The sequence below is a fragment of the Anolis sagrei genome, chromosome 4 (assembly GCF_037176765.1).
Source record: "Anolis sagrei isolate rAnoSag1 chromosome 4, rAnoSag1.mat, whole genome shotgun sequence".
NCBI lineage: Eukaryota > Metazoa > Chordata > Lepidosauria > Squamata > Dactyloidae > Anolis > Anolis sagrei.
Window position 1 is genome coordinate 136,996,360 of NC_090024.1, and position 72,089 is coordinate 137,068,448.

General features: G+C 40.0%; 1 protein-coding gene across 4 annotated transcripts; it reads right to left on the minus strand.

The window, feature by feature from the left end:
- Positions 1 to 18,180: 18,180 nt before the first annotated feature.
- PURA (purine rich element binding protein A) lies at positions 18,181 to 44,123 on the minus strand. Of its 4 annotated transcripts, none has more exons than XM_060774150.2 (4): positions 42,633 to 44,123; positions 23,194 to 23,259; positions 21,479 to 21,533; positions 18,181 to 21,081 (listed from the first exon to the last, which is right to left on the minus strand). In XM_060774150.2, exon 1 carries the CDS (start codon positions 44,032 to 44,034, stop codon positions 43,057 to 43,059), a length of 978 nt encoding a protein of 325 aa, XP_060630133.2. In that variant the 5' UTR covers positions 44,035 to 44,123; the 3' UTR covers positions 18,181 to 21,081; positions 21,479 to 21,533; positions 23,194 to 23,259; positions 42,633 to 43,056. The 4 variants fall into 4 exon arrangements, with proteins under 4 accessions (XP_060630133.2, XP_067323851.1, XP_060630131.2 ...); XM_067467750.1 differs by having other exon boundaries at positions 21,406 to 21,533; XM_060774148.2 differs by lacking the exon at positions 21,479 to 21,533.
- Positions 44,124 to 72,089: the final 27,966 nt, after the last annotated feature.

Consider the following 72,089-nt stretch of genomic DNA (forward strand, 5'->3'; position numbering starts at 1 on the left):
TATTACATTATTACATTGTACTATATTATTCTACCACTATATATATATATATATATATACACAGTATATTAGTATTATATATTGTACTATAAGTTGTAGTATATATACTATACACTATATATATTACATGATTATATATATATATATAAAACATTACAATGTTATTGCTATATAATATTATATTGTATATTATTTTATATAATAAAAATCTATATATTATTATATTGTATATATTTAGAGGCTCCCAAGTGATGTTTCAGGAGGCAAAATGTAGCTATGTGTCCTTATCTCTTAGGCTGGCTCTAAACTGTCATATAATGCTGTATTATCTGCTTTGAACTGGATTATATGAGTCTACACTGCCAAATAAGCCAGTTCACAGGAGAGAATTTGGGATCAGACTGGATTATATGGCAGCCCTAGTTCCTCCTCCAAGGCCCCTTCCACACAGCTGAAGAAAATCCCACTTCATCTGCTTTGAACTGGAATACATGGTAGTGTGGACTCAGATAACTCAGTTCAATGCAGATATTGGGATTTTTTGCCTTGATATTCTGGGTTATATGGCTGTGTGGAAGGGCCCTAACTCGACAACTCCTCAGGCCCGGTTGGCTTTAACCCTTGTGCTGCTGCTGACACTGGCAGAGTCCGCCTCTGAAATGACGCTCGCCTTTCCCCCGCCTTCTGTCATCATCTCTGAAGGGGAAACTGGAGCCGCGCATGCGCCTTCCGACCCTTTCGGAAGGAGCAAGGGGAGTCACGTGACTCCAGCTCAACACCAAGTCTTTTCCGTGCTGTGGCGCTCTGCGTCCAGCGCCCCTAGTGGTGGCCCGAGGCAAATACAGTTCCAAGTCCCAGGCAGTTTTGGGTAAGGTGCCTTTCCCACGCTCTCTCATTTCAACCAGTATAGGCATATGATTTCCATATATATATATACTAGCTGTACCCGCCACGCGTTGCTGTGGCCCGTTGTGGAGAAATGGGAAAGAAAGAAAAGAAGAGCTGGTTTCTAAGCTATCAATACACAACGGCAAAGTGTCAACCTAATACAGGCCCATTTCAGTCTCCTTGAGGCCAAAGAGTTATATGGATGTGTGGAATGGCCCTGGGTTACCTGAGTCCACACTGCCATATAACCCAGTTCCAAGTTATTATATAGGTATTGTTGTCATTATAGACATATAGATATTATTATAGGCATATAGATATTATTATAGATACAAATATTATTATTAAAGGTATATAGGTATTAGTATTATAGATGTTATTTATTTATGAATTTCATATGAAAAGCATTGCATAAATTAGTATAAAACTGATAAAAAATAGGAGCATAGGGCTCAATATCTTTCGAGGAAAAACAGGAAACAGATGTATGGATATTATTACAGACCAATAGATATTATTCTAGACATATAGATATTATTTTTATTGTTATTTTATAGATCTTATATAGCTATTATTATTATTATAGATGTATACATATTATTATACTTTATATAGATATTATTATTATTATTATAGACATAGATATTATAGGCATATAGGTATTATTGTTATAAATGTACAGATATTTTTGACAGACAGATATTATAATAATAGACATATGGATATTATTATAGAACTGTAGATATTATTATAGGCATATAGACATTATTACAGCCATATGGACATTATGATAGAAATGTAGATATTATTGTTGAAGACATATAGATATCATAGACATATATGTTATTATAGATTGATAGATATTATTATGATAGATATATAGATATTATTACTATTATTGTAAATATATTATAGCCCAGGGTTGGTATAAAGTAAAAAATGGATGGCCATCTTTTGGGAGTGTTTTGATTCTGCCTTCCTGGACAACCTTTGCTAACTCACAGAGCGTGCCTTTTTGTCCCTTCTTTGAATACTGGACTTCATTTCCCAGAATGCCTTCCCATAACTCAGTATGGGTGAGGTTTCTGGGCTCACACACACACACAGAATCCCTGTGAGTTCCCAGCAGCCCAGCGGAGGCGGCGAGGCAAGAAGGAAAGGATCTCTCTCTCTCTCCTCCCCCCCCCCCCTGCCCCCTGCCTTTCCCTCTCTTGTGCCACATCTCTCTCTCTCTTTCTCTCAGCGGTTGGATTTTTTCCCCTCGTGCAGGAGCGAGGGGCGGGGAAGGGTTCTTTTAACACAGGCTCTATATAGGCATTTAGCCTTGTGGGGGGTAAGTTCTTTCCAGTTAATTATTATTTATTTGTTTTGAGTGGAGAACATAAATTGGGTTGTTAGGTGTATCGTGTCCAAATTTGGTGCCAATTGCCCCAGTGGTTTTTGAGTTCTGATGGTAGCACAAACGAACATTACATTTTTATTTCTATAGAAGATATAGATAGATAGATAGTCCACAATATCTGCTTTGGACTGGGTTATCTGAGTCCACACTGCCATATAATCCAGTTCAATTTGGATTTTATAGAGCCGTGTGGAAAGGGCCTCAGTAAGCAAATATAGTAAAGAGTACTTAAAACTCAATTTTAATAGAAATGTTACAGCAAGAAGAAATGGAGGGGGTGCGACGTTAACTATAAAAATAAAATTAGTGTAGATTGCAAAATAATGGAATAAAATTCTAAGCAACTGTAATACATGGTATCCATATACAAATGTATTTAGATTAAAAAAATGAAGCAGAAAGTTGCTTTTGGCTTTTGTCCCAGGGGAAAGTTACACAATTTGATCAAAATGAAAGGAGACAAATAAAGAAATGACACCACCACAAAGACAAACATGTCACTGTTTTTATTACATTTTTATCTTGACATTTCCCTACTAGATTAAAGTAGAAAAACCTAAAATCTGTTTCAAAATATGGTTATGGTTATAGGACATGACACTGTCTGTCTAATTGTCAGTGAGGTGTATGCTCATATCCAAATTGTAGAGGAAGCAGGGGCAAAGCCCTTTGCAAACCATACAATAATACAATGCCATTTTAAAAGGCAGACCAACAATATTGATTTACCTCATGAAATCTATCAGGCCACAAAAAAGACAGGGAAGAAATATTATTATTATTATTATTATTATCACTTACATTTGTTAAACATTAGACGATTAATTGACAAGATGTTTCTGGTAAATTGAGTGATAAATCAGACCAAAAAACTACAGTATTTTATATTGGAGATATCTAAGGCTGGATCTACACAACACTGCCATATAATCCAGACTATCAAAAATGATAATCTACATTGAACTGGATTATACAAGGCTGAATGTAAACCTATATAGGGTATATGTAAAGGTTTTCCCTTTACATTAAGTTCAGTTGTGTCTGACTCTGGAGGGTGGTGCCCATCTCCATTTCTAAGCCAAAGAATCGGCGTTATCCATAGACACCTCCAAGGTCATCTGGCTGACGTGACTGCTTGGAGCGCCGTTACCTTCCCGCCAAAGCAGTACCTATTGATCTATTCACATTTGCATGTTTTTGAACTGCTAGATTGGCAAAAACTGGGGCTGACAGCGGAAGCTCACACCATTTCCCGGATTCGAACCTGCAACATTTCGGTCAACAAGTTTAGCAGTTCAGCAGTTTAACCCACTGTTCCACCGGGGGCTCCTGTAAAGCCATATAATCCAGTTCAAATCAGATAATCTGGGATCAGATCCTGGGATGTAGGACAGTGTAGATCCCTCTGGAGGCTGCACTGTTATATAACCCAATTCAAAGCAAATAATCTGGATTTTAGGCTGGATCTACACTGCCCTATATTGCAGGATCTCATCCCAGATTTTCCCCTTTGAACTGGATTATATGAGGCCCTTTCTACACTGCCATATACAATCCAGATCAGTGGTTCTCAACCTGTGTGTTCCCAGGTGTTTTGGCCTACAACTCCCAGAAATCCCAGCTAGTTTATCAGCTGTTAGGATTTCTGGGAGTTGAAGGCCAAAACATCTGGGGACCCACAGGTTGAGAACCACTGATCCAGATTATCTGCTTTGAAATGGATTAAATGGCAGTGTAGACTCATAGAATCCAGTTCCAAGCAGATGATCTGGATTATCTGCTTTTATAATCTGGATTATATGGCGGTGTAGAAAGTATCTGAGTCTCCACTGGGATAAAATAATCCGGGATCAGATCCTGAGATATAGGGCAGTATAGAAGGGGCTGTAGAAGGAGCCTGAGTGATATTATATTAGACTCCACATAGATTCCTTTTCTGATCTACAGAGAAATAAATCTAACCGAACTCATGGTTAAAGGATTACAGCCATGAATTTGAAAACCATCTAAGGATCTGAAAACCCCAGATCCACAAAATAAGGATATCTTCATTGGGTCAGCTAAAAAGTACCAGATACCTAATCTAAGCTTTTAAATCCCACATTAATAGGAGGAATCTAATGGTCTGGGACTTAACTTTTTGAGGCTTGCTGTTTTATTTTCAATCTCTTCCCTAATCATTCTGAACATTCATAACGTTGCACTTTACTTTTAGCATCTTTATATTCAGGGTGGTGAATACATTGTCTTGCAGGTATTGTTGGGTTGCACATTTCATCATCTTACACCAATCACTATGATAGGAATTGGAATTTAACACCTGGAGTGCCACATATTCCTAAACTGTGTTTCACATATACTCTCTTTTTTCCAAAGTAGACTCAACATGTAAACTTCCCTTACAGAATATGAAATTATGCTTACAATTGCACTTATATATCTCATTTCCTATTCTGAATACTTGGAGAGATTCTTTTGGATGTTTTCACAAGGCATATTTAATCTTTATCCTTAAAGCTGACACACTTTCCATATTTCTAGTGAGGATCTTATTTGTGAAGGGCACTGACAAGTAATACACACAAACACACACACCGTATTAAGCCAGAACAAATATGGGGAAAGTGATGAAGTGCTCTCACATGCTCTCATTTTTGTGAGCAGAAACCGCACAAGGAAAGATTCTTATCTATTAAGCCCAATATATGCAGGATTGGTATAGGGAAATAGGCCAACTCCAATGGAGAAAGAAGACTCAATTACTCTGAATTTGCCAGTATGTTCATTTGCGCTTGCTGAAGTGTGAGCACCTTCACCAGTTCCAGTTTCTGTCTCACAAAGGAGTCTTTATTGTTTGTCATATGCTTCAAAGAACAAACAAGACCTACTGCTGGATTTTCCCCCCAGTGATTTGACTGATGATCAACCTTTTTAAATATGTAAATCCTACATGTTTTCCCAGACCTCTAATTCTCCTGTCTACCTCCTTCTACACCAAGAAAGTATAACACACATGGGCCACATCCATGTCATTATTAATTTTCAAAATAAGAAAATAACACAACAGTTTCAACCTACACAACTTGGCTGCCATGAGCATAAACCCCTGCTCTAGTATAACATCCGACTATGTCCCCATCTACACTGCCATGTAAAATCCAGTTATCTGCTTTGAACTGGAAAAAAATGGCAGTGTAGACTCATATAATCAAATTCTAAGCAGATAATCTGGATTATTTGGCAGTGTAGATCCATCCTATAATCACATTCTGAGATAGATCTAAATGTCTGAAGTTATGTTCTGCTCTCAGAATTGGAAATGGTTCTTTTGTAAATACTAGGGTTGTGCATTCATGTAGAATCACTATTCATTTCTGCTTGTTTGAACCGGAAGTCCCCCATATCCGTTTCCCCAAAATGGGTGCACTGTCAAATTGAGTTTTAGTTCAGCATCCGAAAAAACCCCGGATCTTTTCGGCCCATTGGCAGCAACCGAGTTAAGAAAGTACCTATTATGGGGGACGGGATGGCACACTTCCCATAGGCTTCCCTTTCATATCCTTTATTAAGATCTGGATTTAAAAATGCATCAGAATTACCACTCTTTCTGGATCCTTTTCCTTTGTAGAGGAGGGGACAGGGTTTAATGCTTCTTAAAGATGTTCTACTCTATAGGAGAGGCAGAGCACAGCTTGGCTTTAAGGCTCCTACGGTGCTGGGTCCGTCTCCCTGAGAGAGAGGTTGACAGAGGGAGCACCATGTTCCTTGGCTGTGTGCGCTTAGCGTTGGGCCCCCCTCCTTCCATCGACACGAGCTGGAAGCCTGGCTGTTGCTGCTGCTGTTAGTGGTGGAGAAGGAAAAGGCTGGACTTGTGAGGGTTAAAGATACCCCTCTTTCTGGAATTGTTTGTCCGTGCCCTTAATTAAGAGCTGGATTAAAAGCATCAGAGTTAGGATACCACTCTTTCTGGATCTGTTATCTCTTGTTTGTAAAGGAGTCCAGATTTAATTTTTAAAGCTATTTCTACTCCAGAAGAGAGACGGGTGTGCCTGTTTTCTCTCAACAGCAGCAGAAGCCATGCATCTTTCTAAGAGGCATTTCAAGGAGGCCCAGGGAAGGAAGAGCCAATGATCTGGAGCTCAGGTGAGCTAGGAGCTCCACGTGGTCATGAAAGCAGAGGAGGAGCCGGTTATCGGCTCCCGCCTGATTTTGTGTCAAGCTGATTTTTGTACTGGAAGGGGCTTCCCGTTACGTGATCCTGAAGGGAACGAAGGGAACAAAAGAACGGATGAAACGGGAGAAACAAATTCTGCACACAACCCTTGTATATATGTATTATATGATATTGAACAAATATTTGTATAGTGTAAAAAACAAAACAACCCATCCTTTTCTCCAATGTCCCAATTTTCAGATCCTTATTGATACCATTTTGTCATTATATGAAATGCTAAGCAGGTCAATGTCAAATGAGATATTTATTCATAGAAAGTAACCCAGCAAACACACACTCTCACAGTGACCTCCTTGGTATGTTCATCTAGAAGGGAAAGCCAATTTTTGCATAGAATTTCTCTATTTGGAGATTCCAGATCTTGAAATCCAAACGAAGATCTCAACAGAAGCCAAGATCTTGAGGCTTTTAATTAATTAATTAATTAATTAATTAACCATATTTATACCCTGCTCTCCGCACCCCATAGGGGACTCCAAGCAGCTTACATATATAGGCAGTGATTTGATGCCATACGAACATACATAGTAAAATAAACATATACATTAAAACAATCATTAAAAACATATCAAACCTTAATGATGCCTACAAGGACTTCTGCTAAGAATTACTAATCACAGGTCAACGTTTATCAATCTTGCTATGTGCTCCTGTTGCACAAGACACGGGTCATAAAGGTTTCACAGCAGATTACACAGAAACAAATACACGTTAATACTTTCTCAGTGGGCACCTGACCTCCCCTCTGCCCTCTGGTCAACTTTGAGATGACATGGCAACTGACAGATATCAATTCCTACCATGTGTAAATAGTATAAGTAACCTTTTATAACTACCCTTTATGATAGAGGCTAGCAGCCTGCTGGGCCACAATTAAATGAGGCAGGTCAACATTAAATGAGATCTTTGTTCACAGAAAATGAGCCAGCAAATGCTACTGCCCTTCTTGGTATGTTCAACTAAAAAGGAACCTTGTAGACCATATAGCCGTTGCATAGTCTTCCAATTCCTTCTTGAAAAAAATTGAAGGAATATTGAAGATAGTGAACTAATCCTATTATTATATCCTATTAAAATAGAACTAGTGGAATTTACTTTTGTATTTACTCACCATTCAAGATTAACTCTAGTTGGGATTAACCGGTGAGATTCAAGCCAAGATGTTCTGTGTGCCCCTACACTGCAAATGTGAACTATGAGACTAGCCATTATTAATCAGTTAACCTTTGGCCCAAGATTGTAACCCCATTACGGGATTGATGGATAACTTAATGTGTGCACAGTCCTCCCTTCCTTCCTTATCTTTTCCTTCACGTTTTTGTTTTCTCAGTTGTCTGTTTTAGACAGAAGCTACTTTGGAGCAGGTACTCGACTCCAGAAAGGTTTATGAGGCAATAAGCATTAATATTATTCAGAACTTGCAGTACTATGCATCTGCACTATATAAGGTGAATGTCTTTTACTTTAACAAACTTCAAAATTTTTATATCTTGCTTTTTTTCTTTTTCTTTTTTACAAACAGGCAAGTGGAATTGTGATGTTATGGATCTTTCAAGGGGCCGTTGCATTTGTCAGATAAAGCAGAAAAATATAGTTGCATATGCACTGTGTAGTTGATGTTGTAAGGTAGGGCTCTGTCAGAGTACACAAAAGAATGAAATGAAGAGAGTAGAGATTGCCGGAATGGCTGAAGGGATTTTTAAAAGGCTGGTGTACGACAATTGGCGAGAGAGTGAGAGTGGAGTCTGTCAAGATTAGGGATTAGGGTTTAGCAGTCAGAGTGGTTAGGAAAGTTGGGCTCAGAGACAAGGCAGAGTTAGTCGGGGTTAGAATTAGGATATGAGAGAGAGTGAGTGAGAGGTGCGAGTTAGAGTTTGTGCCAGTCAGGATTTATGCGTAATTTTTGATATATTATGCTTCATTTTATGTTTAATAAATCATTTTTGTATTATATATTTGAGCCTTCTATTTTGGAAAACTTGGGTTCAGACTCAGTGCCTGCAGTAGCAGAGTTCAAACAGGGTGGTGGTATCCATTGGGGAGATAAGATGAGCCACAGGACCCACAAATGTAGTGGTTCTCAACCTGTGGGTCCCCAGGTGTTTTGGCCTACAAGTCCCAGAAATCCCAGCCAGTTTACCAGCTGTTAGGATTTTTGGGAGTTGTAGGCCAAAACATCTGAGGACCCACAGGTTGAGAACCACTGCACAAATGCATCCAGGACAGTGGTTCTCAATCTGTGAGACCCCAGATGTTTTGGCCTTCAACTACCAAAAATCCTAACAGCTGGTAAACTGGCTAGGATTTCTGGGACTTGTAGGCCAAAACACCTGGGGACCCACAGATTGAGAACCATTGGCTAGGAGGTCCCCAAGATTGGTGGCCACAGTGATGGGACAAGAGACATGCATGCATTGGTTGCAGAGGTGTTATTTTAAATTTCATTGGTATCTCAGCTCCTTTGGGGCATTTGTTTTTTCAACACCATAATTACCAGTTTGGACAACTTTCCCGTGCTACTTCTTGGCTATAAACTATGGGGTGGGGTGTAGTAGATACAAGGTTCTTCTACTACTATTATGTCTTGTCAGTATCTGTTTTTACCCAACAGTCAGATACTAACTGTTGTGCAACAGGTTAAACTGTTGAGCTGCTGAGCTTGCTAACCTGAAGATTGACATTCAAAACCATGAGACAGGGTAAGCTCCTGTTGTCAGCCCCAGCTCTTGCCATCCTAGCAGCTTGAAAACATGCACATGTAAGTAGATCAATAGGTACCGCTTCGATGAGAAGGTAAAGGGGCACTCCACGAAATCATGCTGACTACATGACCAGGAGATGTCTATGAACAACTCAGGCTCCTCAGCTAGGAAATGGAGATGAGCACCTCCTCCAGAGCCAGAGATGAGCACCTCCTCCAAAGCTGGAGATGAAAGGGGAATCTTTGCCTTAGTCTGTTTGTGTTTCATTGTGTGTTTCAAAGACAATGAATATTTGCCTGTGTCTGTTTATATGCTGGAATCTGCTCTGAGTGCCTTCAGAGAGATAGGGCTGAATACAAATAAATTATTATTGTTGTTATTGTTGTTGTTGATGATGATGATGATGATGACGTTTGACTTTGTGATACGAAATCCAGCATATAGATCTCATTTGTTGTGACATACTGTGTTTTTGTGTCAGTAAAATAATAATACGAGACATGATAGTAGTGGAAAAAATATGTGTGTGGAAATTCTTTTTGTTCTAATATCTACATATAATACATTTTCTATTAGTCAACCAAGCCTTGCTTATTATGTGAATTATTTGCAAGGGAAGATTTTTTTTCCAGGCATGAAAGTCCAAGAGAATCCTTGCTAAAACAAAGCCACTGTTATGTAATCTTGACATAAAAGACATAAATATAAGTTCTGTGCAATTATGCCAGAACAAGATAAGTTAAATATCTTTATTATCATCCATGTCGACTTTTTTTAACAGTTGAGACTGAGCAGAGCAGGCTTCCTCTGTAGATCTCAATTGTGCTATAATCTGAGGAGTGAAATGCACAGCCAAATCAGCCACACTGAAAAAGTTGGTATAGCAAGTGGGATACAGTGCAAACAAGCTATCATAGCTACAGTTCTGTAATCGGGGCAGCTCAAAATCTATCACAATCAAGCAAAAGCAATCTGTTCTACTCCTGACTGCTTCCTAAAGAAACCATTAGATGACCCATAATTTTCAGTCTTCATAAATGTACTGGAGCTCAAATGAGTCTAAAATTCAAAGCTTTGGGGCTTTGGCCCCAAAGTTCAAGGGATACCCATGGGTTTATTCATGAGCAAGGAAAAGGTGCTCTGTTATTCTGTTACTTTTTGATTAGGAGAGAATGAAAACAAAACCCGGAGGTCATTTTTGGCATAAATTAAGGTCTCATCAGAAATGCAAACTATAACTTTGTTAAACATGACAGATCATTTCCAATGTTGCTTGCATTGCTCTGATGCAATCCTTTTCCATTCAAACTTTAGCTGAGGAAGGAGAGGAGCAGACCACCGATTGCCCTTTGCTAATCTCCCACTTTCAAGGCCAAAGGTCAAACCAACAGAATGTCAAAAGTAGGAGAATACATAATAATCAAAGGCAGGCTCCTGTATGGAAGCAGAGATACTAATTCATTGTTACAAATGCTGTGTCTGTAATCTTTGTGAAGAACATGATAAACACAATTCTAAGTATCCAGCTCTGCAAGTTTTCTTGCTTGAACGGTTTTTGACTTTGACATCCCGTGAATGTCAATTCGCAGGTGAAAATCTACACTCCCTTTTGTAAGCGAGACTTTGATAGGATCATGATCGAGAATAGTATTGTCAGTCAGCACTGGAATAATTCTTGGCACAAATTTAAGGTGCAGGAAGATTCCCTAAAGGGATCCATTATATGAAAAGAACTGGTAAGCTCTTAAAATATAGAGGGAAATGTGATCCTTAAGGTTTCTCCAAAGGTACTGTCTGATTTCTTTCTTTATGGCTATTATAACCAACACATAAAATAAGATATCTAAATGACATTATTATAAAACAACGTAAACATAGAGCAACCACTTCATCACATTCATTAAATACTACTGAGTCACCCACTTAAGAAACGGTAACCTACTGTGTTCATCACATAATGTAGGCTTCAAGTGTAGAGTAGAGATACCTTGGCGTTTATAAAGGATTGCAAAGGGTTATCCTTTCAGACGCTTTCTAAGCTGTTTGGCAAATGACTTATTTGCAAATTATCCAGATAGAGATGGGCAAAATGGCCAGTTCTGTTATGTGATGTTATTCGTCACTCTCAGCTTTAAAATGATATGGTTGTGCAGTTTTGTGGTAGAAGCCAAAATGCCCCTTTGAGAAAAAGCTCCAACATTACTTTTTGCTCACAGAGGAAGGAAGACCGGTGGTATGTTGTGTTCCTGTCTGTCTCGTGCACTTTCTGGGAGCTTTCCTTCCTTCCTTCCTTCCTTCCTTCCTTCCTTCCTTCCTTCCTTCCTTCCTTCCTTCCTTCCATGTGTTGGGTGTGCGATGTGTTACCTCTTCCTCCTGTCCTTATTTCCCTCCTTCCTTCCTTCCTTCCTTCTTCCAATACAGGGGAGGAGAGAGAGAGAGAAAAAAAGGAGGATCATTGAGAGCAAAATGTGCTATAGCAGGAGGTATCTTATCTCCTGCAAAGACAAAGTTATTGCAGTTTAATAAACCTTTCCCATGTCTTTTTGATAGAACTAATTAGGAAATGACATTTATAACCCAGGAACAAAAATCATAGTCCAGGAGAAGAGGTGTTTCTTTTTACAAGGAGAACAGGGGAGGGACAGTGGGCAGGAACAATTCTCGACAATGTGATGGCAAATCAACTGAGAACTCCTGAATAAAATCGATAGTTTCCTAGTGTGTGATGGAGGTAGAAAAACCATCCATTTAATTTCAAAATGAAGTATGCCTGAGGTGACATATTCAGTAGGATGAAGTGGCAAGACATAAGATGAAAAACAGCACAAGTGCACAAAATAGAAAACTCTGAGCAACATCTAGACAAGACCAAGGTGCTTCTAGTAAGTTAGAAGGCAGATCAGGGAATAGGGATTCAGCCTGTGCCAGATAGGGCTGCACTTCCCTTGAAGACACAGGTTTGCAATTTGCGTATACTCCTAGACTCTGCTTTAAACCTGTGTGTCAACTGTGCCCATTCCTTGAGACGTCAGATCTGGCCATGGTGGTACTGGACTTAGTTACATTGAGTTTGGACTATTGTAATGAGCTCTGTTTGGGGCAGACTTTGAAGTGTTCGGAAACTTCACCTGGTCCAAAGAGATGCAGCCAGATTATTAACTGGGGCTGGCAATAAGGATCACACAATTTCCTTGTTGCAACAACTCCACTGACAGCCAGTGCTGGTTATGACCTATAAAGCCCTATATGGTCCAGGTCCAGCCTGATTTATGATTAATGAACACAAACATTCCCTAGCTTATTGTTTCTGTGTGGTTTAAATGAAAACAGAAGAAACAATTTTGAAAAGGGCAGCAAGTGAAGCTTTCAGTGTATTAAACCTACAGAATATTATGCTGATCAGAACTGTTAATCTTCACGTAGTTGAATTGAACCGTTTAGTCCCTCGGTGCCATGTTTGCTTCAGAATTTAAATGGAAGATGAATTTGTTATGAAACTACAACCACGCTCATTTTTTAAAAAATTGCTGGGATTAAAATCATCCTCAAAAATCTTTTGCATTTTGTTATTGAGGCTCTTTTTTGTTCCAGACAATGTCAAAATATGATGTAATCTGGGGAGAGACAGACTTCGTATGTGCATGTCTGTGTGTCAAGTCACCTATCAACTTGTGAAGAGCCCATTCATTTCATTGAGTTTTCTTAGGTGAGGTATATTCAGAAATGATTTTGCAAGTTCCTTTATGCAAGACGATATCAATAAAAGGGGTTTGTACAGATTTACAGATTTTTTAAAAAAAAAACTTAGCTGTGAATTTAGTGACTGAAAGTGGTAAAAAACTACAATTCCTTCATTGGGGATAGAAATCATGGTGAAGATTGTTGTTTTTGTGCTTCATGCTCTGCAATCTTAAGTGCAGTGAAACAAACGTGTACAGGGGCCCCCATATTTCGATGGCATTTAGGGGCGTATGACTAGAGAGAAGACTAAATTCTTATGAATATAGAAAAATCAGAAGTAAAAATCCCATTTTTTTAACTGTGAGAAAACACTTCTCTAAGAATCTCTAGGTCCTTCAGGATGAATCTTCTAGTGGATGTCGACTATAGAGTTGCCTCAAAAGACTTAGGCTGGATCTACACTGACCTATATCTTAGGATCTGATCACAGATTATCTGCTTTGAACTGGATTATATGAGTCTCCATTGCCATATAATGTGGAATAAGCAGATAATCTGGGCTCAGACCCTGGGATATAGGCCAATGTAGAAGGAGCCCTAGAAATGCCTAAAGAGAACATATTAATTGGATCCACAAACATGTAGGGCCAACTGTACTTCATAGGAAGTTCTGGGACAGCTTTTTTGATTGACTTTGAGAATGATCACTGCACATCTGAAGATGAAAGCTGCTCACAACTTGTCAATGTTGCCACAAAGTTTTTGTCAAGTACGAAAAAAGTTGATGAAAAACCTCAGGAAATGCCTCCAGGTACAGTTGGAAAATAAGGCTCCAGCTGGCAGTTGTTGTCATCCATGATACAGAAGACCTGATGTTGTGAGGGCAGCTACTGCATATTCACCTGAAAGTGTCTAGGAAGAATCAAGTAGATATAATGATCTCATGAAAGACAAGAACCTGTTTCAGACACTCACAGACAGTTGTCTTGTATTATTGTATTTAAAAAAAATAAAGAGCAACTTAATTAATATATATTATTTTAATTTACTAGTATTTTAAGATGTTATTTAATTTCCATTTTAAAAAAACTTTTATTATCTAGTTTTTAGGTGTATCTTGTTTTAACATTGTTGCAGCCACCTTGGATCCCATACTGGGGAACAGGTGAGATAGATAGATTGATGGACAGATGGACACATATACACAAATATACATATTTTAAGACTGCAACTCCCAGCACCTACTGTAAATAACAGCATTCCAAGAACATATGGAGGGGCAATGATTCCCACTACTACTGCACCATATCCAGAAATGATGTACATGAACACCCAGAGACAAAGAAAGATGCACCTCCAGCAGTGAGTGTCATGTAATGGATGTAGTACAGGCATGGGCAAACTTTGGCCTTCCAGGTGTTTTGGACTTCAACTCCCAGAAATCCCAGCCAGCCTATCGGCTGTTAGGAATTGTGGGAGTTTAAGTCCAAAAACCATGGGCCAAAGTTTGCCCATGACTGGTGTAGTGGTTCTGGAGTGCTAAGATGTCCTGTTGTCTAAAGGAATATAGCTACCTGAGCGTGCATGAGAAGTTGGTTACTTAGTTACAGTTTGATGACAACACTGATGGAATCATATTTTCACACTAGAAGATGTGGAGGGGACCAATTCTTTTATCAGGTAATCAGAAAGGTCTTTGGGATCTATCTGTCTGGTGTAGAGAAGCTTTTTAAGAGATGTGCAGAATTTTTAATTGTAACTATTATTACTGAGACGGTTTAAGCCTTTTGCAATTTGGGTTATAATTTTTGAATTGGTTTAACTACATTTTAGTATTTGAAACATACTTCTGTTTTTATTGGTTTTTGCTTTTTAATTATGATGCAAACTATCTTGGATTGCAAACAGGAGAGAAAGGTAGGATATACATTAAATGAAATTAATAAATAGTAAATAAGTATATAATGGACAAGAAAATCAGGAAAGAGTGCACAATGTGTGAGAGATATGTTTGCTAATAGACAGTAAGTGAAGAAATTATGTGACTCTAAACTAAACAAAACGCAACACCAAACAAAAAATAAAGAAAATCCGAATCTAGGATTATTGAAAGACATTGGACATTGACTATGATGATAACATGCACTTTCAAGACAAAATGAGACTTATCTTTTTTAAAAAACCAAAAAATATAAAGTATGTTACAGGATCCAATAAAACACTATGCATACACAATTCTCATTTTCATGAGCAGCTATGTCTTTCAAAAGCTCACTCAATGAGATATCTACTAGTACTTCCTTTTGGAAGTGATCCTTCTGTTTTAACATTTTCCTTCTTCAAAATGATCTCTAGGGGTGCATAAAGGGCATTTTCACCGTGTCTGGAGTTTCCTGGACCCACTCACCCACCCTAGGGTCAAAGCCATCTTTTGCAAAATTTTCAGAAAATATTTTTGCCACGAAATAACAGGAATTCTCTTTAGGGACCCAGGAAGCTCCAAAAACGTGGGGAGAAAGCCGGTCTGAGTCCCTCTATGGAGGTTGAGAAGATATAAAAGTTTTAAATAAATAATGCTCCTATTTCTATTTTGCAGATATGGGTGCATGGGGAGGTGATGCCCTCCAAGACCTCCAGGGCAGGGCTAATGTCATCCCCTTTCACAATTGCCCACTCCTGCAATAGACAAGCCTCCTGAGCTATTTCCAAAAGTGACTGAGAACTGGAATGTTTCAAATTGCACATATTAATGAGACACAAGTCATGGAGTGTGCCGTTTTAGTGAATAACTATAGCTGTGACAATTGCGAACATGGGAAGAGCTCAGATGGATCAGACTCAATGTGAAATCCAGCATTTTTTCCCCATGGTAGCCAACCAAATGCTCCTGAAAACCCAGAAGCAAAACTAGATGACAACGGTCCTGTGCTGCTGTACTGGTATGCTATCCCTCATAGCCATAATATCTAATATTTACTTGATAGCTTTATCCTTCCTATAAAATAAAATCTAGGATCCAAGTTAGAGTCTATCAATTAGTATGCATGCTGCTGTGGGAAAAAATGCTTCAAATGAGCCAATGGTTTAATAAAGCTATTATGACGTCATGTAAACCAACGTAATTTTATTAACCACAAATAATTTTCTCAGACTCTTTTAAAGCATGTTGATCTCGCAAGTGAATTGCTATCATTGAAAAATCTTGAAGGTGCTGGGGAGAGCTGTGCAAACAGGACGTCTTAGAGATTCCTCATTTATAGAGTTGTCATAAATCGAAGCCAACTAGATGGCAATTAACAACAAAGTCATTTTACTAGTCTGTTGTAGTAAAAACAAGAGTGTTTTTTCCCATTTAAAATATGAATGTATCATGGTACAAGTTTTTGAGGACTATCGTCAAAGCCACTTTTTTTTGTGTAAAGAGCTACTTGAGGAACTGCAAATCGCTTCTGGTGTCAGAAAATTGGCTGACTGCAAGGACATTGCCCAGGGGATGCCCAGATGTTTTACCATCCTGTGGGAGGCTTCTCAGAGGTCCCCGCATGGGAAACTGGAGCTGACAGATTAGAGCTCACCCCACCCCCCGGATTCGAACCACCAACCTTTCAGTCAGCAGTCCTGCCAGCACAAGGTTTTAACCCATTGCACTACCGGGGGCTCCTTCTCAAAGCCACTACTATACCATAAGTGATGTAAAATGCAAAATACAAAATTGCAACTCGATAATTAAAGTTATACAAAATAATCACAGACATAATTCAGAGTAGCAGTAACAAACAGCAGCATGAATGACATGTCAAATTCATGTTTATGTCAAGCATCACGGTGCATATTTTGCATATATTTGAACTTTTAACTTAGTCGTCACAGACTGTTGTCACACTTTTTTCCTATTTAACCTCAAGTGTTAACATTTCCCTCCTCGTCAGCACTGAATCTGTCAACTGCAGGGAACACTTCATGCATCCGATGAAGTGGAGTTTAATCCGCCAAAGCTTATGCTATAATACCTTTAACAGTAATTTTTTTTATTATTTTCCAAGAGTTCAATGTGAATTCATCACATTTGGCTCATATTTATGAGCACTTGAATGGAACAATAATATATGTCTACAGGCAATTGGGAGGAACCTGGAGATGCCTAGATGTGATCTGCCCTTTTCTTGGATCTTTCACTATTAATTATCACATCTGGTAGAATTTCAGCAGGCATTTACTTCTACTTTGTAAGTTCTAACTGCACAGCATAATTTTATACAATTACAAAAAGGAGAGAAGGAAGCATACTTTGCTGCTTTTATTACATTTGATAAACAACAATAATTTTTATTTTTAAAAACAGAGGACAATTTAATCACATACACCCTATTTGAATGATAGAGAATGGTCAAAGACTGTAGCTCTGAATATGTGTTTGTACCAAATTTCCTTCCCTATCTGTTTGCTCTGGAAGGAATAAATTCTGGCACAATGCATGGTATTACGATACTGTGCTTGAATTCAGTAGTTCCTATATGACATGGGCCAGGCATATACTACAAAGTGATATGGCCTGATCTGGTTGGATGCACTGAAAACATACCACAACAGGTATAGTCACATCTGGGGGAGGGATGGTCTTGGAGGAAAGCTCCTTGGCATGGAAGATGGAGCGACAGCACCCTCCTGTGGCCAGAGTCGAGCACAGCCTCCAAGATGCTGGAAATAAGATGGGGAAAACTTACTTTATTTCTGTTTGTGTTTGCGTTGTCTGTCCTTGTTAAATCTATAATCAGCATTGATTTTTCCTGTATGTGTGTTGTGTAAGCCACTCGGAGTCCCCTTTGAGGTGAAAAGGGCGGGGTATAAATACTGAAAATAAATAAATAAATCCACTCAAAGCACTAAGATCTTAGTAAGAAAAAGTTATTTGGCCATATCAATTTTAAACTACAACATTGTTTTAAGGAGCTGAATAGTAGAAAAATGACAGCTTATATTTTGTAGGTACTATGTAACTATGTACCTACAAAATATTGCTGTATGTATTATGACATTCAGTAATCATCTTTCCTTATTTAAAGTGTACATGTTGTAGATAATATTACACGATGTTATATGTAGTAATACTACTGGAAATCTTGTAGAAATGAATGCTCTGTGGTTTCCTCAAAACTGTCAACAAAAAAGTGCACTGAAAATAGTTTCTGCAAAAGATCTGAAAAATAGTATGAACTAAAGGGAACTAAATGTCCTCAATGGTTAGTACTTGAAAATCACCACTAAGATCCATCTTAAATCAAATAATTTATTAAGTAATTACATGTAAACACTTTATACTGACTAGCAAATACATTGCCAGAGTACTCCCCTTCCCGCAACAAAGGAAAATACCCTCTTTATAAACATACTGACTAATGATATACATTCTACTTTATAGTGAATGTATATGCAATTGACACCTTGATTTTCCTTATGTTTTATTCATTTAAAGTGCAAAGGAGATAAATTTTGATCAGCATTGCAAGACAGTGTCAATGGTAACTTTGGTCTATCAAGTGAAAACTAGATAAAATCCTCACCCACCCACACCCCAGTATTTTTAAAAAGCAGAGAAATCAGATCTTGCATGACAATCTTAAAAAAATAAATAAATTCTTTTTCTCATATAACTGAAAATATTTTTAGACAGGAGAGATAATACTCTGAATAAATGGAACAAGCATGTTTCTTACTTACAATTTAGAGTTAGTAATTACATAGAAACAATTACACAAATACATAAGCCACAGAATGTCTGAACATTGTCCATTATGTCAAAATACAACAGTTGTGAGATGGTAGCCAAGTTTCTCGAAACAAAAGAATAGTAGCTATTTACACAAATCAAAACAAATATTTTTGCCTTGTTCAACATTCCAATCTTCTAATAAGTGCGTACTTTTACAGTATATGCTTATATGATAATTAAAAAAGTTACAGAAAAAACAGAACCACCAAGAGATACTGGCACATCTACTAAAGATTAAACTAGCAACAAAAATTATGCAGAGACTTGAGAGATATTTCTATTCTTTCCTTGAGAGATTTTTTTTGTTCGGTTCTTTTCAGAAAACTCACATGTGAAAAACATACTACAGGTTTAATCTTCATATCTGGAAAAAAAGATGTAGGATTTGTTTGCACTATGAAATCCTCCCATGCAATCATATATGGAGAACAAATAGCATAAACTATTATCATGGCTGCACTTTCTCCATTGGCTGTGATCCTAGGGTTTGCTGCATGTTCTCCATAAGATTGCTACTAGCCTCTCTTCACACTGAGATCTATGTGCATATGTGCCTGAAGGGAGAACGGGCTAATAGTGATTGACCCTTGTATTGAAATGGTTAAAATATTCTTACTACCAGTTTTAAAAAAGAATTATAAAATTAATAGCATCCTACATTAAAATACTAAGATGTTATCATTCAAAGTAGTAGCCCTGTAGCATAAAAAGGAAAAAGTGAGGGGAAGAAAAATGTGACAACACCTTTAAGAGTTACTGGTTTTTATTTTAGCAAGAGCTTTCATGAATATAAACCCACTTCTTCAGATGCAGTACCACTCAGTGTTGTCACATTTTTCCATCTTCCCTTCCTCCCTTTTAGGATGTTATCTGTATACTATTAATACTGGCTCATGGGATTACGTATGCAGGTATGATCTTGCAAAGAAAGGACTTTTGGAGCTAATCCTGTTTCCAGAGAAGTCAACAGAATCTTTGCCATCTATTTACAACATCTAAGAAATGTCCTTCAATTTAAGCAATAATGAGTAAAGGGTTTGCTGCTTTCTTCCTTTGCTCTTATGCACTAGAAAACAAACCGGAAACATTTCATTTGTGCAGAATCCTCACTCACAAGTGCTATACCTGTGCAAAATTCATTGTAAATAAAGATCTTCGACTAGGAGAAGGATTTGGGAGATCTTAGATGATAAGAATATTGTAAGATAATCAACACTACCTGTTGTTTGACTGTTCCAAAAACAAAACATTTCAACTTCTGTTTGAAATTAGATGAAAGCTTATTTCTTTCTAATTCTTTTTTTTTGTACTACTTTTCTCATCCTAAACTTATATATTTGTTATTTTGATGCCCATATTTATACATAAGAGACTGCCCAAATCCTGGCTTAATAAAGCAGCATGTGAATGCAGGCAACCTGTTTTTTCTCATTTAATTTCTCCCCTTTTGCCAGTGTGAAAGAAGAACTCCATACTCAGACATCAGTTCAATTACATACAAACTGAGAGTTATGGTTAAGCATTCCCAAACAAGCCAGGATCAGGTCACCTTTAAACAAGGGTTTGGAGTTGGCTTTAAAATTCTGGCTTCTTTGGAACCGCACAGGTCCCAGTTCCATAATGAGAAGCTTTGTTACAGTGGTAAACCTGCCTTCATTTCATATTGGAAGGAGGGGAGCAAGACCTAGAAGGCAGCTATGCATGGTTCCACTTGTGCATATCCACTTTGTTATGCCAGGACTTAGCATGGACTCTTTAAAAAAGGCCTTTTGCCACATACAATTTCACACAGCCCTGTTTAATAGCCATTTGGTATTTTAAAGAAATAGCACAGCTACAGAGTTTGCGCAATGTGGCTTCAGAATTCCATATTTTGAAACAAATGTATTACTTGGCCTTATGAGAAAAGAATGGACTACCTTTTCCCTTGGAAGAAGAAAGCCTTGTACTGGAATAATACTGACTGCAGCACAGCATTGAAATGTGGAGCACCTTGGAGTAAAATTTAATTTACATATATTGTCCATGTTAAACAATTTAATTAAATATTCACATTATTACAAAATTACAATATTAACTGTAAAAAACCAAGAGTGATATGCACCATCAATAGAATCTTGTATTTTTTTTTCTGAATTTAAAATTGTAAATAAATGGTTTATATAGGAAAGGCTATACAATATAATATTTTGGACCACTTCAATTGCTTGTATTATATTGTAATTTACCAGTGTGAAAGACAATTTATCTTTGACCTTTTGATGAGTGTACACATTTGTGTTCCAGAGTGGCAACAGAAGTTCTCCTCACACCTTCTGAATGCTTCAAAGAAGGGTCAGCATCAATTGTTCGTATTAAAGTTGCTGCCAACTATATTGCACAACCGGGGCGACAAAAGGGGAAGCTGCATAAGGGGAGGAAAAGTAGTTTTCAGTTGGGATAAGACACAACGAGGATTCAAGCACACTAGAGAACTAATTTACAAAGGATGAACATTTGATTTGTGCTAACATGAATACTAGAGAACTCTTCACTAGAGGCCTGCTCGCCCATTCACAGAATTGGGCAAACAGCATATGGTGAGGCAGTGGGATCATGCCTCCTTTGGCAGCACCTCGCCTACTGAGTGTAATCTGTAAATGATGCAGATGTGCACAGATTCCTAAACTGAATTAACAATATGTGAGATTTCCCCCACATAAACAGAATTCTAGGCACACATACACACCATTTAGGAATGAAAAGAAGTACACGGGGGTGGTGGTGCATGATTTCACATCTCCACTGGTTGTGGAGGTTACCTGATTTGGCAAATAAAAGGTCATAAGATGACACTGACAGATGGTACTGAAAGATCTAGAAAAGGAAAAAGATAAAGTCAAGACCTCAAGAGACAAAAAGCGAAGTGATATTAACACAACTGGAGGACATTGAAATAAAAAGATGTCAACTATTATGTTACTACGATCAACATTTTTATGTGTTGCCAGTGTCTCTGAAACTCACTTTTGAAACATAACGTTGTTCAATAGTGGCCATAAACACTCAAGAATAACCTTACTTTTATTAACAGCCCACTCTTGTTCAATTATGTTTGTTTTGTGATATGTGTTTATAGTGAAAGCAAATAAACTTGTTTTGAGACCAGTATTTCAGAATTACAATTGTTGTATATTTTTTTCTGTAAGGCATAAAGCTGTAACAGCTGCTGTTAAACATTCCACTTCCATTCACAACTTCCACTAAATAAATATGTTTGTTCACTTTTTAGTGCAACCGTTCGGTTACAAAGATCTAGAACAGTGGTTCTCAACCTGGGGGTCACAGCCCCTAGAGGGGTCAACTGGCTGTTTGAGAGGTGTTGCGCTGCCTCCTCTTTTGGCCCCACCTCCTCCACCTCCCCGGAATGGCTGCCGAGCCCCCTCTGCCAGCTAAACAGCCAGCCAGCACCTGCGCCCATGCTGCTTCTTCTCCTGGCTTATAGAGCCAAGGCTGGCTCCACTGAGAGAGAGACCCTGGGGAATCTGGGTGGAGGCCACCTTCACCTCCTCTTCCTCCTTGGCTTCAGGACCTGTGGCTGGTGAGGGAGGGGTCCTGGCAAGCCAAGGAAATAATTTGATGGTTGGGGTCACCCCAACATGAGGAAATGTATTAAAGGGTCATGGCATTAGGAAGATTGAGAACCACTGATCTAGAACATATGTGTCAAATGCAAGGCCCAGAAGCCAAGTCTGGTCCATCATGTCATTTTATGTGGCTGTGACGCTTTCAATGCCAGGGCAATAGTTTTAGAATTTGAACCAGTTCTTTAAAAGCAATCATGATGCTGATGTGTGCCTCAATGAAAATGAGTTTGACGCCCCTGATCTAGAACAAGGCAAATCAATGTTTGACCCTAAGGATTGTGCCCAGTGTTAACCGAAGTGTTGGTGAATCATTTATGTGGGCACAAACACAGCCCCCCTGCTCACAACATCACAGCATGCAGGGAGTAAGAGGATTATATCCTCTTCCTCTCCCCTAAAGTGGAGAAACCTGGGGTCGTCACTGGAATTAAGTTTTTCCTGCTACTAGAGGGGTCTCTGCCAGCTTCAGTGGCAGTAGCTGAACATTTTTGATGTAAAGCATCTAAATGAGAGGTGGGATTTGCCCAACCTTCGTGATATTGAACAGTAACTCCCTGCATTTCCCCACACTAGCTATGATAGATATGGCTGTAGGAGGGCACTTCAACAGTTTGGGGAGTAGGGTTCTCGCCCCTGATCTAAATAGAAACACCTACAATATTGAACAGTGCTTTGTTTTATTTCTTTATCATTGTTAGAAATTCCCGTATGTAAAAATGTTGCCCTAAAACTTTACCATTCCAACCACAATTTCAGCCCACAAAGCAAACTCCACTTTGTAAAACGTGCTGCAATAAGCAGAAAGAATACTCTATGCTTCCCATTACCTAAAAAGACAACAGAATTTGTAAATAGATGAGGAAGGACAGAAACAGGAAATGAAGACTGACCTTATAAACAAAGATATGTTTAGGGCTTCTGGTTTCAGGAATAAACCGATATTTACTGGTAAAAGTCTGCCAAAAAACAAAAATAGAAACACAAGATTACTGGTAAATATTGGTTTATGTGGAAAAGAAAAACGGTCACCGGATCCCCCGTTATCCATGTAGTATTTCATTGTAACTGTTCTGGTTCTTATTTTTTTTAAAACATTAGAGGGACTGGGGGAAGGTTGAGTCTCAACAGAAAGTACTATGCTTAAATTTCATTTACAAAATAACTGTCCCAAACCAGAAGCCACGTGCCACCTGTAAAATGCAAATAAAAGTGCAAAGCTTGGTTTCCCAAACATTTTTAAACAAAGCCTACCTATTCTGACTGTTACATAAGAACGAAGTAATTTTTTTCTGTCTCATTTCCAAACCATAAATAATGTTTTTAATAAACAGTCACACTTTCAAAGTTATGAAGAAATAACCTACATGGGTTTTCTGTAAGAAATTTCTAAAATCTATGGTCAGGTGACATCTTCATTGGGATGGGACAAAGATGTCCAATGTTCTGTGTTTGCTTTCAAGGTCTCTAGATCTCTTAGCCAAGATGTAGAAGAATCTTGACTGTTGAAAAGACTTGGAGACCTCAAAGCTTTCTGAGAGTTTGGGCATATTTGGTTGGTCACAGCAAAGTGCATTGGTTATGGAATTTATAAAGGACTATCTTTTAAAAATTAAAATGGAATTTGAAAATAACTATCTTCTTTGATGACACATGAACCATTTTAGTTATTTATGCTGATTTATTTGAAAATTGGTTTGCAACGGGGAAAGCAAGAAAATAGCAAATAGACATTTAGTCATTCCGTGAAGTAAAAAGTTCTAAAAATGTGTTCAAAATGTGCATTTAAGTACAAAATTTAATACAGTATATGGATTTTGTAATAGATCAAAACACCTACATTTTACACAAGCACCATACAAATGGCAATGCTAAGCATTGCAAACATATAAAATCACCCAGATGATTAATTTGCTAGTTGACTTCTTAAATATTTCACTTCTTAAATAAGTTTTAGCTTCATTGGAGGCATCTGAGTAAACAATGTAGTTGTTTTAAAATGTTTTAAAAGTTGTGTTGAACTATGGAATAAAAGAAAAATATTCTTTTCCAGAAACTGCCACTTTTGTTCATATATTTGTGCAGCTCCTGAGGATCTATAACATTAATGGAAGCAAAACACATAAAAAGGAACAAACTACACAGAATCAGAGAGATTATAGATCCTAATAATACTAAGAATTTTCAGTCTTCAGAATAAATGAGTTAACCAAAAGGGGGAAAAAACAAAGAAAATCATATCCAGCAGTTTCAAGATAATTTATTTTATTTACTGTATTTCTATACTGCTGTTCTCACCCCTGGAAGGGGGGGGGGGGGGGCTCCAACAATGGTTACAAAGAACTGTGTTTTGCGTCCATACCAATGGTTCTCAACCTGTGGGTCCCCAGGTGCTTTGGCCTACAACTCCCAAAAATCCCAGCCAGTTTACCAGCTGTTAGGATTTCTGGGAGTTGAAGACCAAAACATCTGGGAACCCACAGGTTGAAAACCACTGATTCTAGACCATATAGTATACAATCTATAAGGCCATATAGGTGTAAATGTTTCGTAACAGGGAAGCAAACTTGATGCTCATTTATGTTATTGTTTCATTCAGTCTTTTTGTTGACTTTACTAGGAACAAAGTCATCACTCTTTGCAAATGTCCAACATATGAAGATTCATACATCTCCCATAGGAGGTTGGCGCCCCTTTAGTCTACCATTATCTCCCAGGGATGACTATCCATACAGTTGAGATCCTATATACTTCTAACAGGCAAAAATATTAACCAACCTAGTTACTCAAGCACAAGAGACACCATGCCTTTCAGATTATCTATTGCACAGCGATTAAGTAATTTCCTCATCCATCATGCCCAAAATGGAAGTGTGCTTGTAAAATGATTGGTTACAGCAAGAACTGAACGAACACAATCTCTAAGAAAGTACGTACAACCCCTTGAGCAAACTCTTGTGTCTCAACAGGATTCAAGACTGTTCTCAACCCACTCTGTCCTAATCCGACCAACATACATAGTTCAGGATAGAGCCATTTTGACAGAATTCTCATTCACTCAGATCCTTTGTTGGCAGGATGAGGTTGAGCATTCATCCTCATGGAGATCTTTTATTTGTTTCCATGTAGCTAATATTTCCATGTACTCCTCAGGGAATAAAAGCTACTGCACAAGAGAATGCTGCAATTGGGAGTGCAACATCTGGACTTCATCCCTGACTTTAACCTATTCCCTGTTAGCAAGACACTAAGGGTCCTTCTTCATGGTGTCCTGAATCAAGTCTGATCTAGTGTACTGGATACCAGATCTGAACTGATTAATGTCATCACTCGGACTTCTTCAGCAGCCTTGGAGGCGGGAGAGCGTCTCTACTAGTCAGGTTCATTACCACTGGATAATCCCATGTTTCCATGTTGCAACAGTCCCTGGCTGCAACATGGCACCTGCCTAATTCCTGGCTCTTGCTCTGATGTTAGCTAGTGTGATAGCACACCAAGGGAGAACGAAAGGGGAAGAGGAGGAAGGCCCCTTCTTCCTCCACTTCCCCTTGCCCAAGACTGAGGAGCATGGGATGGCTGTCAGGACAGTAGCAGCCAGTTCTTGTTGGGAACTGGCCCAATTGTCCTCCCAACCCCTAACCCAGGGGAAAACCCAAATCCTGGGGCAAAATTTGAGCTTTCTCTCGATTAGATTTCTGCCAACTTAGGTTACTCCAGAATAGCTCTACATAGCTACCATAGGGCAGAACCTAAATGGTCAGTGTAGATCAAACTTTGGCCCTCCAGGTATTTTGGACTTCAATTCCCAGAAATCCCAGCCAGATTACTAGCTGTTAGGAATTGTGGGGGTTGAAGTCCAAAATGCCTGGTGGACCAAGTTTTCCCATGCCTGGGGTAGATGTTCTCTAAAACAGCCTTCCTCAATCCTGCACCCTATAGGCATGTTGAATTATAATGCTCACTTCCTCAGTCCATAGTATCTAACTAGGCATGATGGGAATGCAGTCCAACACACTGAGGGGGCACCAGATGCGGGGATGTAATGGTGTGATGTCTACCAACATGAGAGAACCATCCCAAATTACAAGCTCCATCTTACAATCATGACGGGTCTTTCGCTAGTCTATCCACATACACACATGAGCCCATGGTCAGGGGTTAATGGTCCTTTTGGTGGGAAGGGAGGGCCTGTCCCTGCACTGCCAGAAGGTTTGGGTGAGTCATACATCAGTCTAATTCCCCTTTGGTATCCTTTTGGCAGCGAGGAACTGAGCTCCCATTCACCACTGGAAGTAGTGCTGTTACCTGGCAACTCCAGGGAACTGGCAGGCGAGAGAATCCTCGCCTGCTCAGAGATTTCCCAGCCCAGGGTTTCTTTATGTTTAACCCAGACAACCAAGGAAAGCAAGCAGGCAAAATCCTTGTTAGGGGCATGTTTGGAGGAGGAGAGAATATTGCAATGGTCAGGAGGACCTGCTGATCAGCCTTAGATGAACTAATCTCAACTGACACAAACCTCACAAAAGGCAAAGTATGCCCTATCCCCACATGCCCTCTAGCATGAGGAAGACACACAAGAAAAGTATGCAAGCAAGGCCTGGTTCTGTTTCATAGGGCAAAGCAAACAGGATTTTGATAGGTATTCAGCCAACTCAAGGGGAAAAGTTTCCCAGTTTAAACACTAGCATAGTCCTTGCCTTACAGTTGCTCTTCACTGCAACCTACAAGCATCCCACATCTTTCTTCCCTTCATTCTTATTTAAAAAAACTAGCTGTGCCCTGCCACGTGTTGCTGTGGACTATAGTAAGAATTGTCAAAGCAGAGGTAGCTATCTGGACTATTATGAAAGAGAGGTACCTACCTATTCCTTCCCCATTTTTTCTTCCCCTTTCTTCCTTCTCTATCTCTTTCTTTCATTCCTTCCTTCCTTCACTCTTTGGTTCCATTCTTACTTCTCTCTTTTCTTCCTTCCCTCCCCCTTTTTCTACTTCTTCCTTTGTCTCCTGCCTTCTCTCTTTCCTTCCTTCCCCCTTTCCCTCCTTCCTTTCTTCTCTCCTTCCTTCCTGTTAGTTCTCCCCAATAACATGTTCTCCCCTAGTACCATGGTAGAGTCCCTTCTAACGCTATTCTATGAGTCTATTTAATGTAGTAATATATAATAGTAACATTATATTATATAGTAAATATATGACATATATATATATATATATATATAGTATTGTAATTATATATATCACCAGCCAGTCATCCAACATCCATTCATAAATATATATGTGTGCGTGTGTATGAGCGTGTGTGTGTGTCTACACTGCCATATAATCCAGTTCTAAGTAGTTAATCTGGATTAAGCCATGGATGTTAAACTAGTGTCAAACTTTATTAATTCTACAATGTATATGCGCCCACTAGGATTAAAAACAAGCTGAGGGTCTGAAATTATACGTTGGATAATGATCAACATTTAGTTTCAATTAAATCTTTAAACTTTCCCTATTGGTATCATCTGTTGAAATCAAATCGCATAAGAGCTCAGTATTTACAAATGCTTACCTTTGTCCCTTTGAGAATTGCATTTACAGAATGATGTTATTAAACTATGTCAATCTCTATTTTGGATGGCAAGTACAGAAACATTCTGAGAAATCTAAGATTCTGTATTGACGGCATGAGTGAGATAGAGGATATTTCATATTGTTTACTCTATTGCTACGTTATCAAAACCCAGGAAGAGATTCTTAAGACAAATTTTAGCCTTCCTTTATGGTGAGAACTCTTACATAAAACTATAATGGCTGCTATCAGGCTGCTACTCATACACTATACATGGAACTACTTTATTTGCTAAAGTTTCTAAAAGTATTCATGCTAGTTATTTGAAAGATTACAGAATGTTCAAGGAACTCATTGATCTGATTTATTTCCTTTTTTTGGTATAGATGCACACGAACACGTATGTATTCTTTTATATGATTTTATAGGCTTTCTAATGGCTTTTAATCAAATATACTGTGGCGTAAACACCGAGAATTTGGAAGCCCTGGCCCTTGAATGCTCTAACTGGAGGTCAGCTGTGACCAGCAGTACTGTGGAATTTGAAGAGGCATGGATGGAGGGCGGAAGGGAGAAATGTGCCAGGAAGAAGGCACGTCAATCCAACCCTAACCAGGACTGCTTTCCACTGTGGAAGAACATGCGGTCAAAAATAGGGCTCCACAGTCTCCTACATATCCACCGCCATACTCGGAAGACCATCATACTCAGGCAACGAGAGATCGCCTAAGTAAGTAAAAGTAGTCAAATACAATAAATGATTGACTGAAGACTTGTTTCTCATAAATTAAATGGCCAACAGCAGTTTTCACAACTTTTTGACTGCTAAAGGATTGATACTTCATGATTGGAAACAGAATTTTTCTCTACTCATGAGCCAATGCACAGTAGATCTAACAATGCTTCCAATGTTTGAGAGAAGGACATACAGACAATATCTATAAATGGACTTCTATTCTGACATTTAATCAGCTTTTATAGAAATTTCTAACTGATGAGATTATTTTCTCCTCTCATGTCTTTCTTTTCTTGTTTTTGTTATTTCAAGCATACAGTGATCCTAAAGTGAATCAAACATGGATTTTTTCCCCCTTTGTGTGACTCACCTAAGGTCAACCACTAGGTTTTAATTGTGAAGTGGGGATTTGAGTCCTAATCTCTAGATTTATACTTCAACACTCAAACCACTATATCACTTTGGCAACATTACTGTATGTAAAAGAGGTTCCTTTTGCATGTAAATAAAAATTATTTTAAAAAACTAAAACTAAAATAAGGTTGACTTTCATGTACAAAAAGTGCCTTGAGACACTTGGAATCATGGTAAAAATAATCATAGTGAAAACTAAGCTAAATAATGTATTCCTGCATGCTCCTCCTATTTATGGATAACTCTTTGGACCCTTCCACACAGCCATATAACAAAGAATATCAAGGCAGATAATCCACAATATCTGCTTTGAACAATATCTGCTTTTATCTGAGTCCACACCGCCATATAATCCACTTCAATGTGGGTTTTATACAGCTGTGTGGAAGGGGCCACAGTCTCTTCCATTCACAGATACCAAACTGGTTTTCCAATTTCTCTACTAAAATTGTGTTTTGAACACAACAATCCTGCTTCAGCACAAGGTACTGAATACTATCAGTTCTACTTACGCAACTCCATGACACAAACCTCATCAATATCCCAAACTTATTCAGAATCCAATCCCAGTCCATTTTAACTTGTGAATTTTAACCTGCATTTTATTGATCATTTTATGCTGCATTTTACTTGTGTGTATTTGTTATATGTATTTTAATAGTGGTTTGTTTTACTTTGCTGTTTAACTATGTTGAACCCCGCCTCGAGTGGTAAGGAGAGACGGGTAACAAATGTATTATTATTATTATTATTATGGGAAGCTGAGCACAGTTATTCAAAGGTTATTTTAACTAACTGACAAAATAATAGTGCACTAGCCCCCCATTTCTTAGGATGCTGGCCTAGGATGCAATCCTACACATACATCCTAGTGAGAAAGTATTATTGAATACAACATCTTAGCAAACCTCAATCATATCTTCAATGTCACCAAGGGCAAACTAGCTCACTCTCAAATTTAAAAACCACTTTAAATCAAAGTCTCAATGTTGCTGCACTAAGAATTACATGGTCATGACATAACCAAGATAGCGACAGAAGTTTGATTTGACATCAGGAAAGGAAATTAATTCCATCTCATTTTTAAACTGATCAGACTGAATGAAGTGAAAACAATGCATACGACAACACAATTTCACGGCTATTCTAAAATGGAAAGGCCAGATAAGTGATCAGTTAGCACCCTGACATGTAAGAAAGGCCAGACTAAAAGTCTGTATCCATGTATATGTGTGAATATGTGCCTTCAAGGCTCCTGTCGACTTATGGAGACCTTATGAATTTTATAGGGGTTTCTCAGGCAAGCCATACTCGAGGGTGTTTTTGCCAGTTCCTTCTTCAGAAATGCTGCCTACTGCACTTGTATTCAATGGCAATCTCCCATCTGAGTAATAACCCAAACTGAGTCTGTTTAGTTTCTGAGATCAGACAGGATCTGGTACCTTTTAGGGTGTGTAGGCCCATCCAAATTGGGGGGAGTTGCCCAACAAAAACCAGTTCTAAGAAGGACTGATAGACCATAATAGATGCTCAATCTGATCATAAATATACTTTATCTGTTTCAGAACACTCAAAGTGGAATTTACACTTAATTTCATGTAAGGACTGGAGGGTTTTAAATAGTAATTGACTTTTTTTTCATGGAGACTCTCTAAAATAATGCTTCTTATATGCTTTACAGTGTAATTTGTCACATCTTAGCCTTTATTTTCTATATTCACTTGTCTTTATCAGACATACAAGTCAAAACAACTAATCTAAATGGACATGAAAGATTTATACCCGTATTTATGCACAAATATAAACAAATGTATATTCTGCTCTTCTACTGTATGACATCTAATAACACAGCAGCTAATAACAATTAAACCAATAAACATTCATAATATGACCAAACAAAATCATGATAAAAACATACACGCACAGCTGATAACAGTTGAAATAGAAATTTTTAAGACAAGTACCTTCCTACAGATCAGCTAAGCTCTGATTTTCTTATATTATCTTCCACAGACAAAACAACATGGAATTACACAAATGTGAATGCTCAGCTTGTTTTTCACGGGCCTATTCAAGTGGTACAATATCCTTCTAATTTAATTGTAACTTGTTCTACAGATTAATACTCAACATTTAATACCTTCTTCTAGAGCAGAAGTATCAAACTTGTGGCCTTCCAGAAGTTTGAACCTTCAACTCCCAGAAGCCCTAGCCAACTTGTCCAATGGCCAAGAGTTCTGGGAGCTGAAGTCCAAAATACTTGGAGGACCTGGATTAGAGACTGTGGTGGTTAATGACACAAAAAGAGACTTACTTGGAGGCCATACACAGCCCCAAGGCTATACTTTTGTCTATTTCATTTTATAAAGGTTTAAGGTCTATGGAATGATTTGTTTTTTCTGAAACTAAGGAGGGAGAAAACTATTGAATATATGTGAACATCCAATATACCATCATTGAAATTGCTGAAAGGATAGATTTAAGGTCTGCTTCAGGAGAGCACAAAAGACCCTGAAACCAGTGCTTGCGCTCTCCCTACAATAAAGCAAAATTCTAGATCTGCCATTTACCTGCCCAAGGCTTCACTTGAAATTTGGACAATTTTTTAGTTCACCAGAATGACTTGTAACACTAAACCTGATACTAAGAGCACAACTCCATTGGTTTTATGACTATAATGCTGGAAACAGAATGAAATTCCTATTCCTCTCACTTTGGTATTAGGTATAAAAACAGCGTGTCCACTATCACAATGGTCCAATCCAACTAAGGGGCTCCAAGAACCTCCCTCTCCGTGTAGAAAAATCTGGCCAAGAAGACAGAGGGTCAATTCACCATCTTAAAGTTTCCAATTCTCATCTGTTACTGATATTCAGAAAAGGAATTTCAGGTGACAAACGGAGCACCAATATTATTTTTCAATTTTGGGGGAAAGTAAGACCAATATAAACATTAAAATGTGATCTAACATGGAATGTAAGTTGGCAACTTACAATCCATGTTAAATGTTTTCCTTACAATGACATTTGATCCAAACATGGAGAAAATAAGACAAAGTCTCCAATAAAGCTAGATTAGTATATAATTATATAAATATGCTGTATACAAAGTTGTTACACCGAGCAAGATAACTCTCTACTTTGTCTAGATATATTATGTAATCAATTGAACAGAGTGTCCTTCTACGCTGCCATATAATCCAGAATAACAAGGCAAATAATTCACATTATCTGCTTTGAACTGGATTGCATGAGTCTACACTGCCATATAATCCGGTTCAATGCAAATAATCTGGATTTTATACAGCTGCGTAGAAGGGGTCTAAAACTACAGACATACAACATTTTCACTTGAGAATGAAATAGTCACAATCCTTATTCACTTAAGACATAAATCTATAAAATGTCTAAAGTTAAATATGGAATAAATGTATTACTCTTAAAATGATGCTGTTAAGCCTAGGTCTGTAATAAAATCCTTGTGGGATGATTTAAAAATCAGTAATGCTCATTCTGCTTAAGTAAACCATAATTGTAACTGGCATAATAACTTGCCTCCCAAAAAGGGGCTGTTTGTTGGGGAATATGTTATGAGTAACTTAATAAAAACTTTAGCAATCTAATAAAAATCAAGACTAAACTAATTCAAGGAGTTATTATTGCATGAAACAGCCTTTAATTTCACTAAAACAACTATTTAAAGCAGTTTTATAGGGTGCTATTTCACAATTCAAAGCAGTTCACAAATAATAACTAGGCTCCAACAGAGTTTCATTCACCTAACTGTTCCTGCCAGTGGAACCAGAAAGACATGGAACCCATGTCCCCCGTCACTCACTGTACACCCTCAGTACTGGTATTTGGTCAAATAAAAGCCCATTCAAGTTGCAACAAAGTATGCTAAAATATATAATTAATAACTATAATAGAATCACAGATGACAGATAGATTAAAATCTGCTAAGAAACATACTGCTAGTCTTGACAAGTGATAGAGAAAACAGAAAGATCCAGATATGATAGAAAACAAGAACTGAAAATCACCCTTTTAATGGGAAAATCACCACATAAGGCCTTGCTACTGAGAGCCAATGTGCAGATTATTAGTTCATGTGTGTGAAATTCGTTTCTCCCGTTTCATTCGTTTATTTCGTTCATTCGGAGGCACGGAACGGGAAGGTTTTTCCCGGTATGAAAATAAACTTGACACCTAAGCAGACAGGAGTACCGACTCCAATCATGCTTTTCTGCATCATAGTTATTGAGGAGAGAAGAGGGGTTGCATTCAGGGTGAAAACTAGCCAGTTCCATCACCATTTCTTGCTGCCATCTCCCCCTTCACTCCAAGGAGCTGAGCTGAAGGCCCTGGCAGGCTTGGGCGCTTCGGGCCTGCATGCCACACATGCACTCTCTTTGGAAACAGAGTATGTGTGGTGTGCAGACCCAGAAAGCACCCACACCTGCCAGTGCCTTTCTGGGCCTGCATGGTTGCGGAACAAAGCTGCCAGCAAATGTGATGGAGGGCAAGCCCTGGCAAGCCACCAGCGAATGTGGCATGTCTCAGCCCCTTGCCAAGGATCCCACCCCTAGCTCTGATGAAGAGACCTCAGTAGTATTGCAAGGTAGATTTCCCGATTGAAGGGGGATATGGCAGCGAGAAATGGTGGCAGAGCTGGCTAATTTTTCACCCTGAGCGCAATCCTTCTCTCCTGTATCTCTGTCTCAGAGGTGTCTTCAGCCCAAGCCAGGAAGTCCTTCAACTCCTCAGATCAAGGTGAGGCAAACCCCGATAAAAAGTATCCTTAAAGCACACACTGAGAAGGGGAGCCTGGGTGGGTACTCCACCCCCACCCCCCAAATAACGGAAAGAAAGTAAACAGATATTTCCACACTGAAAAGCGAAAACAGACAATAGACATCTGCCCTCCTGATTTCAGGAGGCTCCGTAAAAACGGATCGGGGGCCCCACCAAAAGCCGGGACACAAAATGGATCAAGGTTTACCCAGAATGCACAGGATTACAGATTATGCAAGATGAAAGTTTAGCTCTGTTACTAAACAAAAACATTGTGGAGGCTAATATAAAGGTAGACAACCCCCTGCTACAAGTTCATTTAAGGACTTTATCACATTGGGATATACTGTTTCTAAAACTCTTTTGAGCACGATTCCAAGCAGGTCCTACCTATCACATGTTTGCTCCATGCCATCAGTAATCTGTTGGAATCGTTTAACAAAACGTTGTAGAAACGGAGTAATTGTACATAGGATTAAAATTGTGTCTTTTTATTTAATGCAGTTCTGAGGTGCTGTTTTTACACGTAATCGTAAAATCAGTACGCATCCCATCAGCTAGAATCTCGCAAGAATGGTAGCTTGAGAGTTCCAGATTACATCACTGCGCAATACTAGAAAAAAATAAGTGACATAAAGAGGTATGCAAATAGATTGGGAGGAGCCAGCCCTCCATGGTGTGATGAATCAAAGTGTATTATTTTCACATAGTAAGAATTGGGTATGATGGGGTCAGTATGCATCTGTCTGAATACAGTATGCATCCAGTCCTAAAAACAAAACAAAAAACAGGATGCATACTGATATGAACAGAGTATATCCCAATGTGAAAATGTCATAGTCTCCATGCTGGACAATAATAATCCCTGTTCTGTAGGTTTTAGGCTGAAGTGTTTTAAAAGCCTACTACAATTGCCTTTAACATGGTCTGAAAGAAAACACACCAATTCTGAAAATAGAGAACAAGCTTACAGTACATCCATTGCCAAAACGTACATCAAGATTGAAACAATAGCATTTTGAATAAACTATGTGTTACAGATCATGCTAAAATTTATTAATATAAAAATCAGAAATATTTAAATGAAACAAAAACTGGGAACCATTAGGGACCTTCTCCCAAGTGTACTTTCACAAAATCATCAGTCTTCTTTGTTTTGTTTCAGAAGATTCAAATCAAACCTCTTCCAGAAAATGGATCTGAAAGGAGGACATAACTCAGGACGTATCTCAGCTAAACCTCAACTGCTCTAGATTTATTTCTACAGTACCATATAAAGAATATTCACTTACCCCACAAAAATATTATGCTTATAGAACAATCAATGCAAACTGGAAATGCAGTTAATCAGAATACAAACAAACTTCAATGCATTTCATCCTTTAAAAGAATTTGATTAAAACTTGTTATCAAGAATGGATTTCCAATAGTAAGGATATTGCTCTGCTACCCAAAATCAGGTAATTTATACATTTATGTTTAGCACCCAATTATACAGTGCATCAAAAGTTAAGCTCCAGTCTCCTTAAAGCTTCAGTAAATGTAAGTATTTATAGCACTGGTTCAACATGGTATTACACAGGATAGGGCAGACTTGGGCAAACTTCAGCCCTCTAGGTGTTTTGGACTTCAACTCTCACAATTCCTAATAGCTGGTAGGCTGTTAGGAATTGTGGGAGTTGGAGTCGAAAACACCTGGATGGCCAAAGTTTGCCGAACTTTGGGATAGAGCATATGCTGCAAGAAGCTTTATGAGCAAAGTTGGATATTTTTAAAAACTAATCTACTATTTTTAAAAGTGCAACAAGATTTTGTGAAATACATATACACACAACATTCACCTTTAAAAATATTGTTAAAAAAACTGTGCAGGAACCAAATTTGTATTGTCCCTTCATTCCTAGGAAGACAGCAAGTTGTTAGGACTTATGCTACAGGACTTATGCTTTTGATGTTGAAGGCTTTTTAGGAACCAAGGGAGCAATTCAGTAAATATTTGGGGATAAACTTCATTAAAATCCGTGGGATTTAATTCTCAGTAAACATACACAGATCAACATTATTTTTAACTATTTCCTCATATACTGGCAGATCTGGTTTTGAGGGGAAAACACAACAAAGACTCTTCAGAATTTAAAACAGTTTCTAAGCTTGACAGACAAGCATTATTCCACATGATTAAATTCTTTTGATATTGAAGCAAGATTAATGGCAATGTGATCTGGGGACCATCATTCAATTTTTTTTAAAGCCACAGATCCCTATTACAGATCTAAAGTATGAGGTCCCATCTACAATGATCATTTAATGTAGTTCAAAGCCAGCTTCAAATTGCGAGGGCTAAGTAACAAACTCCACAAAAGCGTACACATTGCCCTTAATGTAATCCTCATCTTCAAATTGGTTCCAGGATTTCCTATGTAATAATCTACACAGAGAAACCACCTTCTTCTCGACCGATTAGAAACTATATTAAATGGTCAGTCTGGACACTGAATACCTTGTTAAATTTTGAGACCTTAAGGGCCAATGGGCAGAAACAATTATTGTAGACATATCAATTTATATTAGTATTTTGTATATCTATTTTGAGCCTGTCAATGAGAGCTGAAGCACAAAGCTTAAGATTTCTAATGAATTTACGATCTGAAAAATGTGTCTGATAGGTGTTGGTGATGTAATTTCTTTTACAAATCCTTTAATCCTAAATTAAAACTAAACAAAACCCATGTTTGATATTGATAGATAAAACCCCATACTTGTTTCCTCAAAAATAAGATTAATATTTACTACCACGTAAATGTGCAGAAAATGAAAACTACAAGAACTTTGTCTAAGAAAAATATCTAAAGAGGAAGCAGGTCACTAGAGAGAAGAGCTTGTTTCAAAATAGTCAGAAATGGGAGCAGACAAGAAGATGAGATTCCAGTGGATACCTGAATGTAGATTTCAAAGCTTATCAAAATAAAAAGACAGGAGGCAGGATACGTCTTTCAAAAAACCTGAAATATTTCAGGTTAATGCAAACATTTTAAAGATAGTACAACTGTATAACCCAAATTGAATTAATTACTATTATCCCAACTCAGATGAGCTTTGCAGGCTTGATTTAGTAGCACTGGTCCTCCGGTTGCTTTGGACTTCAACTCCCAATCATCTTACCAGCTATTAGGAATTGTGGGAGCTGAAGTCCAAAACACCTGGGGGACAAAGGTTGGGAACGACTGGTTCAAAGTATCAAATATCGAACCTGGGGTTCACCTATTTCTCCTCCATCACTTATTGATTCCTTCCGCTGTTTCCAGGCTTCTTTTGCTCATGGCTTACTAAGACATCAAAATCAGGCTAAGGCTCATACAAACTTCCAAATAATGGTTTGAAGGGGGACCTAAAGCAGTGGTTCTTAACCTGGGGTCCCCAGATTGTTTTGGCCTACAACTCCCAGAAATCCCAGCCAGTTTACCAGCTGTTAGGATTTCTGGGAGTTGAAGGCCAAAAACATCTGGGGACCCCAGGTTTAGAACCACTGACCTAAAGCCACAGCATTAAGCTAAAGCACCAATCACAATTGCTCAGTTGAGGCAATGGGGTTTAAAGTAATCCAAAAATGGACGGAGCATAAATGTTACTCATTCTCATTCCTTCAAACAATTGGATGACTAGAATAAGGGTCTCAGCCCAGCCATTTTTCACTTGGAGCAGATCTACACTAATCCAAGGGCAATCCAACATTCCAGCTGATGTCACTGCAGGCAATAGCAGGTAGGACTAGTGTTGAAGTCAAAGACAGTCACAAAGGTCCGGAGGTGGTGACTGCCATCATGTACCCCTGGGTCACCCAAGCCCAGGAAACACAGGGTGGAAGTGGGGACAGTTGTAGCTAGTTTTGTTCTGAAATCGGCCCAACTGTTCCAACAAGCCCAAAATTGGGGGATAGTCTGAAGCCTGTGCCAGAAATTGGACTTTTCTTTGACTTTGGCTAATGTGGGATGTGGCTGTGTTAGTGGCCTATTTCGTGTTACCATGGATCAACTTCATGTGGCATTTGGTGGTCATGGAGTTGATCCTGCTCTACATCAACTTAAGATGTCAATATAGATGTAGGCCACGATACTCCAAAAATTCTTAGTTTGTAAATGTAATACTCACATTTGCAACCTACTATCCCTCCCATTATTTGTTTACAATTACTCAGGAACCATAGACATATAACATCACAGTATTAAAACATACATTATATGCCATACAAGAAATGACAACAGTGAGTACAATCGAAACAGATCCATTGATTTTTTTTTATTACAAAGGTATTTGATCAGTTGGCTTTAAAAAGATATATCCATATCCTATTTATGCCAGTACAAAGTAATAACTGATTTACAAGTTAAATAAAAACTGACAAAATAGTATTTCAATGGAAAACAGTAATAAAATATCATATTCCCCGTGCAGGAAGATATTTTACTCTTTTCAAACTACCAGACATCAGGATGTATAATGTTGACCCAATCAAAATATGTAAATTTGTTATACTTTGCTGTCAGTATTTAAAAAATCACACTAATAGCTATAAAGATAATACTCATTAGTGTACAAATGCCATCTTTTTTTTTACTGACCACAATATATACAATAATCTGCATAGTTTAAATGGGACATGGCTGATTAAAGCAATTGCTATAATACTATTTCAAAAATTAAACAAAAATAAATTGTTCTCAAACAAAGTTACTGGCCTACTATAGGCACTCGTGTTTTCTTCATGCCTGGTATGGTAGTTCTTTGCCTGCACAGTAGACAGATAAGACTACATTTTACAAAGTTTTGTGTATGTGTGGTTCTGTTTCGGAGTACTTTTCAAGGACAGCTACAATAGAGCATACTGCAACCTTTGCAAGGGATACTTTTAAAAAGTGACACTGTCAAGTATTTTAGGGTTAAATATTTACATTTTGACAAGTTCTCTACCACCTATGGACAAGGCTTGCCCATTGACTTGACTTGAAAATATCCCTTTCCTCCACCCTGGATGATTTGTTTGGTAAATGTTGGATTCCCTCTTTTCACTTCTTCCTGCTAATTTTCTTCTGGCACATAGTCAAATTCTACAACTTCAGCAATATTCAGATTGTTTTTTAGTTACTTTAGCTCCCCCTCTGGCTGAAAACTGCACTTTACAGCATAAAACAATAAAGAGGCATGAATCAAGAGTGTCTAATTTTTTAGCTTGTTTATTCAATTTCTCAGACAGAGCAATTTTTGTAAAAAAAAAAAAAAAAAAAAAAACCAAAAAAACAAGTGGGACTTACTAAAGACATTTGCCATGCTGGAATAACCCAAAAGGGAGGTCACGTTTTTAAATGAAAGTTACTTGACAGTGTCCTTTTCACTTATAAAACAAAAACAAAACAGGCCATGTTTGTATTGCAGTGGATTTCAAGTTTTCTTGCAGTTCATATAAAGTAGCATTATAACTCGAATCAAGACAATGAAAACACATTAAGGAAAATAAGGCATGTTTTCGAAAAGGTGGATTGCTTGGCACATTTGAGCATGCTGTTTCAGAACACCAAATAAGGTCAAATACACCATTTTATTCTCCTGGCCTTACAATAAGATTCCCTCACTACTCTATTTTAGCAGTGAGATATAAAAACTGGGTGAAATACTGAGCACCTAAATGGGAAAAAGTGATATCCAACACAAGGTCATTTATCATCAGCACAAAGACTTATCATTACCACTGATCAGTTCTAGAATATCTGCCATGTATCCATAAATTTAGATATTCTCAACTTCGGAATTTTGCTAGAACTGTAATAAGTTGTAATGATCCAAGGAGAACTACATGCCCTATGGATCATATGGACCCATTGAAATCAAAGTGGGAGATGTCTGGGTCAAGACAAACTCCCTTGCAGTGGTTCTCAACTTGTGGGTCCCCAAATGTTCTGGCCTTCAACTCTCAGAAATCCTAACAGCTGGTAAACTGGCTGGGATTTCTGGGAGTTGTAGGCCAAAACACCTGGGGACCCACAGATTGAGAACCATTGCTTTAGTGGGTTTTACAAAATGCCAATTTTATTGACTTTGTGTCAAAATCAATCAAAATATGGTGTGGGATCAGAAAATAGCTTTTCAGAGAGTCAAAGGTGATATGAGAGTGGTGCCACGGCTTGTTGTGTGCACACTCCTCTACGTTTGCCTCTGATGAAACCTGCAAAACGTGCAGTTCAGCCAAAGACAACAGTGGGACAAACATAATGTGCATTCCCATCAGGAGAAGGTGAAGCCACTCTCAGATCTTTCAGCATCTCTTTAAAAGGATTGCCTGTGTCCTTCCTACAACTGGGCATGAATGTTGCTCTTTAATAAAGTTTAAATTACAATTCAAAGAGAACAAAAGGACACTTCACTCATACATTGACTCGTGAAAGTTATTGCTAAAAAAACAAAACATCTGTCCATTGACATTACCGCAACTTTTAAAACTATAATGAACAGTAGAACCAAGTCAACCAAGCAGCCAAATCAAAACTTCCCTATGTGTAGCATGGAGAATCCAGTCCTTTCCACGTCACAGATCAAACACAGCAGTGGTTCTCAACCTGAGGGTCCCCAGATGTTTTGGCCTTCAACTTCCAGAAATCCTAACAGCTGGTAGACTGGCCGGGATTTCTGGGAGTTGTAGGCCAAAAAACTTGGAGAACCACAAGTTGAGAACCACTGAAATACAGTATGAAACTGCACAACAAGCCCTTCAATTAAAACAAAGTGGGCATACCTCTAAACATTTGCATGTGGTCAAAAAGCATTTCAGTTATCACATTATGCACTATGGAAGCTTTTTTATATATGTTGGAAAGTGCATCTTAGAAAATAATGTCATAAATTCCAGTGATTTTAGAACAAAAAAATGACTAACAACTACAACATTATTGCACATTTGGTGCTCAACGGACACCAGCAGCCAACTTACTTAACGGGAAATGGGTGATACAAGAGAAACAGAATTTATATTGACATTTACAGTACATATTCAAAAAAGAGGGGGAATTATGCTTTTAATGAAAACAGAAGATAATTTCTTTTGAACAATCTTTGTCTTTCCTAGACCCAACCTCTTACAATCAAAGAGAAGCATAGAAAATGTCTGTTCCTACAGGTGGCATCTTCAACATACAGCAGTTAAATCTACATTGTCAAGGATGTTAAGAGTACACTTCAAAACGCAAGAATCAGATTCTTATTTTGTCAACTTTTTCTACAGAACTCCCAACTAATTTTCCTAGTGTTTTAAGGCATCATTTATAACATATTATTTTCACTTGCAATGATGATAGTCATGCAGCAGTTTAATGATAAAAATATATTAATATTTTTTACTATACAGCAGCAAGAAGTTAGTCAATTAAAAGCACACAAAACGTTTTCAAAGGAAAAATTCTTGAAAGTATAGTACTACAAACAACTGAAATTTGGAGAACACCACTTGACAGATTAGTGTTCTGATGTTTTCATACCCTACAGATTGAATATATCACATAAATTACATACTTTGAACTGAAGGTTTGCACACTTGGGAGGGGTCGCTACTACATATATAAAGTATGTAGCCAGATATAACTAGCACCACAGCTACATGGAAATTTCTTTACAACACACCAACTTGGCTTTTACTTTTAAAGGAGACTCAAAATCCATGGCTCAGTAGGATTACACTAGAATCATGTTGCACCGACTTCTATGACAGGCCTACGTAAGTTAGCACTAGCACAAACGGGACTTTTGAATCAAACTTAAAACACATTTAAGGGGCAGTGCTAGTGGCCACACACAAAAGACCCTCACCACCTGTTATTCCAAAACAGGTTTACTGGAAATTGCTGCACATTAAAGTACTTTTAAGTACACATCATAAAAATATATATTATGAACAATACAAGTACATCTCATATACACAAAAATGACAATATATCTACTTAGTTGTAAACCAAACAGGTGCAGAAAAATATGGGAGATCATTTCCCTCTCTCTCTCTCTCTTTCTCTCTTTTACTATTTGAATAACTTTGGTTCAAACCATAAAAATCACAAGTTAGCAAATTTCATTTAAATGCCTTTTTAATAATTTTTCTTCATGTTCACAGAAGTTTCACTGACCATTTTATATGTTTAAGGTCCAGATGCAATGCATATTGTATAAAAGAGAGCACTTATTGTTTACCTTGCATGAATTAAACCTACGTACCTTTGAACTCTACAGACTTCTGCATAACATTTAGACAAAGCTCAGACACACAGCATGCCTAGCCCTCATATATATATACTGTATATATATATATGTATGTATATATATACACATCTCTAATCACAGGTATATAGGGTGTCAAATATACTATAATAAACCTCCACGAAAGGTTTGGAAATTTGGTAACAAAACGAGAGGAAAAAAAACTAAAAATATTATTATTTTTTTACGTGTTCTAAAATATCTCTTTATTTTTTATTTTTTTTGTGCTAAAGTCAAATGTTAGCTCGACACGAAAAGGACATTTCCTCTCTCTCTCTTTCTCTCTCTCTCTTTTTAATATAATTCAGCAATATTTTAATCTTGACCATTTTTAATAATAATAATAATAATAATAATAGCTTAAACGTGTACAAAAGTTCTTGGTTAATTAGGGAAATAAACACTCAGTTCTTTATATTTTTAATCAAGTAGGAAAACACAGTTCATCATATATAATGTTATTACTTTTTTTTGTAAATTTTTTTTGTATATTTTGTTTTTTTGTTGGGTTTTTTTTTGTTTTGTTTTTGTTTAGCAGCTGCTTACTGTTTTATACGATGGGCAAGAGTGGAAGGAACAATCCAGCGATGGGGTGGAGAGAAGAAAGAAGTTGCTTGGTGGTCTGTCTTGTTTCCGGTTGAGTTGGTTGAGTTGGTTGGAAGGTGAGTGGTGGTGCAGGTGCTCCCCTTGGAGTCAGAACAACAGGTATAGTAAGTAATATTGGAACTGCAGGGACTGTTTCCAGGGTGTGGGTTCTCTCTCTCTCTCTTTCTCTCTCTTTCTCTCGCTTACAGTATAAAGTCTCTCTCTGTGTTGTTGTTGTTGGTGTTGTTGTTGTTATTATTATTATTATTACGAGTGTCTCTGTGCAGCAGGGCAGGGAGGAGGCAGCCAAGTGGAGAAGAGGAGGAAGGCTTGGAGGGAGAGGAAGGATGGAAGGGGGCTTTGAAGGGAGGGCTTGGAAGGGAGATCAATCCTCCTCGGGCTCCTCGGCCTGCAGCAGGGCTCCCGGCGGGCCTGTGGCGGCGGCGGCGGCGGCGGAGGAGGAGGCGGGGCTAATGCTGCTCTCCGCCTCGGCCTGCGGCTCGGCTCCCCCGGAGGACGACGAGGAGGCGGCGGCTTGGGCGGCCCGCTTGTCCCTCTGCTTCTCCTGGATCTTCTTCATCTCGTCCGAGTACTTGCAGAAGGTGTGCCCGAACTTGGCCCAGACCTTGTAGGGGACGGTGATGGAGTTGCGGTAGGTGGGCTTGACCTCGCTGACGCGCATGAAGACGCCGTACTTGTTGGAGCCCACGTCGAAGAAGAAGCGCTTGTTGTCCACCGTCAAGGAGGTGCCCTCGGGCAGCTCGGCGGGCTCCTCCTCCACGCCGTAGTCGTCGATGAGCTTGGCCAGCGCGTCGCGGAACTCGATGAGGCCCTGGGCCGGGAGCGCGATGGTCTGGCCCTGCGTGGAGCCCAGGCCCGGCCCGCGGTTCACCGTCTGCCGGATGCGGAGGAACCGCCCGCGCTGGTTCTCCTTCAGATCCATGTAGTACTTGCGGTTCTCGCGGACCAGGAACTCGCTCTTGAGGGCCCGCCGGGGCTCGTCCGCGGCCTGCGCCAGCTCCGGGGGCTGGCTGGGCCCCAGCTGCGCGTAGTGCTCGATGAAGTCGCCCAGGTAGTCGCGGAACTCCACGGCCACCGACATGGAGAGCGTCAGCCGGCTCTTGCTCCCGCCCGCGCCCACCTCCGCGATCTTCAGGAAGCGGCCCTTGGCGTTCTGCTTCACGTCCAGGTAGAAGCGCTTGTTCTGGATGTCCACCCGCTTGGAGGCCAGCTCCTGCGTCTCGTGCTGCAGGCCCACGCCGGGACCCCCGCCGCCGCCTCCGCCCGGGCCCGAGCCCGGCGCCCCGCCACCGCCGCCGCCGCCGCCGCCACCCTGCTCGCTGCCGCTGTCTCTGTCCGCCATGTTGCCGCCGGGCCTCCTGACGCCCGCCGCCGCCGCCTGCCTGCGCCCCCCGGCCTCCGCCGCCGCCTCCTCCGCCTCCTCCTCCTCCTCCTCCCGCCGCCGCTACTGCTCCCACTCCCGCTCCTGCCGCCGCCGCCGCCGCCGCGCCAACCCCCTCCACAGCCACCACCAGCAGCCGGCCGCTCTCGCGAGATCTGGGGATGAGACAGAAAGAGAGAGAGCGGCTAACATGGCAGGGAGGGAGCGCGAGAGGAGAGAGAGAGTGTGTGTGTGTGTGTGTCAGCGAAGGAGGGAGGGAGGGAGCGGCGCGCGACTGTATACAGTAATGGGGAGGGGAGGGGCAAGGAAGGAGGAAGGGAGCCCCGGGTGGGCCAGGCTAGGCCAGGCCAAGCCAGGCCAGCCAAGGGAAGGGAAAAGGAGGGAGGCGCTCCCTCGCCGCCAACCAAGCCCCACCCACTCACCCACCTCTCTTCTTCTGCTGCTGCTGCTCCCTCTCAGCCAGGGCCCTCCGCGCGCACAGCCCCCCCTCCCCACCTCGCGCCAGGCTCCTCCCCCTCCCTTCACATAAAATAAGGGGGGAAAGGGAAGCCCCACCCACTCACCCGCCTCTCTTCTGCTGCTGCTCCCTCTCAGCCTGGGCTCTCCGCGCGCACCCCCCCTCCCCGCCTCGCGCCAGGCTCCTCCCCCTCCCAACACATAAAATAAGGGGAAAAAAGGGAAGCCCCACCCACTCACCCGCCTTCTACTGCTGCTCCCCCCCTCTCAGTCAGCCCCCCCCCGCCTCACGCCAGGCTCCTCCCCCTCCCTCCCTCCCTTCAGGCCAGCCAAGGGAAGGGAAAAAAAAGGGAGGCGCTCCCTCCCTCGCTGCCAACGAAGCCCCACCCACTCACCCACCTCGCGCGCGCCTCTCTTCTGCTGCTGCCCCTCCGCGCGCCCCCACCCGCCTCGCGCCAGGCTCCTCCCCCCTCCCTTCACATAAAATAAGGGGGAAAAAGGGAAGGGGGGCAAAGAGAGAGACAGGCGCGCCAAATTAGCCAAGCTCACCCAAGCTCGCGCAGGACTTTCTTTTTTTTTCTCTCCTCAGTCGATGGCAACGACGGTGCCTCTCTTTCCAAAAGGAGAGGGGAGGGGGTGACTGGGAGCGCGCGCTCGCCTCGCTCTCCGGGCTCCTCGCCCAAAAGATGCCTTCAGAGAGAAAGAGGCGCGCGCAGGGGAGAAAGGGAGGGGGGGTTTCGAAGGGAGTAGTTTCCTCTCTCTCTTCCCCCGCCCCGCGAGCGCCCAAATCAACCCATTTTGTGCCACTTTGGGAGGGGAGAAGGGAAGGGGGAGGCTGGGCTGGAGGCCTCCTGTCATGTCCCACGAAAGCTGCTCCGACTTGACAGACGCTCGCGCCTGTCCAGCCCAAGGCTCCTGAAATATAGCCTGTATACTGACTGAGTCAATGTCTTCTCGCCTCCTTTAAGGGACCAAAAAAAAAAAAAAGGCTTCCAGTGGGAGAGCGCGGATGAGCTCCGTCTGTCAGCTCCAGCTTCCCCATGCGGGGACATGAGAGAAGCCTCCCACAAGGATGGTAAAACATCAAAAACATCCCCTGGGCAACGTCCTTGCAGGCGGCCAATTCTCTCACACCAGAAGCGACATGCAGTTTCTCAAGTCGCTTCTGACACCACAAAAAACACAAAACAACAAAAACCAGCATCCCATTCTCAAGAGCCGCCTGCCAATTGATACTGGATGGGCCACTGAGAATATTATTGTTTTCCTGGCGATCTCAGAGGTTATTGTTATTCAGTAGTATACAACCATCATACTAACATTCTAAGCACTCTTCTATTAATTCTTGTCAGATCGACTACCTGGATGTAAACTTCCATATGATGCCGTTAGAAACTGGCATTATATCTTCAGTGTGTACACCAGGCATGGGCAAACTTGGGCCCTCCAGGTGTTTTGGACTTCAACTCCCACAATTCCTAACAGCCTACCGGCTGTTAGGAATTGTGGGAGCTGAAGTCCAAAACACCTGGAGGGCCCAAGTTTGCCCATGCCTGGTGTAAACACTTATGATGCATCTCAACTGCATTTAACTTCATTGTTATGAGTTTAATGCAGTGTAGACCTATGTAATGCCCTTTAACTGTCTTGAGCTTCATTCTATGGGTCTACAAGGCAGTATAGATCCAGCCTATAATCTTGGGATACTCCTGCCATCTCTCTGCAGTCAATTCCACTGGGTCAATATTTCCCTTCTCTCAGTCTACAATCTCCCAAAGCTCTGTGATTGCAGAAATAACAGCAACAACAATAATACAAGAGTAAGAGAAAGGAACAATGTGCACATAAGGAAGAACTTCCTGACTGTGAGAGCTGTTCAGCAGTAGAACTCTCTGCCCCAGAGTGTGGTGGAGGCTCCTTCTTTGGAGTCTTTTAAAGAGAGACTGGATGGCCATCTGTTAGGGGAGCTTTGAATGCAATTTTCCTGCTTCTTGGCAGGAGGTTGGACTGGATGGTTCACGAGGTCTCTTCCAACCCAATGATTCTATGATTCCAATCCATTTCTATTATGGTTTTGAGAAATAACATGACTGCCCCTTGACTTGCTCTAACACACCAATGCCTTTCCTCCTAGGTCTAGTCTACATGCAGCATCTGATGGTAAGTATAAGAGCTGACGGAAAAGGGAATGGAGCCTCTCTGTTGGTAAGTATAAGAGATAAAAGAACAACCATGGCATGAATGTATTCCTCCCCCATATATATATATATATATACACACACACACACACATACACCAAACTTATTTCCCAAACTGAATTTATTTAAGTACGCATAGGGGTGTCAATTTAAGAGAAACACATCCCTGTGCAAACCAGGCCAAGAGATGAATGAAGCAGTGTGATTTTTTTCACATTTCCCATTTCATACCAGGATATAATGTTGGCCTAAACCCCATTGTTAGTTCAAAGAACTATAGAACCCTAGAATAAATTGGATTTGTCTATGACCCCTTCCACACAGTTGTATAAAATCCACATTGAACTGGATTATATGACAGTGTGGACTCAGAGAAGCCAGTCCTAAGCAGATATTGTAGATTGTTGTTGTTTATTCATTCAGTCACTGCCGACTCTTTGTGACCTCATGGACAAGCCCAGGCCAGAGCTCCCTGTCGGCAGTCAGCACCCCCAGCTCCTTCAGGGTCAAGCCAGTCATTTCAAGGATACCAAGGATTTCCCCAGCATCATTGTCTTCTCTAAGCTTTCCCATTCTCTCAGAACATTCCTCTAACACCACATATTGTAGATTATCTGCTTTGATATTCTGGGTTATATAGCTGTGTGGAAGAGCCCTGTGTGTTGACTCTACCTTCATGATTGGTAGTAGACCTTTGTTGTTGTCCTGTGCCTTCAAATCGTTTCAGATGTCTTACATATGTAGCAAAAACCAGACCTTCATATGATGGAATAAAGGGCCCTTCTTCACAGCCATATAACACAAAATATCAAGGCAGAAAATCCCATAATATGTGCTTTGAACTGGGTTATCAAAGGTCCCTTTCATATCTAAATAAAATCCCAGATTATCTGATTTGAACTGGAATATATGGCAGTGTGGACTCTTTGTGATCTCATGGACCAGTCCAGGCCAGAGCTCCTTGTCGACTGTCACCACCAACAGCTCCTTCAAGATCAATCCAGTCACTTCAAGGATACCATCCATCCATCTTGCCCTTGGCTGGCCCCTCTTCCTTTTTCCTTCCATTTTCCCCAGCATCATTCTCATCTCTAAGCTTTCCTTTCTTCTCATGATGTGGCCATCAGATAACCTAGTTCAAAGCAAATATTGTGGGATTTTCTGCCTTGATATTCTGAGTTATTTTGCTGTCTGGAAGGGCCCTGAGTCCACACTACCAGATTTTAAGTGGATTTATTCTCTAGTGTGACGAAGTAATTTTTTCTAAGCTTCTATATGATACAGTTCGAAACTGGCATTATATCTTCAGTGTGTGGAGCAGGCATGAGCAAACTTGAGCCTTCCCTTCAGGTGTTTTGGACTTCCAACTCCCACAATATATTCCAGTTCAAAGCAGATAATGTGGGATTTTATCCAGCTGTGTGGAAGGGTCAACAAGATAGGAAAAGAGGGTGGTAGGAGCCACAGATGAAGGTGAAACCTCAGGAGAAAATGCAGCTAGAACATGGCCATACAACCAGGAAACCACACAGCACCCCAAAGGAGATTTTATTCCACCCAGACCTTCAGACATCAGAAGGACTTGACTGCTACCATCAGCAACGACTCTGCCATTCTTTCTAGGCCTTCCTCCTCAATGGTTTTCCTTTGAAACCTGCTTTGCTTGAGGCCGGCAGCTTCTCTTGAGCTTCCTTCGACTTATGGGAGCCTCCAAGAACCCCGACCTTGCTGAAAGCCTTGCAAAGCCAGGCTTCCTTCTTAGGATGGATCTCCCTCTTATTCCGCATGATAATAACGTCTGAACAGGGCGCACCGCAAGTTCTCCTTCTTCTGGGGCTTGGAAAGAGAGAGCAAGGAATTTAATACCGCTCCAAGACCGGGACTTTGATGCGAATTGGGATAAGAATCTCATTTGGGTCGTCCGAAAAAAGTCGGGCCCTCCCTTTGTCAGTCTACTAGGCATGGGCAAACTTGGGCCTTCCCTCCAGGTGTTTTGGACTTCAACTCCCACAACTCCTGCTAGGAATTATGGGAGTTGAAGTCCAAAACACCTGGAGGGAAGGTCCAAGTTTGCCCATGCCTGACCTAACTATGGACTTCATCACACTAGAGAATGAATTCACTTTAAACCCGGTTTCTGCCTCCTGCAGAATTCTGGGGTTTAGGGAGAAGCCTTTAACAGCCTCCCTAAACTACAAATCCCAGAATTCTGCAGGATGCAGAAACCGGATTTAAAGTGGATCCATTTTCTAATGTGATGAGGTCCTAGAACTGCAAATTGATGCAACTTTAATCACCATGCTATGGGAGTTTTACAAGGTATTCTCTGCCGAAAACTTCTGGTGCCTCTCCAAACTATAACTCCCAGGATTCCATAACATTGACCCAAGACCGCTCAATTGCGTTAATTCCACTCTACTCCAAATCCGCTAACCAAGAAGCCTAAAACACTTCATGGGCAAGGGGAGAATAACAGGGTAGAGGAGGAGGGCGTTGAGAAGTGGTGTCAAACACATCCTATAGTGGATCCCGGGAAGTCGCAAAACCCGAATTATCGGATTCGCAGGAGCAGCAGGGATAGGGATAGAAAGAGGCGCATTCGCAAGCTCGTCTCCCTTCGGAAACTATGTCTCCCACCCTGGATCAGGCGAGGAAGGGGAGATGAACAAGACTAAGGACCAAGGAGGCCAGGCAGGAGTCGCGGCAGGCGGCGCAGGTTTGGTCACGCGTGGGAAAGGCAGAGTCGGGCTCGAGGGGAGCTTGCGACGAAGCGGTAAAGCGGGATTCGGACCCAGAAGGCAATCCCAAGCCTCCCAGCACAAGCTCCCCCCTTCCCAGCTGGGTTCCTCGGAGGCAAGGCGGCTCCCCAAACCAGCGACGTGGGAGAAAAGGAAGCATGTCCCAAGCCCTGCTTGAAACGGGGTTTCTCTGCCTGCCCACATTTGGACTCTTAAGATGTGACTCTATAGAGACCAGAGCTTCATTCCCACTCAGCCATGGGAGCCCAGTGCCTGATCTTGAGCAAATCAATCCTCTCACCCTCAGAGGAAGGCGAAGACAACCTCTCTCTGAACATATCTTGCCAAGAAACCCCCAGGCAGAAGTCGGAAACGACTTGAAGGCACACAACAGCAACAAAAACACTCTGAACACTGAAGTGAAGCTGCTGAAAAAGACTTTTTCCTCTGAAGGTGCCAGCTACAGATGCAGGCGAAAAGTCAGGAGAGGAAACCACACAAACACCCACTTTCCCCATTGTTTTCTCCTTTTCTTATTCAGACACAGGAGACCAGGCTTCAGGTATGGCTGTATAACCATCTCCTTCTTGCTCTAGAAGCATAGAAATTGGGGGTGTGTATGAGAGATGGGGAGGGAGCCAATATCAGGGCAGAAGATATGTAAACATTGTGAATTTTGGAAGTCCTTCTTCAGTTGATGCATTAAAACGATTAAATGATATCCCATAGTCAACACAGAGGTGGAAGGAAAGAAAGAGGAAGGAAGGGAAGGGAAAGGAAAGGAGAGGAAAGGAAAGGAGGGAAGGGAGAAAGAAAGGAAAGGAAAGAAGGGAAGGAAGAAAACTGAAGGGAAGGGAAAGGAAAGAAGGGGGAGGGAGGAAACGGAAGGGAAGGGAAAGGTAAGAAGGGAGGGAGGAAGGAATGAAGGAAGGGGAAGGGAAAGGAGGGAAGGGAGGAAGAAAGAAAAGAAGGGAAGGGAGGGAAGGGAAAGAAGGGGAGGAAGGAAGGAAGGAAGGGAAAGGAAAGGAAAGGAGGGAAGGGAAGGGAGGAAGAAAGTAAAGAAGGGAAGGGAGGGAGGAAGGAAGGAAAGAAAGAAAAGGAAGTTTTCAGGCTAACTGGCCCTTTTCAGAATTTGTTTTCCTTGATATAAACTCACTTTTTTCCGGTGCAGTTCAGAGTGATATCTCAGCTTAAAATAAAAACCCAGTTTGTCTTAAAGATGCTCCTACTTCCCTTCTTTCTCCCTCCTTCCTCCTTTTTATGCTGCAACACCTACTTATTTTAAAAAAGCAAATTTAAACAGTTTTGGAAGAATCAATCTGAAATAACTAGGTGTTTGGGTTTCACATCCAAACATTCTAATCATATCTCAACTATATTTAAATCAGTGGATCAGGTAGGAATTAGCACACAGAGGTGCTGTGAGTTTTCCTGGCTGTATGGCCATGTTCCAGAAGCATTCTCTCCATCCTCAGAGGTCTGAAGATGCCTGCCATAGATGTGGGTGAAAGGTACAGCCGGGAAAACTCACAGCAACCCAGTGATTCTGCCCATGAAAGCTTTTGACAACAAATTGCTACACAGCTTAGATTGTATGTTAATCTTTAAGATAAAATTAAATTTTATGGAGAACAACAAAATATTCAATTTAGTTGTTTATTAATGGGAAAAATAATAGTGTGAAAAGTTTTCAAAGACAGCATGGTTTTTATAAAAACGAGTGAATTCAATAAAATAACAAAGTAAATTCTGAACCTTTTGAAAATATACTGAATTGTGTTACAATAAACTTAATACATATTCAATTTTTAAATCTGGACCTTTCCCCTCTTAAAATACATGTTTAATTTTTTTTTTTAGCTGTACACACTGCTGAATTTCCTGAAATGGGTTAAAACAGAATTTTAACAAAATTATTAAAGGATAGATATATACAAGTTGAGAATCTCAGCATTTTTCTCTTTATGTTTTTAGCATTATGTGGATGATTTTAAAAACTATTAATGATATATTTTAAACATTATTGTAGCAAAATAATTTAATGAGCAAACCTATATTTTTTCTTTCAAATGATCAACTCTCCAATTATGCTTTCTCTGAAAACATGTGATGAGAAAAGCCTCCCAAATCAGACCAAGTTTCTTTTGATTTTTGTAAATCAGTAAAATTAATGTTAAAGAAATTTCTGTTTTCTAGTTGCTGTAGAACTATTTTTTTTGCAATGCAAGATGTAAATAATAAGGCACACACAAACAGTGACTAAAGTGAATTTATTTAACAAATATAGCATAAAATAATAGAATCCAAGATGAAACTCATCTCAGTAGAATCATTGAAGAAGACACTATAATTTTAATAAATGTGTGACTTTGTATCATAAACAAAAAGCTTTGACTAAGTTTGGCAATATTCATCATAAACCTTTGAAGGACTTACAGTTAAGATCTAAGTGAAAATTATCTTGTACAGCTGAAGGGAAATTAAATCTACTTATTTGGAAACAAAAAGGAGGAACAAAAACAAAAAGCCTAATAAAAGCATGATATAAACGGTTATTGACATCTTAAATACATTTGTGAAGTAGGCTCAGTTTTTAAAAAGTAGATGAAGAAATTACAGGCAAATTCTAGAAATATCTGTCATTAGTTTTGTTTTTGTCACTGCAAAAGCATGCAATACACAAAATATTTCAGTGTACTTAAGTTTTTCTTTTGTTCTTTTTTCCTTCTTCTTTTATTTCTTTTAGTCTTTTGAGCTGAAATATAAAAGGAGTTCAGTAAAAGTCTGACTGTCTTAGAAGTGTGGGAACATTTCTCAAATCAAATGTAACATTTAGTTCCTTGACATTAGAGATCTCATTTGAAAGGCTTCAGTTGCACTGTAATGCCTGCATTTGACAGATGTGAAAGGTTTTTGAAACCCAAATTGTTGCTGTGTTATCAAATGTGCATTTCAGTTTAAAATATATCAAGGCCTAAAACAAAGAGGATGCAGAAACTTTGTCTAAGTATGATTACATATTAAGATAATTATGTAAGGTAATGTCTCATTTATTAAACATAGTTCTTGCAATAAAAGAATGTTATATGGGGTATAGTAAAATAAAAATGTTTGTCCTTGTACAGCTATATTCTAATTCAAGATTTGGGATGATGCAAGCATGTCTGCTCAAAAATAAGTACAAAGGTATAATGACATGAGTAAACATACCTGGGACCAGTTGGCATGGGGAAGTATACATTTTGCTTTTACAAACTGAATCTGACAAGTTGACTAACATGTTTTATACATTAATTAGTGAATATAATTACTGCCTTGTGTGCTGAAAAATACTGAAAGTTAACTGCTGCTGCACACTGTGTACTTTATTCACTGTTTTATTCTAATGCATTTTTATGGTTTTAGCTATTCCTCTTAGATTTTTATATAATGTTAAATTTATATTAAATGTTATGTTTGTATGGGCCATTTAAGTATTTTTTTGTCTGTTATTTTGTCTATTAAGTTTAAAGTCAGGTTGCTTTATATTGCTTGACATTGCTTGATGTGGTCTCTCCTGATGTAATTTGTTTGTATGTTATTCCCTTTTTGGCATTTGCCATACATGTTGGAAACCACTCTAAATCCCTTTGGGGAGATAGGGCAGTCTACAAATACATTATTATCATTATCATTATCATTATTATTATATTTTGGCATGTACAACAATAAAGTCTGAGGCCCCTTCCACACAGCTGAATAAAATCCCATACTATCTGCTTTGAACTGGGATATATAGCAGTGTGGACTCAGATAACCCAGTTCAAAGCAGATATTGTGGGTTATTCTACCTTGATATTCTGGGTTATATGGCTGTGTGGAAGGGCCCTGAATGTTTTCTGTCTGGTGAAAGAATCCCTTAGCAGAATGTCATAAGTGTAATTTTTTTTTTTAAAAAATCAACAAATCAGTAAATGAAGTGAAATAATTTTACATTCCAGTAGCTGAGAAATTATATTTCTCTCTACTGTCCAGGGGCCCTTCTATACAGCCCTATATCCCAGAATATCAAGGCAGAAAAACTCACAATATCTGCTCTGAACTGGATAATCTGAGTCCATACTGAGATAATGTGGGATTTTCTCCCTACTGTCCAGGGGCCCTTCCACACAGCCCTATATCCCAGAATATCAAGACAGAAAAACCCACAATATCTGCTTTGAACTGGATTATCTGAGTCCACACTCAGATAATGTGGGATTTTCTGCCTTGATATTCTGGGATATAGGGCTGTGTGGGACCAAGATACAGGGTTTGGAAAGAATTCATCACATCCATTTTATATAATTGCCCTGAAAAAAAAATCAAATACATTAGATTTAGAAAAGAAGGCCTATGTTGCTTAAGCAGCTGAGGGGGGAAAGGAAAGAGCCTGAGGCTGTTAGGAATTATGGGAGTTGGAAGTCCAAAACACCTGGAAGGGCAAAGTTTGCCCATACCTGCTAAACTGTTGAACTGACCTGGAGAAAAACCAGAAATTGGGTTGTAGGTTTTTTCGGGCTATATGGCCATGTTCTAGAGGCATTCTCTCCTGACGTTTCGTCTGCATCTATGGCAAGCATCCTCAGAGGTAGTGAGGATGCTTGCCATAGATGCAGGCGAAACGTCAGGAGAGAATGCCTCTAGACAGACCCGTAGCCAGGATTTTGTTTTGGGGGGAGCTGAGTTTGATGGGGGGGGGGGGGCTGAGTGTGAGTGAAAGAGGGTCTACCCTAGCAAACCTTTTGTATCGTTACCCCAATACCTCCAGGCATATGGGATATATTGAGTATGGTGATCAGATCATGATATGAATAACATAACAGTTTAAATAATGTACCAGTAAGGCCTTCTCGCGGACCAACTTGAGAATTTCGGGGGGGGGGGGGGGCTTGAGGGGCTTCAGCTACATGCTTGCCTCTAGAACATGGACATATAGCCCGAAAAAACCTACAACAACCCAGTGATTCGGGCCATGAAAGCCTTCGACAATACAAACCAGAAACTCTTATCTGTGGCAGAATCAAGATGCTCTGAAGTACAATCCAGTTTTCCTAAACATCAAACTATCATCAGCCATTTTAAACATTGTGGGGAAGATATTAAATTTCTTCAAAAACCAAACAAACCCAAAACCACTCTGGGATTTCCAGTTTTCACTATCCTTGTTCTTTCAGGTGAAAAAAAAAGATCACCTGGGGGCCCTTCCACGCAGGATATCAAGGCAGAAAATCCCACAATATCTGCTGTGAACTGGGGTTATTTGAGTCCACACTGCCCTATATCCCAATTCAAAGCAGATATTGTGGGATTTTATTCAGCTGTCAGAATGAGGCAACGTGAGCGCGCATTGTCTTGAAAGTGAGCCCCCTTCCAAACAGCCTCATTGAACTGGATTATATGTCAGTGTGGACTCAGATAACCCAGTTCAAAGCAGACATTGGGGATTATCTGCCTTGAGATTCTGGGTTATATAATATGGCTGTGTGGAAGGGCCCTGAGTTTCTCCCACTGTCATATAACGCAGTTTGAATTGCAATACGCAGACTGCAGTCTGACAGCGCAGCCCGAACACGCGTGTCCTGGGACTGTGTCACGGGCCCTGACTCGCGTGTGGTGTGGGAGGAGGGCAGGCCGCAGCCGCTCACTCGCTCGCTCGCTGGCTCGCTTACCCCGGCTGCCGAGCAGGCCCAGGCGGCGGGGCCTCCGCGCAGCTCTCCTCCCGAGTCGTGGCAGGCGGGCCGCGTCACTCGGCACGTAGCGCTGCGCTTCGTACTTGACACCGCCGCTGCCTCCTCTCAGGGCGCCGCCTCCCTTCTCCCGCACTCCCTCCTTCTTTCCCTCCGCTCGGCTCGGCCTACTCCGGCCTCGGGCTGACAGGCCTGCCCGGCCCAGGCGAGGCGGCCTGCTTGGGCCTGGTCTCCTCTGCCGAGAAGCCGGAGAGGAAGCAGGCCGCCTTTCCCCCGCTCGCCTCACGCTCAAGGCCAGGCGCGAAGAGCACCTAGCTTTCAGGGCCTCAGCCGCTCACTTCGACACCCGCCTTGCCTCAAGGCTGGGGAAACGTGTTACTTTTGAAACAGGCCTGGGCCAACTTGGGCCCTCCCTTCTGGTGTTTTGGACTTCAACTCCCATTATTCCTAACAGCCTCAGGCCCCTTCCTTTCCCCCCTCAGCCGCTTAAGCGGCTGAGGGGGAAAAGGAAAGGGCCTGAGGCTGTTAGGAATAATGGGAGTTGAAGTCCAAAACACCAGAAGGGAGGGCCCAAGTTGGCCAGGGCAAGAGGCCCATCTTCCTGCCAAAACAAAATAAATTACAATACATTTTGCATATGTGATGCCATTCTACATTTGAGGGCCTTCTAATTGGGAGGAATTCCAGACATAATGACAGAGTTAATAGTCTATGGGAGTGTCCTTCAGAGTCCAAAGAAGGGGCCTCATAACTAGCCCAGGCCCCCATTTGTCCTCAATCCACCAGTGCTCAAGAGTGCAGATGAACTGCATTGGGATGGGATATATGGCAGTGTGTTGTTTATTCGTTCAGTCGTGACCTCATGGACCAGCCCATGCCAGAGCTCCCTGTCCGTAGTTCACAACCCCCAGCTCCTTCAAGGTCAATCCAGTTACTTCAAATGGAGGGGACGTGGTTTTAAAAAGGGAATTTTCAGAGATCTTCCCTATGCCCATATGTCATGATTTACTGCCATATTGGCCTATTTCTGCAGTAAGCCTATGTTTACAGAAAATGCTGGTTGTTTGAGAAATCAGTGCTCCAAAGAAGAAGTTACTATTCAAGGATAACAGTATATCCGGACAAAACCAGCTAGCTGTTGGCTAGTTAGAACCCCCAAGTTTCCCATTCGCTCTGAAGCCATTTTTGCAACAGACTAACAGATAAGATACAGTCTTGCCCTTGGTCGGCCCCTCTTCCTTTTTCCTTCCTTTCCCCCCAGCATCATTGTCTTCTCTAAGCATTCCTTCTCTAAGCAGAAACCGAATTTAAAGTGGATCCATGCTCTAGTGTGAAGAGGCTGAACCTCATCACACTAGAGGTTTCATTTAGTTATACCTCACCTTTCTCCCCAGTGGCTAAGGACCACACACTTTAAAACAAAGGGAAATTATTTATTTATTCACCACATTTATATCCCACGCTTCTCAACCCGAAGGGGACACAGGGTGGCCTTACAAAGGCAACAACTCATTGCCATGTATTACAAAAATTAATAAAATAAAATAAATAGTACTCTGTGTGATAGGTTAAAGTTAAGATATAATAAATATAGGTTAAACTTAAGATATAATAAATGAAATATAGTTAAGTTAAGATATAATAAATGAAATCAAAATGCAATTTTAAAACCCTCCCCTCCCTCCAAAAATTCCCACCCTCAAACTCCCCAGCAGCATGCCCCTTATCCATCTTCAGATGACTGCTGGCAGAGAAAGGTCAGTTCAATGCAGTTAATCTGCATTTCTGAAACTGCATTATATAGCAGTGTAGATAGGGCCACTTGGAGTAGAGTTGAGGTATCTGTGAATCCTAAAATGTGTCTATATGCCAGTGTCACAGGTGTAAAGAAGCAAACTTCCAGCTCTCATGCTCTCTCTCCTGCCTGCCTCCATATAATCTGTATTTTAAGAATTTTGAGAAAACTTCAGAGAGGTTCTTTGCTATCCATTCAATCCTGTAGTTTTCAGTAGTGCGTCATCTTACTTTCAGTTCTGCTACGTTTTGAAACTCTATTTAATACTGCAAATTAGTGCCACTTGTCCTTTGCAGGCTAAGTGTTTCTTCTTTAACAAGGTGTCAAAATGCAAGGACCTATGTGAGTTTTGTACTAGTACCACTGAACATATGTGTGTCTTCAAGACATCTGTGAACTTATGACCACTCCCATGAATCTCACAGGGTTTTCTTAAACAAGGAATGCCCAGAGTTGGTTTTGTCAGTTTCTTCCATTGAAACACTTGCTTGGTGGTCTCCCATCCAAACCAGAGCTGGCCCTGCTTAGCTTCCAAGCTCTAACAGGATCTGGTACCTTTCAGGATTCAGTAGGTCACAAGAAACTGCTGGCAGGTAATGACTCTTCTATGGCCTTCACTGGAAGAACAAGTAGATAGATACCTTACTTTTAACTCATGGAAGAAGCAGAGAGAAGTGTGTTGTAAATCACTTTTTTTCAGTCTTCCGGTAACACAGGCCTTAAAAAAAAAATCTCTACGTTGGTTTTATAGGAATTTGACAATCTAAATTAAAAAATGACCCTACATTTCCTCCATCAGGTATAGTTGGCCAATCCAGCTTCTAAACTTACTTTTTTATTTATTTTATAGCCTTTTTTCTTGTACAGGATCTGGTGTTTAGGGCACATTAATATTTACTAACTTCTGAACATTACGTTTTTCCTTATTTCCAAATCTTCTCTATCTGCCCTTACCCTTGGCTCATATTCTGCACTCCCAGACTAATCACACAATACTGTGTATGTTTACTCAGAGGTAAGTTCCATGATGTGGGACTTATTCCCAGGTAAATGTAAATAGGATTGTATGCTTACTGATGTTCTGCCAAATGTGTTCTGCCAATTGCACTGAGATATTCCAGTAATGCATTATAATATGACCCCCTCATCTGCAGATTTGCTATCCATGGTTTCATTTATTCCCCCTTCCAACCCCCCCCCCCCCCAAATGTTTGTGAGTCTCTCCAGCATTTTGGGATATGCTTCCAGCTCAAGTAGAGTAAAACAGAGGTTTGCTATTATCACAGTTTCAAGTATCGGGGGTAGGAGTAATTGAATATTTTAAATTAGTTTTAATGCTTTTAATTATTCATTGTTAAATAATAGTGCATTTAATTCTATTTTAATGTTTATAATCCTTTATAATAATATTAATAATAATAATAGTAGTATTTTTTTACCTGCCTCTTCTTGTAGGTTTTAAATTGTGTATTGTACAGTTTTTCCAATTGTTCACTGTTTTGAGTCACTTTAGGAGAGAAGAATACTGTATATTATTATTATTATTATTATTATTATTATTATTATTATTCACAATAGATACGGAGGCCGTACTGTGCATACAGGAAGCAGTATGATCCTGATACAGTTTGCTTCTTTTTCTCTTCACTCGCTTTCTCAAAGAGAAGTCAGTTGACATGCTCATGAGGTGAGAGGCTTTTAGATCAATGCCTGATATTGATGGATGCCAAGATTACATCTTGGAACCAGTCAAAGTGCAGATTAAACAAGGAATTGCCAATTCTCAGTTTTAAATATACATATATTGGAAAATTCAGAAGACAAGGGAATGTATGAAACTACAGGCACTGCCTAAACCTCTTACTGTTGTTATGTGTCTTCAGGTCATTTCCAGTCTATGGTAATCCTACATAAACCTATCATGAGGTTTTTGTGACAAGATTTGTTTAGAGGAGTTTGACTTTGTCTTCCTCTGCGATGGCAAAGTGTGACTTGTCTTTGGTCACCTAATGAGTTTCCATGGCCATGTGGAGATTCCAACCCTGTTCCTTAGAATCAAACCAGGCTGGCTCTCTCTTAACTTCTTACAGAGTGTGAAATGAATCACACAACCCCTCTTCTAATTACAAAGGGTTTAATTTCAAGGATATGGAATAAGCTTTTACAAGATAAGCAATGCATTGGGGGGAATTAAAAAATCTTTGGGAATCACATTTAAGAATCCATATTTTATACAGTATTTGGGAAGGTCAAGTCTGTTTTTCCCTTGTTCAGGAAGAAACATATAAAGCTATTTACAGACAACACTGCTGCCCTTCTAATTGTTCACTTTTGAAAAAACATCCCTCCTTTGCGCTGGAGGGATTATGGAGAATGCGTCACTCTGGCAGATATATGGCTGTTTTGTTTAAAAGTTGTCTTTTTGGGAGGAGGTTCTAAAGCTTATGGCATAAATCACCACTGATGAAATTATGTGAACAAATTATTGCTACCATCTTGATCGAAGATTGGAAATGAAACTTTAAAATTTAATTTCAATATAGCTGATGGCAGCATGAACACAAATAGCACAAAACTGAAATGTTCGCTCATAATTGAGGCATACATTCTTGACTAAGTTGAATCTTAGATCTTTCAGTAAATGAAAAGTAGACAACAGAGATAAGGTACGCCAATAAAGTGATCCAAAAAGATGGCTTTTTGAAACAATGACAGCGTTTCATAGATTTTCTCCATAAAGCTGAAGGGCTAGGGATTGTTCCCTTGTCATCACCTTGGAGGTGATGGATTGATCTTCTTTCCTAACAGATTAGTGTTGTACACAAGAAACCATCCTTATGGGACAAGTCATGGATAGACTAAAACTTTGCTGAAAGCAGGGAGAGACGAGAAGTGCGCCCACCCCATTATCCCTCCATTGCCAAACCATAGAAATAAATGCAGCCTTCCCCACCTTTTCTGGCCTGAGCAGAGTTCAGAAGTAAAGTAAGGGTATCATTTTGGACACTTGAGGTGAAGTGGCAGTCATTTTTAATAAGGGGCCTTACACAAGCCTTTCTGCAGAGAGTCTGCAATCAGCATTTTAGTTGCCCCTTTAAAATGGTTTTTACAGTCTCTCTGCAGAGAAATCTGTGCAGAAAGTCCTTATTTCTGAGCAACAACACACCAGGTTAAGATACAGGCATATACATTTAAAGCAGGCCTGCACAACTCGGCAGCAGTAAGGAGTAGAAACCTCTTCGGGCAGCAGATAGGTTTTTAGCACCTCACTCTGGATTTGCGAAAGGGTGCCTTCACCTCAGAGCAAGCAGCAAAGCAGATTAGCCTTTATTTCCCTGCCCTTTCCCAGTGTGGTGACAAATTGCAATCCTTTTTTGAGGGATGGAAGAAGTGCCTCAGCTCTTACCTCCACTGTGCCTCCTTTCTCTTGGCCTCTCAGTTGCCTCTGTTGTCTTCTTCTTGTATGGAGAGAAAAATCACCAACTCTGCACTGTTAATCTCCCTCATTTGCAAGGGAGAAGCTTAGTTTCATTATGAAAAATTCAGGCCCTTCTCCTTTAATCCCTCTAAAATAGCCAATCAAATGTGAAATGTTAACATAACCTGGAGCCAGGATTCCCCCCCTTAAATTTTATCCCTATTCCCCACTACTCCAACCTGAGTCCAACAACCTTCCCAGGCTGTGTTTCCTACTGAGACCAGCACTTCCAGCGTCCTGGCTATATCTATCAGTGGTGCCCTCTTTGTCACAGGTTAGTTTAGCGACTTTGGTGTCTGCAGAAAGGAAACAAGTTTAGCCAATATACTCTGCTGTAGCACTGTTCAACGCTTATTTCTTGGGAGGAGAGCAATGTCCAATCTCGATAAAATAGTAAAGAGTAGAGACATCACACTGGCAACAAAGATCCGCATAGTCAAAGCCATGGTATTTCCTGCAGTAACCTACGGATGTGAGAGCTGGACCTTAGAGAAGGCTGAGCAAAGGAAGATAGATGTTTTTGAACTGTGGTGTTGGAGGAAAGTTCTGAGAGTGCCTTGGACTGCGAGAAGATCCAACCAGTCCATCCTCCAGGAAATAAAGCCTGACTGCTCATTGGAGGGAAGGATACTAGAGGCAAAGTTGAAGTACTTTGGCCACATCATGAGGAGACAGCAAAGCCTAGAGAAGACAATTATGCTGGGGAAAATGGAAGGAAAAAGGAAGAGGGGCCGACCAAGGGCAAGATGGATGGATGGCATCCTTGAAGTGACTGGACTGACCTTGAAGGAGCTGGTGGTGGTGACGGCTGACAGGGAGCTCTGGCGTGGGCTGGTCTATGAGGTCACGAAGAGTCGGAGACGACTGAACGAATGAACAACAAAGCACTGTTCAAACTAATAGACTTCAGTTTGAATACGTTTAACCTCAAAGCAGGCCTAGTCACACATACAGAAAAGACAGACATTCAGTTTTAAAGGCAGAAGTGGCACCCCTATCTCCAAGCATGTTTCTCCCATCGGAGAGTACATTTGAAACAAGAGATTGCAAGGGTGGCTACACTTAAGGAGCAGGAGGTGCAGCCAGAATAAAGATTTTTCCAGTTTGTTTTAAAATTAGATTGCCATTCTTCCTTTCTGATAAAGTTCTGTACTCAAGCTTGAGAGGGCTGTTTGAACAAGCACTTGTTGAGAAGAAACCTGACAACTCTGGGATTGTTGAGAAGGTAGTGTAACAAAAGAGAAGCATGTAAGGGGATGTTATAGATGTAGCATATCTTGATTTCAGTAAGGCCTTTGACAAGGTCCCCCACAATCTTCTTTCAAACAAATGAGTAAAATGTGGCCCAGACAACACTACTATTAGGTAGATTTGTAATTGGTTAAGTGACTGAACCCAAAGGGTGCTTACCAATGGTTCCTCTTCATCTGGAAAGAAGTGACTAGTGGAGTGCTTCAGAGTTTGGTTCTGGGCCCAGTTCTGTTCAACATTTTTATTAATGACTTTGATGAAGGTTTAGAGGGCATGCTTACCAAGTTTGCAGATGACACCAAATTGGGAGGGATAGCTAATACTCCAGAAGATAGGATCAGAATTCAAAATGACATCAAAAGATTAAAGAGCTGGGCCAAATAAAATTAATTTCAACACGGTGAAGTGTAGGATGTTTCACTTAGGCAGAAAATAAAATAAAATGCACAGACACAGGATGGTTGACATCTGGTTCAACAACAGTACCTGTGAAAAAGATCTTGGAGTCGTAGTTGACAACATGTTAAATATGAGCCAGTACAGTGCAGCGGCTAAAAGAGCCAATGGGATTTTGGGCTGCATCAAAAGGAATATAATATCTAGATCAAGGGAAGTCATTGTGCCTTTCTATTCTACTATGGTTAGACCTCACCAGGAATACTATGTCCAATTCTGGGCACCACAATTCAAGAGAAATATTAACAAGCTGGAGGGTGTCCAGAGGAGGGCAACTAAAATGATCAACGTCTGGACACCATGCCCTATAGGAAGCTACTTAAAGAGCTAGGTTTGTTTAGCCTGCAGAAGAGAAGATTGAGAGGAGTCATGATAGCCATTAATAAATATTTGAAAGGATGGAAGAGAGAGCAGGCTTATTATTATTATTATTATTATTATTATTATTATTATTATTTGCTGTCCTGGAGACTAGTACTTGGAGCGATGGGTTCAAATTACAGGAAAGGAGATCCTACTTGAACATTAGGAAGAACCACCTGAACACAAGAGCTGTTCAGCAGTGGAATTCACTGTCTCTGAGTGTGGTGGAAGCACCTAATTTGGAGGCTTTTAAACACAGACTGAATGGCCATTTGTCAGGGGCACTTTCCTGCATGGCAGGGGTTGGGTAAGATGTGGTGTCTTCCAACTCTATAATTCTATGATTCTAATAGGCACAAAGAAACTTCATTCAGTGAATAGATGGTCCTTTGCTGGATTGGAGCTCCTCTATGAAAGTGCAGTTGTAATTAAGCCAATCCATTGTAACAGTCATATGTGCTCTACAGAAACAGCAAGCAGATTGTGAAACAAGTATGTCTTAAGCAGAGTTAGAAATGTTTCTTATAAACAATATAAGTTGTATTGAGGCAACAGTGTTGTTTGTTCTGCACACTGTTCTATAAAAGTTCGTGTTGAAATGCAGACAAGTGCACTGGTGGGAAATACCTAAAATAATAATTTATAAGGAATGGCCAAGTTCGTCAGTAACAAGAAATCAAACAAGAGTTCTTTGATACATAAAGATCAGCCATTTAATTATAGCATTTGCTTTTGTTGTATGCACATATTCCTGTATAAGTTGACTTCACGTATACACTGAGTACAGGTTTGAGTATCAAAATTATGGACTTTAATATGGCCTATGGATAAGTCAAGGGTTATTCTGCAGAGAGGTGAAAGCACAAATGCCACTTCAGGGGGGCAGCCATCTCTCACCAGGCATTCAAATACACAAGAGTGGTGCTATAGTGGAGACAGGATCAGTGCTTGTTGTAGTTTCTCCCAAGATGGATTCAGTTCTTTCCTTTCACCACTCTCACCACTTTCACCACAGAAAAGGTGATGGTTTCTTTTTAAATAAGAGTTAAGGTACAGTACTCAAACTGGCCTATGGATAAATCAACCCAGGTTTTTGGAGTTGATTTTTGACTAACATTTCTAGATTCATACATGAGTATATAGGATGTATGTCTTAATAATTACTAATCAGGGGTGTAATATAATGGTTTACATCAGATATTTCACAAGCCACAATACTCTTGGGAGTGCAATAAATAAATAAAAATAGAGCCAGATTTGTACCCAGGAATAATTTACTGCAATACAAATTTTTCACCTATTGCATTCAACTCAAAACACTATAATTTTCATATACATGAAATGATACAGAAAATATTGAGTATAAAATTTCAAATGAAACCAGAATACTTCCTCTTGTGAATTATAGACATGAACTTAAACAAGAATCAAGATATTTTATTTAATTATTTTGCCATGGCAGAAAGAATAATCTATGCAAGGAAATGGAAGACCAAAGGAATAACAACAAGAAAGGAATAGTTACTGAAAATTGCAGACATTATGAGTATGGAAAATTTAACACATCAACTTAAGCATCACCAAAGGAACCCAGAAAAAACAACAGACTGGATTTATTCAAAGATTATTTCAAACAAGAAAAAAGAAAGATGATGATTTAATACAAGACTATTATCTACTTAGAGAGAGAGGGGGGGGGGGGACGGGACATCTAAACAAGGCCTGAAAATAAATAAAAATTCACTACCCAGATGAAAGAGATTGGAAGTCAACAATCCCATTTCCCATTTTTTTGCCTCCCTCTGCCCTTTCCTGTTCCCCTCCCTCTTTTATGGCTGTTTCCCTTCCCTTTATACTTCTATTTGTTTGGCTCAGTTAAGCCTTTTATTACTTGTAAACAATATATATATTCTCTTTTCCTCTTTTTCCTTTGATTAATACAATTATTTTTAAAAACACGATAATTGTCATCAATGTGCAATAGCTCCTTCTGGACAATGAACTTTCCATCTCATGGCTTGGGTGGTAGATCTGTACTTCTCTACAAACAATGTTACAATTTGAAACAACTAGGATGGGGTCCCAAAACATAGGGACCAGAATTGCAACAAGTCTATATGTTAATTCCCTCTTTTATCTATTTTCTGAAACCATTACAAGAACTAATAATGACATCCACAACTTCAGGGATTTATTCATACAAGTGTCTTCCATCATCTTCAGTTTACAGTGCTCTTCTATATAGGGCAATCTTTAACCAAACGGGTAAATGGCTATCAGAAGTGGCAATAATTAAAAGCACAAATATAAAATCATTTGGAGAAAACTTCAGCCAAGTGAATTTGTCATTGACCTAACCAGAGAGAGTGAAGACATCTGCCCTTGCACTTTGCTACTCTGCTATTGACTACACATTATGCTTGGTTGATACAAAAAAAAAAAAAGGTTCAAAACTCGTTTTGGATCTAGGGGGCGCTGGTGGTTCAATTCTAAAGTCACTTCAGAATTTTTCCGAACAAAGTCGGAACTTTTCGAAACTTTCAAAACTTCCGAATTGATTCGTTAATGGCGGACGTGATTACGCAATACGTGGAAAACAGCACTGGCACTGGAGAAACTCCAGGCCCTTCGCTCTCCCTCATTTTACACCAATCTTGATGAAACTTGATATACTGCTACAACACATCCTCCTCTGTTAGCATATTAAATTTCAACATGTTCAGACAATCCACTGATTTTTAAGAATTTTTAAAAACAATTTTAGAAATAATTTATTAAAATAAAAATAAAAGAGCTACCTCCTGGAAGTTTTAAGGAAATGACAAAAGGTTATAGGGGATCACTCCCCCCAACTTTCAAACACATTCATATTGTTGGAAGTCACCGTTTGTGCAGCTGAGGCCCAGCAAAGTTGGGAAATATAGCGCCAAGTCCCCAAAACACACCCCAGAAAAAAGGAAGAGACCTCAATGAAAATAGCAAAGCTTTAGTGGTGAGCAAAAAAGTAGTTTCTAGAAATGACTTTATTAATTTCACCCTTTCTCTGCCTCGCAAACAAACTTTTCCTTCTTTCTCTCTTTTCTCTGGCTCCAAACCCTTCCTCTCTCAAAATCTTCCCTTCTCCTTTCCTCTGGCTCCAAACCCTTTCTTCCACCAACAACCAACAGAAACAAGCAGCAGCAGGAACAACAATGGTCCAACCTCCCCTTCTCCCTTTCCTGGCTGCCAATGAGCCTTCCAGGCATGTGCTTTAGTTTATATATGGCAATGGCTGCTGGACGCTGCAAACCTCTTCCCTCCCCAAAACGTAATCCCTGATTGGCTTGGAGGCAAGCATCTTAGGCTTTGCCTCCCACCAGGCATAGTTGCATTAAAAACACTTCATCATAGTTCCGACTCACTTTTGCATCCTTGAAATCAATTGTGCAAGGTGAGTCGAAACTATAGGAGACTACAGCCTTGCAAAAACGTGGCAGAAGTCCCTTCGGAAGGCAAAAAATCTGATTTTTTTTTCCAAATTACACTACATCTGAGCAAAACTATCCAACCCTACTACGCATGCCCAGTGTAGAATATATCTCACTACATTAAAACGAGGCTTTTAATGAGAAATGCCGCATTATTACAGGATGCCTATACCCTATGCTGCTGGAGAAATAATAATGGTTTAGCCAGTATTGCACCACCCAATATCCGCTGAGAAGTAGCAGCCAGTAATGAAGGGACCAAGGCATTGACATATCCGGCTCATCCTCTGTTCGGATATCTGCCAGCATGCCAATGACTTAAATCAAGAAATAGCTTCCTAAGAGCTACAGAGACACTCGCAGGAACACCTCAGCAAGCGAGAGTCCAAAAGTGGCAGGCTAAACCCTGGAACCTCAACCAGTGGCTGAGACTGGATGAGAGACTCCCTCTTGGGCACACAGAAGAGTTGACGACCTGGAAGGCACTGAACAGGCTGTGCTCTGGCCCCAAGAAGTGCAGAGCCAATCTTAACAAAAGGGGCTCTAAAGTGGAGTCCACGACATGCGTGTGTGGAGAAGAGCAAACCATAGACCACTTACTGCAATGCAGCCTGAGCCCTGCCACTTGCACAATGGAGGACCTTCTTACAGTAACACCAGAGGCACTCCAAGTGGACAGCTTCTGGTCAAAGAAAATTTAGCATAACACCAAATTTTAAACTTTGTGGTTTCTTATGCATTATAACTGTATTCTTAATTTGCTTCTGACATGATAAATAAAATAAAATTGACCTTAACTAGACTTTCTGAAGTAAATAATTTTTGAAGGACTGCTGAGTTTATTGTTTATCGGGATGGTTCAATCTATCACAAGTTTTAAACCATTTTACCATATTGTGTCAGTTGGCTTAGCTACTGCCAGTTTGTACAAGTACATTTTATATTGATTGAAAGCAACATGTTGCAAATGTCTTCCTTTTGGAAAAAAAATCAGGCCATAGTGTAAAGTGTTTTTCAATGTAATGTCTTGGACATATTTCAAGGAATTATTTTGGGGTTGTGTTTTTCTTTGCTTTTTTGCATGATGACACCTTGACAATAGAAGAATTAGGGGACATTTTAAAAAGTACACGTGTGTGAGAGAAGGAGAATGGGAAGGGGAAGGGAAGGAGATTGGTTCAAAGGTTGCCTGATGAAAAAGGAACAGGATTGATAAAATCTGGAAATATTTTGTATATAATATAATTAATTTCCAATAATTTGGTAAGCCAAAAATTACTTGCAGATAACATATTAGAAGACTATTGTAGCTATAGAGAGATATGTTTAACTAAGGTCATTGGAGAGAAGATGGTATAAAAGTATAAATAAGTAAATATGTGGGTTTTCTCCGAACAGGGCTTCTCCCACAAAGTATGAAGGATTTCACTTCATTATTATTAATTACAAGTAAAGCCTACTCCATCATTATGAGAATTTGGCATATTAGAGGCACATAAGAAATCACACTTGTTTGTGATTAATATATGTGTCTACTTCAACATCTTGTACTTTTTAATGAGAGAAAATAGATATAGGAATCTTTATTGCACTACATGATTAGATTATGACCCTTTACATTCTCAAGAATAAATGAAATTAAACTGAAGGGAGCAAGCTTGTTTTCTGATGCCCTGGAGACTAACTAGGACATGGAACAATGACTTCAAACTACAGGAAAGGAGATTCCACCTGAACATGAGGAAGAACTTCCTAACTGTGAGAGCTGTTCAGCAGTGGAACTCTCTGCCCCAGAGTGTGGTGGAGGCTCCTTTTTTGGAGGCTCTTAAACAGAGGCTGGATGGCCATCTGTTGGGGGTGCTTTGAATGCGATTTTTTGAATGCAGCTTACATAAGCCCATGCCCATCAATACAATAAAACACAATAAAAACACAAAAACACAACAAAAAAAATAAAAAAATAAATTACATAAGATGCAAAACCCATATAATTAAATAAAACAACAGAATAAAATCAAACAGTGAAATGCAGATGATCACACTGAGCAGGGCCAATTTCAAGGATAAAATTTTAAAGCTCTGGGAGTTAGGACAATGTAAAAACCAGGGCGGGAATCCGAGGATGAGGTAATATTTAATTGCACGAACCATAAAATAAAGTGCTCCTGAGGTCATTTTATGCAGTTTGGTCAGAGAAGTCATCATTCACTGTGTGTAAAGGCATTGAATGTTTGCCTCATATGTATATAATGTAATCTGCTGAGTCCCTCCGGGGAGCTAAAGGAGAACATAAATAAAGTGCATTATTATTATTATTATTATTATTATTATTATTATTATTATTATAGAGCTGGGACAATTGATTGGACTACACAGAACAGAATATCTCTCAGCATCAGAAGCATACAAACAAGGTTACTATTAAACTTTGGAATAGAAGAGCCAATCCCAACAAGAAATATATGAAAATAATCAAGGACGCGTGAAGATCTTTCAAACAGAGAATATCAGTCTTCATCTTAAACATGTTGAAACTAGATATAATTTCATACCTTGATTAAATACACATGGACATGGTTTTATTAAACTGAAATGCTGCTCAACAAAAGACACAGTTGAAGAAATGGGGTGTTGTGTGGTTTCCGGGTTCTTGCCAAGTCATTGCCCAGGGACTGTTATGAAGCTCTGCAAGAAGAGATGAAATTATACAAGTGCTGTTGAGAAGAGGTGCTAGAAGTGCAACAATGCTAACTGCTCAAGAGTCAAGGATACCTCAGAGAGGGCAGTAATAAGAGACTGTCTAAGGGCCCGTCCAGACAATACCTTTATCCCAGGAGCTTCTGCAGCAAACAGGAGGGTGGCCAGACAACATTCCCTGTAAACATGGAAGCAATTGCTACAAAAGGCAAAAAATGTGAGACTTCCAGGTGCAGGAATATCGTGGTTTTGAACTGAATATTTGCATCTTTGAATGTCTGTATGCCCCTGTGTGTACCTTCATGGTCAAAGTATTCTTAAAGTCAGTTTCACAGCAGCCACTAAGAAACTATAGCGGCCCAGTGTGTGTTACAGAACAAACTCATAATATTACCTCAGCCTGATTAATATTGGAATGGTGGCAGCAGAATTCATTTGAAGAATTATTTTAAATCTCTTAAGTGCTAGTGTTTCCCAGTTCCTACCTTTCAAAATACTGTCTCACCCCTACTCTGATCTAAATTCCCCTGATAGTAGTATATTTCAGTGGGATATATTTCAACAACTAATTTAAAAGGAATTCAAATCTATACAACTGTTTTCCAACCATACTCCCTCTTCCTTTTGATGGCTTTATATTTTTGGTGAACAGCGTGTTCATATTTTAGGTGGTGCTTGGTCGCTATACCCTGCAATCGGAAATCACAGGATTTAAAATTTGGGTTTTAAATGTTTGCTCCTGATTGATAGGTTCCTAAAAAGAAGGTGACATTTGAGTAGAAGGCAAAAACTTGGCCTGTGTGCTAGAAACTTCATGAAATGTATGGAGGGCACATTATCTCGGGCCAGGACAATGAACGGAAGTTTTGCCATGATTCACTGCAGTGATTCTCTGCATATCGACATATCTGCATCAGGAGTTTTTGGTGGAAGTCCCATAGCGGCCATCTTGGGAGCCTCTAAATCTCTCAACAAAGCATCAAGTCTGGACAATGGAGGCAGAAATCCCAAGACCAACAGTTCTGTATGTGGACCTCTTCTGAAATCCTGGGATTTTTTGCCCCTGTTTAAAACCCGTGATTTAGTGCTGTCTGGAAGCACCTTAAGTGAGCCAAAGTGTCCTCTCTCCTTGACTACCTGATTGGACTACCACAGCAATGTACCCTGATGCTCTTGGAGGTGTTTCTCCATCTCTTCTCTCTCTGCTGGCCCTGATTTTCCCTAGCTAGATTAGATTAACACCCTGAGTAACTTTCCTATTAAAATGGAGTTCTTATAATAAAGCCTTTAGTTGGTTCTCCAAGCCATCGGTGTCTATGTTCCTTAGTTAGGATTCCCAATTGCTGCATACACACTCTCTCAGGTTCGAGTGCAAGTAATTCAGCATTCTGCTTTCTTCCCAGTAGCAACCAATCCAAATTCAGCACCAAATAATCATTTAATCCTCCCTCTCTTTGAAACTCTTCCTGCTGACATCTGTCATCACTACAAGCAGGGTGTAATGCTCTCAAGCTCAAACAAGCCAGTAAGTAATAACTTTTCCTTTTAGTTTCTAAGCTGCTTTGAATCCCAGCTTTGAGGAAAAGGAAAGGTAAAATACAGTTCACAACAACTAGCGTTTTTCTTTTTCTCTTAGGTCCTTGCTAGAAGCCTTTTGGAGACTGAATTAAAATATGCCAGCAGTATGGAAGAGAGCTACAATGGTGAGACTCAAGAAAGGAAACATCTATTAGGGACAAAAGATTTTATGCATACCTGCTTCAATGACATACAATGAGAAAAATGGGGATGAAATCTGCAGATACCTGAGTGTGCATAGCATGGAATGATCTTCCTTCCTATGTCAGTTTCATTAAGCAAGCCATGTATTTTCAAGCATGGCACTGGCATGTCATCCAAATGCAGTGGCTGTATGCCTCATTAGTACTGGTGGCAATGTCATGACTGATAGAAGAGATAGATGACCAACTAAAGGGCTAAGATTGATAAACTAAAGACAGATGTATTTATCACGGATATTGTACATCCTCAAGGGTATATCACTGTACATTCTTTCAGAAAATCACTATTATATTTAGGAATTGCTTACACAGGCCCTTTTGTTGTGTGTTTTCCAGAAATTTCCAACCTATGGTAACCCTAAAGTAACTCTATATGAACATAAGACTGGTTTGCATTCAAGCTAATTTGCTTTCCACATTTGCCTGAAGTGCAGCACTCTTGTTTCCATGAAATTCTAGAGCAGAGCTTTCCAAACTGTGTGTCACAACAGAAAGGAGGAAACCATGAAAATGAACAAAATCTGGTTACCAGTATTTAAAAACACCAGATTTAAGACAGTAAATAAAGAACACATCTCTGAAATGGGAATTCCATACAGCCAACAATCAAATGCTAGTTAACACCTCCCAAACAAAAATGCCCCCAGGCAGCAACAGTCAGGCTTTGTAGCTGCAAGGCTACTCAATTGCTAATCAAACTGGCTAATTGCAACATTCACACTTGCCTCAAACAGACAAGAGGTCTTTCTCCCACCCTGGACATTCCACAGATACGTCCATGTGTTGCTATGGCCAACCTTCCCTCCCTCTTTCTCTCCTTTCTTTCTCTTCCTTCCTTCCCTCTTTCCTTCCTTCCCTCTTTTTCTTCTTTTCGTTCTTCTTTCCTTTCTTCTTTCTTTCTTCTCTTTCTTTCTTTCTTTCTTTCTTTCTTTCTTTCTTTCCTTCTCTCCTTTCCTCCTTCTTTCCCACTTTCTCTACCTCCTTCTCTCCTTCCTTCCCTCCCTCCCTCTTTCTCTATATATGTGTTTTTGTGTGTGTATATGCATATATGTGTGTATATATTTGTGTATGTGTGTATATGTGTGTGTTTGTGTATATATGTGGTTTTACACATGCATTGTAAAGTATTTTTGGTATTTTCCTTTTAAAGTCTCTTTTGCTGTGTTTTTCAATGTTTTATGAGTGATGGTCATTTGTTGGCCTGATAGGTGTATTGTGTCCAAATTTGGTGTCAATTCGCCCAGTGGTTTTTGAGTTATGTTAATCCCACAAACGAACATTACATTTTTATTTATATAGATATGTACACATACCCCACATGCCTAATTCCCACAGACTTCAGAACAAACCTCTGAGGATGCCTGCCATAGATGCAGGTGAAATGTCAGGAGAGAATGCTACTGGAATATGGCCATACAGCCCCCAAATTCACAGCAACCCAGTGATTCCACCCATTAAAGCCTTCTACAACACAGCAGGTTAGAGTGTTGGCTGCAGTGTGTAGGTATGTCACATGATAACTTACACATGTAGGTTATGTTAAACAAATGAAGGTTATGTAAGATAATGTATGTTATCATAAATCATATATTTTTAAAAATATAAATGAAAGGTTTTAATGAGATACA

Coding starts and splice junctions, on each gene's coding strand:
- PURA (XM_060774151.2), bottom strand. CDS start 44,034: ATGGCGGACAGAGACAGCGGCAGCGAGCAGGGTGGCGGCGGCGGCGGC.